General features: G+C 41.2%; 7 protein-coding genes across 9 annotated transcripts in view; 3 read left to right on the top strand and 4 right to left on the bottom strand.

Annotated features, from left to right (window-relative positions):
• Window positions 1-7307, bottom strand: part of daam1a (dishevelled associated activator of morphogenesis 1a) — a 20286-nt gene extending 12979 nt beyond the window's left edge. The window contains exons 1-3 of the mRNA XM_076749570.1: window positions 6752-7307; window positions 556-772; window positions 355-444 (exon numbers count right to left, since the gene is read on the bottom strand). Coding sequence (XP_076605685.1) covers window positions 355-444; window positions 556-741 — 276 coding nt within the window. The 5' untranslated portion in view covers window positions 742-772; window positions 6752-7307. The remainder of the gene's footprint in view (window positions 1-354; window positions 445-555; window positions 773-6751) is intronic.
• Window positions 7308-14048: 6741 nt separating this feature from the next.
• gpr135 (G protein-coupled receptor 135) lies at window positions 14049-18373 on the bottom strand. 2 transcript variants are annotated; one of them, XM_076747903.1, is made up of 3 exons: window positions 17890-18373; window positions 16737-17072; window positions 14049-15781 (listed from the first exon to the last, which is right to left on the bottom strand). In XM_076747903.1, the coding sequence occupies exons 2-3, from the start codon at window positions 16850-16852 to the stop codon at window positions 14431-14433; spliced, it is 1467 nt and encodes a 488-aa protein (XP_076604018.1). In that variant the 5' UTR covers window positions 16853-17072; window positions 17890-18373; the 3' UTR covers window positions 14049-14430. The 2 variants fall into 2 exon arrangements, with proteins under 2 accessions (XP_076604018.1, XP_076604017.1); XM_076747902.1 differs by having other exon boundaries at window positions 16737-18372.
• A 2062-nt stretch (window positions 18374-20435) lies between these two features.
• Window positions 20436-25935, top strand: jkamp (jnk1/mapk8 associated membrane protein). Its single transcript, XM_076748669.1, has 7 exons — window positions 20436-20526; window positions 21097-21176; window positions 22752-22906; window positions 23160-23366; window positions 23467-23648; window positions 23790-23866; window positions 24012-25935. The coding sequence occupies exons 1-7, from the start codon at window positions 20523-20525 to the stop codon at window positions 24228-24230; spliced, it is 924 nt and encodes a 307-aa protein (XP_076604784.1). The 5' UTR covers window positions 20436-20522; the 3' UTR covers window positions 24231-25935.
• Window positions 25936-29898: 3963 nt separating this feature from the next.
• fam241a (family with sequence similarity 241 member A) lies at window positions 29899-33033 on the bottom strand. 2 transcript variants are annotated; one of them, XM_076748671.1, is made up of 2 exons: window positions 32785-33033; window positions 29899-31100 (listed from the first exon to the last, which is right to left on the bottom strand). In XM_076748671.1, the coding sequence occupies exons 1-2, from the start codon at window positions 32932-32934 to the stop codon at window positions 30804-30806; spliced, it is 447 nt and encodes a 148-aa protein (XP_076604786.1). In that variant the 5' UTR covers window positions 32935-33033; the 3' UTR covers window positions 29899-30803. The 2 variants fall into 2 exon arrangements, with proteins under 2 accessions (XP_076604786.1, XP_076604787.1); XM_076748672.1 differs by having other exon boundaries at window positions 30697-31100; window positions 32823-33033.
• A 2999-nt stretch (window positions 33034-36032) lies between these two features.
• lrit3b (leucine-rich repeat, immunoglobulin-like and transmembrane domains 3b) lies at window positions 36033-40548 on the top strand. The gene is made up of 6 exons (XM_076749296.1): window positions 36033-36192; window positions 37518-37892; window positions 38001-38086; window positions 39184-39477; window positions 39571-39630; window positions 39999-40548. Exons 1-6 carry the CDS (start codon window positions 36083-36085, stop codon window positions 40463-40465), a joined length of 1392 nt encoding a protein of 463 aa, XP_076605411.1. The 5' UTR covers window positions 36033-36082; the 3' UTR covers window positions 40466-40548.
• Window positions 40549-46270: 5722 nt separating this feature from the next.
• Window positions 46271-60890, top strand: enpep (glutamyl aminopeptidase). The gene is made up of 20 exons (XM_076749110.1): window positions 46271-46902; window positions 49580-49721; window positions 50934-51065; window positions 51216-51336; window positions 52174-52328; window positions 53269-53382; window positions 53510-53644; window positions 53757-53822; window positions 53970-54035; window positions 54611-54771; window positions 55331-55413; window positions 55735-55868; window positions 57188-57243; window positions 57334-57484; window positions 58083-58156; window positions 58387-58491; window positions 58776-58949; window positions 59115-59255; window positions 59783-59864; window positions 60079-60890. The coding sequence occupies exons 1-20, from the start codon at window positions 46271-46273 to the stop codon at window positions 60232-60234; spliced, it is 2880 nt and encodes a 959-aa protein (XP_076605225.1). The 3' UTR covers window positions 60235-60890.
• An 825-nt stretch (window positions 60891-61715) lies between these two features.
• Window positions 61716-69210, bottom strand: rrh (retinal pigment epithelium-derived rhodopsin homolog). The gene is made up of 7 exons (XM_076749150.1): window positions 68927-69210; window positions 66888-67078; window positions 65717-65816; window positions 64675-64828; window positions 63923-64091; window positions 62707-62885; window positions 61716-62494 (listed from the first exon to the last, which is right to left on the bottom strand). The coding sequence occupies exons 1-7, from the start codon at window positions 69036-69038 to the stop codon at window positions 62389-62391; spliced, it is 1011 nt and encodes a 336-aa protein (XP_076605265.1). The 5' UTR covers window positions 69039-69210; the 3' UTR covers window positions 61716-62388.
• Between the last annotated feature and the right edge of the window lie 1157 nt (window positions 69211-70367).

Here is a 70367-nt window from a genome sequence, read left to right as displayed (position 1 = left end):
TTGACAGAGGTGAGAAAGTAAGCAGAGTTTGAACTGTCAAAGTCTCTTTTTTCATTCATTCATCTGCTTCTGTCACTCAGCAACCAAGTGCAGCACCAGCAGTGTCCACTAGGAGAGGCTGTCTGAGATATGAGCCATGAGCTTCTATCATATTTATAGGATTCATCACTTCGCTCATGTCTCTCTCAGAGCCGACATTTCAGTGTGGCCATATAGAATGAGTACAAACATTTTAGGCGTGCTTGGACAACATTTTGAAAAATCTAGTTCATTTTAGGCACACTGAACTCCCATGAGCTCAGGGTACATAAACTGCTATATGCTGGCTGTTATAATAGACTGAAAAATCTTTACCATTTTCTTACTACAGTAGATCTGCCACTTTTTCTCTGCTGGCAAAGCAAACATGGCAGCTCTGTGCTCCTCTGTGAGGTCCAGTTCATCCTGGGAAAGACCAAAGAAAGGACAGAGAGGGAGAATGAAGGAGAGAAGAAGAGAGATGCTGAATGATCAGGAGTGTTCAGAGTTTGATCGCTGGTCTGGTTTTGCACTCACCACCAGCTCAGTGAACATGGAGTCCAGCTCTTGAGGGGGGGGCATGGGCAGGGTGGGCTCCAGTGCGGCGACAGTGTTGATGTCATCATGGCGGTAAACGATCTCTGGTTGGTCGTTTTCTTTGCAGCAGCAAGAGAACAGGGAGGACAGGCTACGCCCCTCGGGCTGCTTCACCCGGGACGCCATGGTTACAGCGGGGCCTCACCAGAAGTATGGACTGAGGAGGAAGATGAAGAGTATCAATCAAATATATTGCGAATACTTCCTGATACTGATCCTGCATTCAGCAGCAGTGCGGTCACAGATATGAAAAACTGAGATCGATGTGTTGATAAGCTGCTCAAAAATGTCAAATATTTAACCAAATTGATTAGATGAATCAATGAAGGGACATTGTCTCCAGGAGACAGTCCAGAGTGGAAATACAGCAAATACACATACACACAAACACAGCCTCCTGAGCCACAACACGCAGAACCAAACAAGGCAAAACTACATCTGCATCCACTAGTGCCACACGCTGTATATGTGATCCAGTTCATGAAGCAACAGTCTGCAATCCACTGAGAAACAGCTGCGAGGGACTTTTCTGTCATACGTTACTTTTCTCCTCTTCCTCCATGCTTTAGAAAGATATTCAGAAAAAACGGGATCAAAAGGGGATTGAATTAAAGCTCCATTCTCAAAACCTTTCGAATCTAAATCAGGAACATGCACACACACACACACACAGTCACACACCCTCACCTGTTTAAAACTGTCAATCGTTTCAATATCAATACACAAAATGAGCATAAACATTTATTGGCTTGCACACCCACAACATGTCTCTGTCATTGTTTACGCTGCACAAACACTCGCCTCCTGTCCATCAACACCAACACGATCAAAACATGCACACGTGCAAATGAAGGCAATGAGGCGCACGGGCGTTCAGTGTCCTGTGATCAAGAAGCCGGGAGCAGTTCTCGCTCACCCTGGTGAGTCATGAGGTGTGGCTCAGCGCGCTTCCAGCACAGTCATGAGTCTGATCATTTATTTAAGGATCTGATTTATGACAGAAACAGCGCTCTGGTATGTCGCACCACACAAACAGTTTCAGTGGAGCAGTGAATAGCAGGTGCACACTCCCTCTCTGACACAGCCATGAAGCATCTGCTGATGGTACAGCGTCAGAGTCACGATGAATACATCTTTCTGTACATCTCTTTTCTCCAGGAGTGGAATAGTAATGCACGTCACAGTGCTTTATGATATGTTCCATAGCACATTGTGGTTATGTCTGGTTCTCAATGGAGATGTTCTACATTTAACATAATGTTACACTATCTTTTTATTCTTTAGTCGTTCAGAGATTGGAGCCAATATCTCTCTCAAAAGCTCTTCCAATCAAGCGCTTTGATTGGAAGAGCAGAGTTTTGAATAATATTTTCTAAATCTATCAGCAGACTTTAAATCCTGCTTTGACAGACTCAGAGTTATGATCAGCGACTGCATCTTTGGGCTTTCAAAATGTTGTTGTTCATTTGAAAAGCCTCTCTCATCAGCCTCTTGTTGCCAGCAAACTGACATTCTGTCACTGTAAAGGGGGTGAGTCAATGAGCTGTGTGATATAAAGAATTCCTAAAGGTGTGATTGAGGACAGACTTTCACAGTGTTCTCTGTTTATACATCGTGTTGGTTTTGTGATCTTTGACAGCTTGTAGCACCTGTAAACTCACATTCTGTGTTTTTAGATGTTACAAGCGATGAGGCAGAAACAATAAAGGGTGGTTAGGGATTTTCACACTCATGGACATTAAAATTTGTTGACTGTGCTATTTTCCCACAGTGCTGCAAGAATTTAACATAAATCACAGATGCTGGTGGGAGAGCCACATAAAACCCCAGAATAAATGATCAAATGTTTGTAAAACTGGCAAATGCAACTGACAGTGACATTCTAGTCCCAAGTCAGTTTATGTATTGACACTGATTTACAATGTGGTTGAAACAGACGATGCTGATTAATAACTGGCTCCCCTCTCAGTGCGTGAAGTTCAGTGTCAGCAGTAGAGAGCAGACTGGGCTGACAGGCGGTTCAGGAGCGACAGGACGGTTGTGTGAAGCATGTTGACTTGACAGACAGGCAGGCAGAGGCACACCCTCTGCAGGAAGAGTGTACTGATCAAGCCGACTGATGCTAAACCAGATTCAGTGTGAAGTCTTTACTGCTTTTAAATGAAAATGAAAGCCTGGGAAAGGCTTGTCTCCGAGAAATGACAGGTATATACAATTAATCTGCAACAACAAATATGTTGGATATATAATGCCGATTGAATTATGTCTGTATTAACATAATGAGGAAATGTTAATGAACGTCCATGGCAAGTGTGCATCATTCAGGTTTTTTATGGTTATATTTAGGCACTGACAGCACTTGGCTAATGTTAGGGAAAGAAGAAAAGTCAGCAGCGATCACAGTCTCTCTCTAACGTTAACCAAGGTGCTTTTGTTGCCTAAAACTGAGCACAGTCTGGATGTGAACCCCTGATTCTCGAGTCCCAGTCCTGCACTGTCTACACCCCCATCCTCCCTCGCTGTGACTGTGCAGTGCTTCACTCACTCAAACAAACACTGACTGATTACGTCTGTCAGCACAACGCAATTCAGAATGCAAATTAGTTGAATCGAAATGGAATTTCTACGAGACAAGGTTGCTGCCGGGTACAATTACCCATGAGGTGCAGTTGGGGCTGGAGCGTACTGTATACCTACACAGCAAAGTGGTCGTGATGACAGTGTTCATATCATGTAAGAGCTACACTTATCAGCACAGTTTAACAACTATTAGATCATCTCTGTGAAAAAGATGTGAGATTTGATTTAAGAGCTGAAAAAACCGTTTTCCCCCCTCATGTAGCTTTTTTTTTTTTACAGTCATCTCTGTCCACTTTTGTCAGGATCACAATGATTGTATATCACTGCCTTTATGGATCATATCATCACAGTCTTCTAGGTGTCTTGTGTATCACTTTATACAATTTACCCCAAAGTTTGGGAGTGTATCTATGTTCCCAGGGTCCAATGTTCTCCAGTTCAGTGCAAGCTAACCTTTGGGTCAAAATCCTAACCCTAATAACACACAACATAGGACTCTTTGTCACATCTCATGACGTGTTATATAAATGTGGGGAACACAGGACTCATGGGAACATAGGACTTTAAGGAGGAAGCAGAACAAGCCACCTAAAATATGACTTTAGGGTGGTGTGACAGTTCAGGCGATGTGCGCTTGCTTTTCATCAAAGTGAAAGTTTCTTATACAAACTAAACAAGTTTGGGTTCACCAGTGTCACTTACGATGCTCGTCGTTGCTGCCATGTGGTGGTCAGTAGTATTAATAACTCAGCGGTGATGATTGGTTCAGCGGTAGGAAGTTTATTCTTCAAATAATCTGAACACAATGTCCACCTGAGCTTTCTCTGCAGCTTTAAACTGCATCTCACAGTCTTCATCAGCAGATGGAGTTTTCTGGTTGTCACTGAATTGGTTCAATTGTCATTATGTGACTTTCAGTACTGACCTTCAGTCTCATAATAAGTGGCAGTCCGCTGATGAGGCTCAGAGAAAAGCTTGTTAAGATCATTTCGTCAGACTTTATACAGTACGCTGTCGTGCAGTTTTACCGAGTGCACTATGTCATAATTTATAAGGTCATCATAAAGTATGTCTTATTTATAAAATAACTTGCAACTATAGCTATAATTAGATCAATAAAAGCATGTATTTTCCTTTGAAATGTACTGAAGTTGAGATATAAATTAGCACTGAATGGAAATGCTGAAGTTAAGTACATTAAAACTGTACAGTTTCAGTACAGTACATGAGTGATTGCACCTCACCATCACTGGATATTACTGCAGCAGATTTTTTTCAGTCTTTGCTGTTGATAGAGAAAAGGTCCCCACAGACATTGATTGAAAAATGCTGTATTTTTTCCATCCCACAGTGTTGGACAGATGGACTCACTGAGTGGCTGACATGATCATACTTCAGCCCCACAAACAACACACACACACACGAACAAAAGCACAGGGACTCTTCCAACTATGCATGCTGACGTTTAGCACTGCTCACTGTCAGCATCCTCGCCTCAGTCACATAAATGCTTTTACATGCACATCAATGGCTGCTGCAGGGTTCTAATAATGATCAGCGCTGTGTGTGTGTGTGTGTGTCCATGTTGCATATAGATTAATGACAGAGTTATGCTCAGATGAAGCAGGCAGCTCAGAGTTTGCAGGGTTTAGTCAATAGTTTATAGATCCCAGGAGAGAAAGTGTGTTTTCAGTCAAAGGTCAGTGTCAGTGACAGAACGGCAGCGCTGGAGCTGCAAGGACAGTTCAGTCAGTCAATGTTTGCTAGAGATTGTTCTTTCCCACCATGAATGCGTGCTGTTGATGAGGCTCTCTCAGTATCTGTCACTGCTAGTTTCATGCAATTTATGTGGTAGTGAAAACCTGAGGACCAACCCAGACCAGGTCTGTGATTGGTCCTAATGCATCAGGGTGAGGCTGGTGTTATTAGAAGAAAGTTGGGATGCTGTGTATAACATCAAAAAAAACAAAAAAAAACAAAAAAAACAAAAATGTGATCATTTGCAAACACAACCATGTGTTCACGGTGGTGAACTTCTCTCCATCCTCACTTGTGAATGACTGAGCCTTTCCAGGATGCTCCTTTCAAACCCAGTCATGGTACCATCACCTGTTAACAATGAACCTGTTCACCTGTGGAATGTTCCAGACAGGTGTTTTTGGAACATTCCACAACTTTCCCAGTCTTTAGTTGCTCCTGTCCCAACTTGTTTGAAATGTGCTGCTGCGTCAAATTCAGAATAAGCAGACATTTACAAAAATCAATGAAGCTTTTCCCCAGTTTGTATTTCCATTTAATTTCATTTTGTAAATGATAGACTAAATGTTACTTTCAATGTTCATTCAAAATTGATCACAACTGTGTAACTGTAACTGTTTTCAGTTTTCTTAACACTGTAATCTTTAGCCACCACTTCCTGACATACGTCGCTTTTTAAAATGTGAAGCTCAGTGATTGGATGTTGTTTTGTTTTGTTGTGCCTTTGACTTGTTATCACAGAGCACAGGTGTCCGTCTTTTGCACTGATGACTCCACTGGGAGAATTGGGTGCCAATCAAAGCTGTTTTTAAGTGCTCCAACAGTCAATCAGCTCATGTTGTCTATGAAGAAAATCAATTGGACTTTTATTTCCGGAACCTGGGGAACTAAAAATAGCTCCGCCCCCTCAGCAATTCAATGAAACGGCTGCAAATGGCTCATTTGAACGTGTCATCATCCTCTCATGACTGGTGCTTGTTACACCACAGTTTTGCATTGCTGCTGAATTTCAGTACAGGTGTTTATATACATGCTGCCACACAATATCCAAACTAAATGACACGTTTGCAAAAGTCAAACATCAGGCTGCTGTAATGTCAGTGGCTGTTTGTCACACACAAGGTGTGAGCCAGTAGGTTTTAAAGTTTTACAGTAAAATGCACTTAAAACTTTCTGTTTTATTCACAGTCAGCATCTAGATGGCAGCGTTCTGTGAAATCACATGCACATGCTCCCAAACAGGTGAAATGTTTCATTTTAATGACCTCGTGACCTTTCCACTGTAGCACCAACATACTTTTATCCCCACATCCTGAGTCCCTGCTCTGCCATCGGCTCACGGCACTTAAGGCCGCATCAACAGATAATCTGATACAAACTGCTGCAGAGATACGCTTGTTGCAGAGAGGAAACCTGAGCAGCTTTGCTGTCTGTTCACAATACAGCTACAATAATCAATAAAGAACACAAAATACACATTGTTGTAGTTTTATACCATATAGTAACTGTTTTCTCACAACTTCAATTTACTGCATCCAGTGGATAAACTATTTCCAAAAACACTGACAGTATCATTTATTATAATTTGTTTCTTGTTTTCTTCCAATCTACCCACCTTTAAGTACCAATAGCCAATAGTTAGACTGCTTTTGATGTTTTGTTTTGTACAGGGTTGGGTTGTGCTGACGGCGTTTTGGACTCTATTTCTAAAATTCTGCCGACAGGCCTGATGAAGCCTGCGGCTCTATGATGTCACCATCCTCTACATTAAGTGTGTGGCTCATCATGAGTGTCCTACCTCTGTGATCCACTTCTATGTGACGCAGAGAGATGCCATGTCCAGCTTCAGCAGTGTGTGGAGCAGCAGGCAGTGTCAGATGAACATCTGGAGCAGAGATCATTCACTCTGTTGTCGCCACAGCGCAAAGTCCAACACTGGAACAGCTCACTGTTAAGGCTGCTCTGAATGTCTTGTGATAGACAGTTTAATGTGTTTTATATCATCCAGAGCAAAAAATGGAGAGAATATAAAATAAGGGAATAAAAATGAGGCCGAAATGAAGCTTTAACTCCAAAGACTACGGCAACTAAACTAAACAGAAATTAAAATCTGACCCTTAAGTCAGCCTGTGGAGCTTTCAGCAGAGCTGGAGTTGAATTCAAAGTGTTCAAACAGAGTCTGCAGTCATAATCCACAAGAGGCTGCTTCACTTAGAAACTGCTTAAAATACAAAATCCACAAGAGAACGAAATTTCCTTCAAGTCTGCCAGAAACTTGCAGGTGTCCAATAAAGTGCAAAATCCTCTTTCATGTGCTTCATCTGTCATCTCTGTGCATGTGAGGCAGAGAGAAACTGACCGATCAGCCTGAGTGAGAGCGTACAGTATGCAGGGAGCTCAAAACACACACTACTGCATTCCTGGTGGAGGCGGTCATGCCTAGGCCTCACCCACTGCATTGTGTGTGTTCGAGTGTGTGTGTGAGAAAGAGAGACAGACAGACACAGAGAGAGAGAGAGAGAGGTGTGACAGGCTCTGTGGTAATATCTGTTCACTGTCTGATGATGAAGACATTTTTCAGATGTTGATCAGCAGATTACTAACAATATCATGTTACATCACCAACAGGTGCAAGTAACTGGAACAGTCCTAACAGAGAACTTTCAAAGCTGAAATTTATCATTAGATTTTGTTTTTTGAAATTAACATTTGGCATGAGGTTCCATGAAATATCATGTTTATATATCAAATAGCAGTGACTGAAGACAAAGTATGGATGTCCCATGAGATCAGGCTAAATAAATGATCCTATTTCTCCATTCACTATTTTGACCATAAATTACATGTATATTCAGACATATAATATAACTGACTGTGTGTTTTTCAATTAGAGGTGTTGCGTAGGCCTGTTTTACCTCTCACTTCACAGATATTGATGTAAAATGTCTTCTCACTGCAGGACTGTCAGTCAACTTTGCAATCATAGCAGGTTCCAAACATGCATTTAACACTTCAATGGCGGGGTGATTGTTTACTTTTGGACTACAGATTGAAGCTAAAAACTAGTCATCAGTGGACTTTAAACTTGTAATTGTTATCATAAACCCACTTCCTAATCCGAGGTTTTTGAGAAATGAGGTCTGGTAAAAACGTTTCTCTGAAGCTTTGTTATAACTATAAAATCAAAATTCCTCACTGCAGCACTCACACAAACAGATTCATGAACACACACACACACACATGCAGCACAGAGATGCACATGTGTGTATTCTGAGGGCAAAGGTAGTAGCAGATGTTGACACAGTGTTGATGCAGAGTAAACACTGCTTGATACACAGAATTAGAGGTAAACCATTTGAAGAATGCTGCAAAAGGATATTTTAAATGCAATCAGCAATGAGTTCGTTTCCAATGTCACAACCCAGCTCATGGACAAATTAAGGGGAAACCACTCATGTCACAAACGTTTTCAGGATCCATTCATTACACACACCCGTGCTGCTCTTTCCACAGATGGTATCGGACGGTTAAAAGCCTCCAGGCCAAACTGAAACACTGAAAACTGCAGTGTTTTGGGAGTTTGACTCATTCTAGAGAGAAAAGTCTGGATGTTTTGTCTCTTTTGAATCTGTCTCTTGCAAATTTCTCAGTTTTATGGAAGTGCTGTAGTTAATTGCTTATATGTATTGCTTGCGTTCTACTTAATGTTTTTCAAATGGATGCAACTTTTTACTTTTAGTCTACTACACACACACACACACACACACACACACACACACACATTATAAGAAATCCTGTATATACATATCCTACTCTTACATTGTCATCAGACGTCATTAGAGTGCAATGAATACCTTGATGATTCCCTCCTACTCCTTTCTCATTCTCTCTGTCTCTGTGTGTGTGTGTGTGTGTGTGTGTGTGTGTGCGTGTGTGTTATGAAGCCAGGTGACATTCCAACACACACGATACTGTTGTAGAGCAGTGAAGGGTGCTGTTCTTTTGTCTTCAACCCCAGACTGATGGGTAATATTAGCTTTGCTAGAATAAACCCATTACCTCTGAACCTGTCAGGCTAACAGTTTGTTTCACACCACCTGCACTTGTGCAGAGACCATACTGTTCACAGCTAATGGGCCGGAGCTCGAGCAGAATCTTTCGCAGACCAAATTGGAATTCAGACAACATATGCATCAACTGCAGCTGTTGTATATGAGCATCGTTCAAACATTTGGTATATGAATGAGTATAACTATCAAACAGTTCTGCTATTATTCAAGCTGAACAAGACTGAAAGACTGATACATTGCTAGCTCCCCCTAAAGGACACGATTTCCATTACCGCCCACAGCACAGCAGTGATCAGACCAATGCACAGTAATGAGTTTATATTAACCTGACACAACAACAATGTAACCCTAATGCACAAATAGTAAAGATCAAATTCTCATTATACATCCAGTGCTTGAATTGAGATAAAAAAGTAAAAAAGGTGCCAGTTCTGAACCAGCATTTGCACAGCATGTGGCTTTCATCCTTGTATCCTGTGTGATAAATTATACTCAGGATTTACTTGACAGTAAACTTACTTTACAGTTGGACCTTTAATGATACATTGCATGCTTTAGGATTGTCCATTTTACAAACAGTAGGCTTAAACAAAGAGACACTCTAGATCTGTCATTATGAGGTTTGTAGAGTTGGTTTATATGTCATGAAGAGTAATTACAGTGAGATAACTGGTTATGGCAAGGTCATGATGTTTAAAAATTAAGTGAAAGCAACAACAACCAGTGTCGGCTGGTTGAATGTTGGTTAACCATCATTGGCTTAACCAACATTCCTCAGAGTAAGAGGCTTCTGTGTGTATTTTTTGGCATTCAGAGTTTCAACAAGGGCATTTACATCGCTGTTTTCTTTTTGTTTTGTTTTGTTTTTTGCTTTTCTTAAGGTTTAATTCAAAGACTTGTGCATAGAGGTGTTCACCTGGAGGTGACAATATGCAATATTAGTACTCATGAGCAAATGCACAGCGAGTACCAAACCAATGTAAGAACTGGATTTGTTATCTCAGTGCGGGTCCAGAAGGCTTAAATAAATGGCTGCTGATTAGCTGGTGGAATGACTGACTTTTCAACTATGAGACCAGTAAAAACAACTCTAGATGATCTGATTGGATCGGAATTACTAACACTCACACTGTGTTACATTTTGGTCATTTAAAGGACCTAAAATGCCACACTCGGACAGGGAGGACCAGACCAGAAAAGGTTAATGGCTTTAATTAGTCTTCCAAGAATGTGCAAACAGATGAATCTAGACGAATCACAGAGCTGGAGATCTCAGAAGAGGAGCTGCCAGAAGATGTCAAATCCAATTTCCACAGAAGACACAGACAAGGCATGAATGGAGACAGGTGGAGATGAGACTACAGATCCCCCACTCTGACATTTGGAAACAGAGCAGTGTCTTAATCAAAGACTAGAACCTGATATGATCAATAACAGTTGTGATTGATTGACTGTGTGAATAGCAGCAGTTCTGTGATGGTGGATTGTGCTGTATCTTGTGCATTTACTTTGGTACTGTGCTTAAGTACAATTTCAAGGTAATTTCATTTCACTTGAGAATTTCCTTTTTAAGTTACTTTTCATTCCAATATAATATGAACATGTGAACCCAGGCCACTTTTTTATTTTTACTTTTGATTAGAAAGGCACATTTTGTACTTTGCAACACTTTCATTGCAGTTTTTTTAATTATTATTTGTAATGGGATATCTTTACATTGCAGTAAAGAGTAATGATGTGAATACCTCAAAGAATGCGGTTCAGTTTGAAGGGACTAACTGATCATCTCTGCTACATCCAACATGTTCAGTGGCTGAAATGCTCTATAATAACAACAGACACTCTGGGAATTTAACTCCCAGAAGTGCTCTGATGACTGAAAGGGACACACAAAAAAGGAATGAACCGAGGAGACCAATTCAGTTGTAACACCCACGTCACTGCAAATGTCACAGTCATGTATAAGTCCTGCTGTGTTTAATACTTTAATTATGTGATTAATGATTAAACAGGGTGCTGTCCTTTCCTGTTGCCCCTCAGATCTCCTGTCCTGGTTGTGTTTGTCTTTAAATAGCCCTGCAGGGGAACAATCTTCAAAGACAGATAACCTTTAGGGTTCAGTAGAGGAAAAACAGCATTCATGACAGCAGACAGCAGCTGCCCAGCTGAACAAAGTGCTGGCCCACTTGAGGTAAAATTGTATTGTTCATTTCCTAGTTATCATTTAAAACTGCAGTTTAGTCAGATTAGCTTCATCATATCACCTTGAAATGGTTGTTACTGTGAATTTCAAGCCCAGTGGATGGAGATCACAGACATGGAAACCAGCAATCCAAGTTCTTCATATATACAGAACGCTGATTCCCACACATGAACTGAAAACAGGTGGCAAGGACGTGAAACTATTTATTTTCATTGGTGTTTTATTTCCATATATTTTCCTAACTTCCTAAAAATAACTTTAAAATATGGCACTAATTAACATAAAGTCATGGCGACAGCAGTCGCGGTGCTGCACATGGTGTTGGCTCACTGACATGTCTCACCTTGCACACCTACAGTAAACTGAACAGAGCAAGCATCAGTGTAATTCACACCTGTGCTTCTCCTGCTGCCACAAATCAACAGGTCCCATGTGAAGAATGTTCTTTTCCTGTGTTTCCTGTCGGCTACCTGCAGGTCAACAAGCTGTGCTGATGATCACTCTGGTATTAGAGAAACTAAACCAAGTACAGGGTTGCAGAAGACTTCAACAGTGAGGACTCACTTTCATTCATTATCTTCTCCTGATGGGTGGTTGCGGTTGGCATAGGCTACTTGATGATAGCTTGCGCTACATCCCAAACCAGAGGGGACTGGTGACCAGCTGCATATTTGAACTCGGCACGATGACACAGCACAGCGATCAGCAAACGGCTGTATCTGTGCAGCCTACAGGGACTGACAGATAGGAAGAAGATGAATTCCAGATTAATTGAGATGACGAGCCGCCCAAGGCTCAAACTCAGAGATTCTAGTATCCAAGCGCGTTTAACGACCTCTTCCTTACTTAACCAACTACTTTCAAGTACTTTCCAGGATTGTGGCAACACTGCAAGTAGAGGATTTCAGTTGGCCAATGTGAAGAAACAGATCTTTGAGACTCAATCATCACTGAACAAATCAGCAGCTCTTAGAGTTAGAGCTCAATGTCAGCTTGTCACCTCAGCCTAAAACTGTGTACAGTTATTTCCTGGTTAAAACATTCTGAAAGACTGCACAAATGCACAAAATCAATGATGGGAATATGAGCCATTACGCTTAATTAACAAAGCATATGTAGACCTGCTGAACTGAACAAAACAGTCCGAACCAGGAAGTAAGTGAACTTACTTTTAATCCAAAACCAAACTGAAGACCATGATGAGCAGCACTGTGACATCGCGTTGCATTTAGTGACACAGTCAAATATTGCAGCAGAGGAATGTTCATGGGCCCAGGATGTCGTCAAACATGTGATGGATCCATTTTTTTCCTCATCAATGCTCAAAACAAGACTTCATATTGGTAGTATCGATACTTCGGAGATCAATCCGCCAAAATCTCTGACAATGAAAATGTAGTCCTCATACCTTAATGACAAAATAGTTTGTCAGTGCCTTGAAAACAACTCATGCAGGAGATCGTTTACATTGAGTCTGTGTCCAACAGAGAGTGAAAGTTTACCTCAGCCGTCCTTGGATCAATTGAACTGGGTGCTGACCGAACAGTGCAGGCCAGTGCAAGGCTCAATGAGCGACTGGGAGGTACATCTACCACGTAGGACGCCGAAGCAGAGGACAGTGAGGGGGGCATGAGACGAGGGCAACTGCATGTATTGCAGGCATGTTCACTGTCAGGCATAAAAAAGGTGTGGAGGATACATGAGCAGAGAAAAAGCAGCAGGTTGGGAGGTCTGGAGGTATGTAAGCTACAGAAAGCTTATTTCTAATTACATTACATCACCATTTTCTTGCAGCAGACAATGCTGAATAATTACATCAAAATTGGTATTTGTCTGGTCACGATTGGTTCGAATGTGAAAAATCACCATACTTTGCTCTTCCCTGCGGTATGAATTCAAGACAAAAGTTGCATTTTAATTGCTGATCTGGTGTTGTGTCATTGCCCCAAATATCAACCAGTATAAGAGAACACAGTAATAAATATCAAAAACAAACCTGAACTGTTTTGTCCCACTTTCTTCTGCTTTTGATAAGAGCTAGCTCATGTATTTATGTTGTATTCATGTTATTATCATGTGCTGCAAAAAGTTTGCAACTTGGCCATTCTGTTGAGGGGTGGGTTGCATTCAGGTTACGCTACTGTTCTTTGTAAATATGACCATCTATTACAGCTTATCAAACACATTTACCTACTGTTTTGACACGTTTTTCATATATCAGTCCATTCACTGAAATGGGAACAACGTAGGACCACTGAACCGTTGCCGCCTCAGATTTAATGATACACGACATGTCCAGGTCTGGCACAAGGACTATGATGGACGTCACAGCAAAAGGTGGCAAGTCTGCACACCATGTTATTATAGCTACACTGTGTACGCAGTGAGTACGAAACCCCATCTCAATCTCCCTGAGTACCTGACTAAAAAAAGCTATGTGCACCGCTGATTGTAAGCCTGCTCTGCCAGACTAGAAACTGCTTCACAAAAGCACACGGTTTGCAGATGAGATGATGCGTCACTTGAATAAATTGCTTTAACTCAACAAGCCTGCTGGCTGAAACAGTGGTTTGAAGAGCTACTCTAACTGGGTGGTGTTACCATGTTCCCTGCTGGCTACTGTGTGTGGTTAGCTTGCCAGCTACAGCTACAGCCTCACCTTTTTTTTTTTTTACAAAGATGTGTGGATGGATCCATTTAGTTTTTCCTTCATCACTGAGGAAGAACAGTCTAGTCATTAGGTGTAACTTATAAGCATTTGAGAAACTGCCTTCTGGTTTTATTTCCTTTCGTAAAGAACTTGGTAACATTGTTCAGAAAAGTGCTATATAAATAAAGTTTATTATTATATGATCATAACAGAAATGTTTTGCATCGCCTTCCATGTTTAATCACTGAGGGGATTCAGGTGGTTCCATGGATCCTTGAGGACTTCATGGTGCCCTCCAAAGTCAGTAGGGAACTTTTACTGTCTATTGTACAACAGCTGTGTAGCTCAAATGAATCTTGTGATTCTTGGATGAAATCTGATCGAGTGGCGGTTTGAATCATAAACATTTCTGAAAGCCTGTGATGCGAAGACACATAAATACTCCAGTATTTCCAAAAATGTCACAAACTGGTGATAGCAGTCTCTAGGTCCACAACAACAAATACAGATAAGATGAAACCAATCATTAGATGGTCAGGAATATCTCCAGAATGTCACAGGCTGGTGTCAGCTGTCTTCATCTTTGGAGCGCTGACAGAGTCGGCGAGTCTTGCGGTGTCAGGCTGGGCGTCCCTGCAGAAGACCACAGCAGGGTTTTTGCAGGCCCACATTGCCACCTCTCCTCCCCCTCCTCCTTTTCCAGGACTTGAACTTGACAGCCGGCTGTTATTGTTCACCCCTACACGGCTCACGTAGCGGTCCCTGATCCTCTCCGCTTGGTTAAGCCGAATCTCACGGTTCTGGGTTTGGCTGGAGAGGTACGCGGCAATATTTCTGGTCCGATAGCCCTCCTCTCTGCTCCGCCCCAGTAACATGGATATATTTGGGTTCCTCAGGGCGTAGATCAGAGGGTTGATGGCTCCATTTGCCCAGGCTAGCCAGATGGCCACTGTGTCCATTGCGGGGTTGAACGTGTAGTCCCCCATTGCTGTAACCAAACCCATTAAACAATATGGCCCCCAACAGAAAATGATGAAAACAATCATAATCAGAACTGTGGTGGCTGTTCGCATTTCACTGTAAAATCGCAGCAAGTATGCGTATGTTGTCACCGGCCTGACTCGGATTTCAGAGAGCCGAACTGTCTTACAGATGTTATAGTGACAAAAGCACATGAGGGAGAAGGGCAGTAAATAACACACAACAATTAGGCAGATGCTATAAGCTGTCCCCATGCGTGAGCTCCCAGAGTGGAACACATACATACAGTGATAGAAACCCTGCTTATGGATTTCTGTAGGCGTTCGGACTAACAGATACCAAGGCAAAGAGAAAATGACTGCAGTTAACCACACAGCTATCAACAGCTGAGTTGCTTTCTGACGCCCTATTTTAGCCTGTGGCTGTCTGACTATGGCGTAGTATCTGTCAAAGGAGATCAAAGTCATAGTCAGGGTGGAGATGATACCAAAGCAGGTGTTGAAAAAGCCGTTGGCCACACAAAAACGGTCCCCGAACATCCAGACGCCGTCCTTACTGAAGAGCATGACGAAGGAGAACGGCAGACACAGAACAGCTGTGAGGAAGTCAGACAAGGACAGCGACATGATGAAAGCATTGGTCACCGTTCGAAGCTGCCTGTGTTTGATGATGACGATGACGACTGCCAAGTTACCGAGGCTGGAGAGCAGGAAGATGGAGAGGAGAACCAGGGCCTGAGCCGCCACCGTGATGCCCTGCAGGACAGAGTTGCTCTCAGCGGCGCTCAGCACCGACGGGGTCGACACCTGATGGATGTGACCGAGCTCGCTCCCTCTTTGGTCTCTGAACGCTGAGAGATTTCCTGCGGTTCCCACTGTGACCTCTGTGGTGGTGGTCACAAGGCTGGTCACTATGGAAACAACCCTAAGGAGACAAAAAAAAAAAAAAAAATCAGTGGTAAATGATTTATTCATCCAGCTGACATAATAATCTGTGAAGCGGTGACTGTCTAATGCATCAATCAAAGAAATGGTTGAAGAAAATAATAACAATTGCTGAGTTGTTGTTCCTGCGAGTCAGCTTAAACAATCCACAGAGTAATAATCCATCCCATCTGTATTTGGAGGCATGTTTAGGGCCATTTTTTGTCACTACTTTTCATAGTTTGGTAGTAGTTCATGTAGTTTGGTAGTTAGCTATTTATGTAGGAAGATGAAGATACTGCCTACAAACCTCAGATTGGCCAATCGGTTCTCCAGCCAGAGCTGGTCAATGACACTAGACCTATCTGAATAACTAATCATAGATGTGGGCAGGGATTCAGACATTAAAAAACAGGTTAAGTCAGATTCTAATGTCGTAGGTGAGATCAATATGAAGGTGATTCAGAGGAATTCTAGAAGAATTTAGGGACTGCCATCTTGAGAATTAAGCCTCTGCTCCCCGTTCCTCCTGTCCTCCATGCTTTAAGTTACATACACTTCACTCCATCACAGGACCAAAACACAACAGCACTTCAAAACCCTGAATTTCATTTTATATTGTTTGAGTTCAAGAGGCTATGATAGCCACAGAACAAAAAGGTCTAAATTTGTTTCTGCAAGCCAATTAGTGGAAGCACACCTTGGTCCCCAGTCTGAAAGGACTGGGTAGGTTCTTTCAAAATAAAATACTGGAAGTGGAGGTTCATATGTCACCCCCTTGTATGAACAAGGAATTTAATATCATATATGTGAATTCTGAAATGAATTAGGTATTACTTTAGATTTTCACACAGACAGCTTGGTGCCTTATGTCATTTGGTTTTCAAGTTCTGCACAGTGCTTTCATTTCAGAGCAGAAAGGAACGATGGAAAGGCAGGTGGACAGAGGGACTCACCTTGGCACAACAGGCGAGGGAGTGCCCAGCTGGTCGGTGAAGCTCGGACCCGAGGCATCACCCGTGTAGTTGCTGCCACCGCCGCCCCGCAGGGCTGTGCTAACAGGTGAATCCATCGACGAAGCACAGAAACAGAAGGACAAAACTCATCCCTCGCCTCACACACATCCATTCAGATTAGTCAGTGTGTGTTGGTTTTCCGGGTTTAAAATTCATTGTCTCCAAATCCATCAACAGCAGAAAGAAGACAAGGGGAAGTCAAATCCGCGTTCATGGGCTGACACTGACGTTTCAGTCTGGTTGGACTGCACTGTGGTTGTGCATCATCTGGTGTTTCTGTTTGTTCATGACAGCGAGAAAAACAAAAAGTTTTTAAGATGAAAAGATGTTGTGTAACGCCTGACCTTATTTTATTAAATGAATGATGGATAATGTTTTACTGCTGAAAACAGTAAGTTACCCTGTGAGTGATTACACATAAAGCTGCTGGCTCTGCTGTACGCCATGAAACTGACTGACTGATGGACAGCAGCCCCTCATAAAAAGTGCATGTGGACAGATGAACTGACCGGATTTCACTGTTTGTTCGTTGAGATGTTCTTCATAGATGGAACCATCTGTGGTGTGATTAAGCCAGTTTCATCTGAGTTCTCCTACACTGTCATTTACATACACGCCTGCAATTCTGATTGAATACTGGGCCCAAATATGAGCTTTGCTTCCTCGTTTTTCCTCATTAAACTACATCAAAATGTATTCTTAGTAATATTTTACCACATTATAATACAGATATTATTATTATGTTATAATAAAGATATACTGTAGTGTAGAAAAAAATACACATCTGCAGTATTTATTTTGTATTTGTTATAACGTTAATAAGATGAATTACAGATGTTTAGGTGCAGCCTAATGTTTCCACAAAGAAAGACCCAAAAGCTTAAAAAAAAAACATGATCTAACTGCATATTTGTTGGCCATCACATCACTGTTTCTTCCTTATTTGCTATTTGTTTCCATTCAGTGGTGTAAACATTGATTTAAAGCATGTGTGCTACATTAGCATAGCTGCCCGTTATTCGGCACTGAATCATGGTTCTTCATCTCCTGTCCTCCTCATGACACCTCAAACTTTGATCATTTTCTTAAGCACCTGTCTCCAGCAGCCTCCACACCGCCGGGCAGAGGCTCCCTGTCGGTCCCTGTGCTCGTCCCGGAGGTTCAGCTCCGCTCGGCGGGGAAAAAGCCTTTTCCTCGCGGTGCTTTGGAGCGCTCGCGGCGGGCGGCTCACGGCCCCGCGTCGCTCATGTCCGCGCTGGGATTGTGGCCTCGTTCGTGAGGAGAAGACAACAAAGTCAGTCCGTGTGTTGATGCTCCTCAGCTGTGCTCAGCGAGACAGAACAAAACATCGCTGGAGAGCCGTTGACTCCCACCCTGTTGACGTCTGTCAGCGGACATAAAACCAGCCTTCTTCTTCTTCTTTTCCGTATCTCCATTAATAACAGCTCTGAGGCTCGATGGCTGCCTCAAAGCTTCCAGGTGTGGACGTGATTCCGCACTCGCATGTCTCTCCCCTCTTTCCAGTCTGTCTCAGGGTCTCTGTACCTGCCAACACTCCCCCCTCCCCCCCCACCTCTGTGAAACCACGCCCTCCACATGGACATGCTCACAGCTTGGTGTGACGTTTCACACAGTTGCCATGGCAACTGCTGATGGATTTTTGCATCCATGTTCCTGGAAAATGATATTATAAGGCGTTTGCAAGACACACAGTTGAGATTGACTCTAGAAATAAGATCTGACTCTGGGACAGGACGGTCACAGCTGAGCTGCTTTGTCTGGACATGAACCTGCTGGTCTCCACAGCCACGCAGAGCTGATGAGAAGCAGGTCAAGAAGAGGTTTCCCATGCCAGAGGACTTGATCAGCATGCAGTGTGCCGCCAGCAGCTTTGGTCAGAGAGGAAGCAGCAGGAACTGTTCATTCTGAATAAAAGAGCAAAGCCGTCATGAGTGATGGGCTCAGCAGTGTTTTGGTGGTTGGTGTGTAGATCTGTGTTTTCATTCAGCTTCAGCACCATGACATGCGTGTTTTGGAAGTCTGTGGCTGCCAGTATTAAAATCAGTTTATTTAAGAAAACTTCAATTTCGTTTCCCACATGTTTGTAAATTATGATGAAATCAAATCGAACTTAATCTAATTTTCATGTTTAATGCAAACTTCCTGCCAAAACTAAAATAAAAATAAAAAGCCTGAAAATGTTCTGTGTGGACTTACTCCTCAGTGTAACATATCCATAATAATAATGACTTTATTATTATTATTATTGTTGTTGTTGTTGTTGTTGTTGTTAATAATAATGATAATAATATTATTATTTTCATTTTTATTTATTTATTTATTTTTCAAATTGGCAGACAGCATAACTCATAAGCTTGTGTTTGATGAAAACGTACATTTTCTCAATGGAAGGATTCTAAGGGGCCTCTTATGAAAATGTCCGTAACCGATGCACTATATAACAGTTAAAGCTTGTTTACCATTAAGCACCATGAAAAGAGCAGCAAGCATCATCTGCTGGGTTCTGATGGATTTAAGCAGGAAATGGATTAGCGTGGTTCCGTATTGATTACTTACACAAAACTAATCAATAAGAAGCCCTTAACCTGACTTTATTATGATCCTGAGCTTCACAGTAGATATTTAGGGTGTGAGCTATACAAATAAGGTTTGTTATTATATGTGACCCTAATGTGTTGTCGTAGCATTGATCTGATCTCTAATCAGTGCAACCACTGCATGATATTGAAAGCAGAGGTTCATTCCATATTATTCCATATAACACTTGAAAGGACAGGCGGGAATAACATCAGTAAAATCAGTTTAATCACTGAATAGCTTTGTACAGTCGCAGTTAATATTTAGATACTTCATACTTTGACAGTATCACTTTTTTTTTTATCATTATTCTAATATGGCATCCTCTTGGTCCTGTGGTTTTTTGTCCTCCTTCTCTTCTATTTTTCTCTCATTCTCTCCCTCTTTTTCCAATGCTGATTCCATTCCTCTGTCTCTCTTCTCTCTGTCCTCACTTCTTTTTAGTTCCTCCAGCAGCTTCTTCCTTTTAGTCTGCTGTTTAGCTCAGGAATGTCATTTAATAGAAACAGCAAATTGTGCTGTTCATTTTTCTGACATGTTAACAGTATGGATTGATATTAATAATAATGTGTCTGCTTTGAAGGTTTCAAACTCATGCAAACTGATGCACCACTCATTTTCACTCATTAGTTGATTTTTCTTAAAACAACACAATTACAACAAGATTTGTAAATAATAATACTGGGGTCCACACACGTGACACAGAAAGTTGCACTGGATGAAGACCCTTATGCGCTTTGACTGGTTGACTTTGTTCTTTTGGCAAAAACGAGATCAAGTTAATTCATCATTTACTTTAATTTGTACTTACGTTGATAACTTTTGGACTCATTGATGTGGGAGATATTTTTTTGGTCTCTACGGTGTTTTTTTTTTTTTTTGGATACTGGAGTTTAATAACACATTGAATCGATTACTTTTTTTAGATTAGCCTAATTCATTTATTCTAGTTTCAGCTCTATACTCCCTGTACTGCTGCTCTGACGTCATGATTGTTTCAATAAAGCCGTTGAATAAACTTCCTGTTTGTGCTACCTTGTTTCCTTCCGCATCCGGTTTCGGTAGCAAATGAAAACACGGCAGCGCTGAAGCGAGAAAACCTTGTTTTTAATCACCAGCTGGCCCACGATGGGTAAGTTACAGTTGCTTTTCATTGTCGCTTTTCATTTGAAGATAAGCAGCTCGTTAAGATAGTCTGACCGCCGCGTCGCTCATAATACTGCGGTTTTACCAGCTAGCTTAGCTTTGGACTAGCTAACAACGTCCCACTGCGCTGATTATAATGAACGAGCCCCAGTGATTCAGTTAAATAAACAGCTGTTTTCAGGAGTTTAAACAGCGACCACTGGAGCTAATATTGTCCTCCAGCTGTGGAAATCTCTACAGTTTTCTGTCTTGTGGCTGTGTCAAGCTAGCGTTAACGCTGTGCTTCTTCCCAGAAAGCTCTGAGTTTGAAATAGCTGCTGTATCTGCATTAGCATTTAAACACAGATCGCATGGAGCAGGTGGAGGAGAAGAGCGTGAAAACACCTCCCACCGCACTGTTGTTTGGTTATTTATTACCAGAGAACAGCCACTTACGTTATCAGTCAGTTAGTCACGTTCCAATCCAAGATGCTTTGAAACTCCCTGACAGCGATAATGACTAAACACACCTGTAAGACAGCCATCATGTCACCAGTCTGTCTGTGTGTCCCTGCAGCTGTGGCCATGAGCTCAACGTGTCCGGGCCTGTACTGTGGCAGGATGATGGTGAACGACTCAGTGGAGGGAGACTGTGGTGTGAGTATGAAACGTCAGTGTGTCTGACTGCTGCAGGGTGTGTGTGTGTGTGTGTGTGTGTGTTTGGACAAAATATTAGAGACACCTTTCAGTGAAATGTACAACACAATCAATGACGACCTCATCAATAAACACAGAGTAGGTTTATCAGCTGACAGCACCAGTAAAGATGTATGAGCTTCATAAATGTAGAATTCATGGCAGAGCTTTTGTGTTCGATTGGATCACATTGTGCATGTGAACCAAAGTCAGTGGCCAGTGAGTGTTTATATGGAGTCTCTATGCTAAAAAAAAAAAAAAAATCAGCCAATCAGCAGGCTTATCCTGCATGTAGGGCTCGGTACAAGACCTCAGTGCTGTTTACTTTGCTAATTTTTGTATGACTGCTAGTTTTAAGACATCATTAAATGTGTATAGTTTTGGTATGAGCCCTGAAGCTCTGATATTGGCCGGTTTGTCTGAAAGGGGAATACGTAACGAGCGTAAATCCTGGACAACCTAAGGCCCTGCTCTCATGGCACTAGTATTCCTCTTGTAATCTGTATTAACTGTGGAGGTTGTCTGTGATATTAAACCCATGCAAATTTGTCACATCTGTAATTTGTAAAGTAAAAAGTCCATTTAGCTACCATGTTTTGCCAGTCAGGTATTAATATTTGTCTGTCAAACAGCATCTCGGGGGGGGGGGGGGGGTGTAAACTGTCCTGAATTACTGTAAAGGAGAAGTAGGCCTCTTCTGCATTTGAGCCGACAGTCTCCAAATAACTATTAATGTTTAAAACCATTTCACCATTTACAGTTACATCACATTTTATTTTTATGACATGATTTGGACATCTGACATTAGTTTGAGTAACTGGTCAATGGAGGAAAAAAAGAATCGTTGAGGCTGTCATTGTGAGGCTGAGCACAGCCGACACTCCCCTCATATGACACAGGCCTGTTACATTAGCATTTCCTGTTTTACTGTGTTTTGACGCTCTGCTGTAAAGAACACAGTGTAAATAAAGATAATCCATTCATTAACTGTCTGTCTGGCATACATGGAGCAGTGCAGGCAGTGGACTTATAATGCTCTGTTTTCTGAAGTAGTGCGTCTGATGAGGATGTCCCCTGTCTGTGCAGTCAGTGCACTTCTTCATGTGTTTTATGTCATCAGTTATTTTGCCAATATTTGCCAAACACTGAAGACGCCTCTCTGCTCTCGACACAGCCTCTCAGCCGGGTGTGAGCACGCACATATTCATGTAGAGCAGGTGGGGGCAGGACTGTAAAAGCAGTATGCAAATAGGGCTTTATTGGCCTCTTCCTGAAAGCATGAGGGGTTTTTCTGAGACATTGATGTGGATACCCCCACTGGCCACCAAGACTACATACTCCACCATTGCCATAAGTGTCTCCTGTGAACGCAGAGCTGAAGAAGAAACCATAGGACATGGACTTCTTGACTTTTAATCCTTGTTCTTACAATGAAATGCGTAGTAATGGTTTAGATTTGGGTGAGAGAAAAAGAGGAAGTATAGTGAGGTTCTGTTTGCTGTCTCTGATCACAGTTGTTTTTGTCTGTCCTGCCAGGTCTGTCCTCGCGGAGAGCGGACCAACCTCCAGAAGGTCTGTGAACGCTGCACAGAGTCCCCTGAGCTCTACGACTGGCTCTACCTGGGCTTCATGGCCATGTTACCGCTAGTGCTGCACTGGTTCTTCATCGAGTGGTACTCTGGAAAGAAGAGGTGGGGCCACACACACACACACACACACACACACACACACACACACACAGTTTCTCTCTCTTTGCTTTCACAAGGCCCCTGCAGCCTCACATGGTGAATGTAGCATTTCACCATTTGCCAAATGTCCTATCTTCATATTTCATATCTGAGACGTGTTGCCATGTGGTCACTTCACTTCAGTGTGAACATCTGTGTTAAAGAAAGTCCGCTGTGTGTGTGTCTCTCGTTTGACCTTGTGTTGTTGTGCGTTCAGCTCCAGTGCTCTGCTGCAGCACATCACAGCCATGCTGGAGTGCAGCGTGTCAGCCGTGGTCACCCTGCTGGTCACAGAGCCGGTGGGGATGCTCAGTATCCGTTCCTGCCGGGTCCAGATGCTGTCCGACTGGTACACCATGCTGTACAACCCCAGTCCAGACTACATCAACACATTGCACTGCACCCAGGAGGCAGTCTATCCGCTGTAAGTACTGCCAGCAGGGGTGTTTGAAACCCTGGGCACAGAGATATGACCCTCCAACCACAACTGCGAATGAGCCCTCTCTTGTTTGTCTCCTCTTCAGCTACACCATTGTGCTGATCTACTATGCGTTCTGCTTGGTGCTGATGATGCTGCTGCGCCCCCTGTTGGTGAAGAAGATAGCGTGTGGTCTGGGCAAGTCCGACCGCTTCAAGAGCATCTACGCTGCGCTGTACTTCTTCCCCATCCTCACTGTGCTGCAGGCTGTGGGAGGAGGGCTGCTCTGTGAGTATTCACAGGCCTCGCATCCAGCTGCTGCCTGTGTTTGAGTTGTTCCACGATTCCTTCTGGCGTGCAGTTGGAGTAACAGTGTTTGATTGTGCGTGTTGAGCCGTGCAGCTGTGAGCCTCTGTTTGTGTGTTTCAGACTATGCCTTTCCTTACATCATACTGGTCCTGTCTCTGGTCACGCTGGCTGTTTACATGTCTGCCTCTGAGATACAGGTAACAACACACACACACTGCACTGTGTGCTTCCCCTGCTGGTATCACTGAACATGAGCGTGTGTTTATGAGAAGCTGATCACCCACTGTTATTAATTCTAACCTCTTTTCTCTCCCGGTGTGCCCTCACCCTCCACGACCACAGTCCTTTAAGAACCTGGTGGCTAAGAAGAAGCGTCTGGTCGTCCTGTTCAGCCACTGGCTGCTCCACGCGTACGGCATCATCTCTATCTCCCGATTGGACAAGCTGGAGCAGGACTTGCCGCTGTTGGCCCTCGTGCCGGGGCCCGCCCTGTTCTACATAGCCACCGCTAAGTTTACGGAGCCCAGCCGCATCCTGTCTGAGGGCGGCAACGGACACTGAGCTCCTGTACTCACCGATCCAACATCCATCAACGTGTGATGAACCTACAATCAAACCTGTCAGCCTCTTGTAGTGAACCATCCGTAGACTGACATCAGCAGTTAATGAGCACATAGTGACGACATCATTAGGTGTCAGCATGGCTGCACATGTTGTTTAACTTTGGGAAACAGCTTCATGATCAAGATGCAAATGCAAAATGCTGCAAATGCTGTGCAAGTACATTTTCAGTTCAAGTTTTTTGTGTACTCTATTCATGGTTAGTAAACAGGATGTCGAGGATGACATCATGGAAACTAGCCCTTCACTCTTTGTTTGCACAGTCACAGTTGAGAACTGCTCACAGCTGTTTACAACATTTCATGTTAGCCTGGATGCGGCTAATGTTTCTATTCAATGGAAGGATGTGAAGCTAGCCATCATTTTTCCATTCATCCTCTCACAGTCCATGAAAATGATGCCAAACGCCGAGCTGGGACACAGAAGTGATGTCGTCTAATGATTCCTTTAGTTTGACCAACAGGTCAAAACCCACAGAGATTCGGTTTCCAGTGATGCCAAACGGAGCAGATCTGGATGAAACCGCATTCTGTCCGCTCAATGATAAACATGAGTTCAAAGCAGCTCACAAGATGCTCTGTTTCTTCATCTAAATCAGGGTAGTAGCTGGAAATGAGTTGAGCTGATGAGTCATAAAAAACTCATTTTAAAAGTTTTATCCTCCGTTTATCTATATTACATGAAACTTTCTTTTTTTATTTTAATACAGTGACATGTTTGAGATGAGAGGACAGCTGGATAGGAAGTAAATGAGACCTTTTTAGGGTGCAGCATGTGTTTTCATCCAGATGGAGTCTTGCAGTATTCTGGAAATGTCTTCAGAGCTGTCGTACGTGGTCCAGCTTTGTGGATTTATCTTTCCCACTAACACCTGATGAGTCACAAACTTGGATTACAGGTGAGAGGACACGTAAATTTTGTCACTGCTGATGAGTTAAAGCTGCTGATGCGCTCTATATGTCCGTTGTTGTAAATATATGTATGTAAATAGTGTATTTATTTCCATTAAAAATTGTGACATGCACACAAGCTCACATTACACATGAACGTTTCACTAGATTTAAAGTTCAGCGTCACTCTCAGCGCTAGTGCTTTTACTGAATCTGTGAGGTGAACTGTCAGCACGAGCTCTGACCTCAAGTATGTGCGAGTCACCTTGAGGAGTCTCGTGAACGTGAACAGGAGAGATGCTGGGCACGTCTGGCCCATCAGTCGAGGGGTCGCAGCCGGCAGAGTTAACCTGATAACTCTGAAACACTCGACGCTTTTGCTCCTAGAAATCCAGTCTGTTTCATGGCTTTTCAGTACTTTCTCTTATAAAATACATTTCATGTGCCAAATGCTGCAAACACACACACAGGTTTGTTAAGGTGGACTCATATTTTCTGAGAAAGTTCCTTATTTAATTTCTCGTGTGAAGTATATTGCAGGACATTTAATGAATTGTAAATCAGTGAGGTGATATTTATTCTGAACCTGCCTTCCTCCCGTTTACCCACGTCCCTCCTTATTTTCTTGCAATATTTAGAAAGAGTCCGACAGAATGTGCTCGTGACTATTTTTTTGTATTCACTGTGAATGTGTTATGAGTCTGTTCCAATTATAACTGCAAGAAATAAAGAAGCTGTTCTTTCCATATAATGCAACATGTGTTTGGATTGTGTATGTGACCTAGAGGAAGTGGAAACAATACAGGCGACGTCACGCTGCTGTGTTCCTGCTGTTGAGCTGGTCCGTGTCTGAAAGTGAGCGCACTACATGGCAGAGCACAAGGCTGCTTTGCACTTTCATTTGCAGGCTTTTGTCTGAAGGAAAAGGAAATTATTATTATTATTGTAAGTGATGGAGGGAACTGAATTTGGTCATGAATTGACGTGGGAAACAGTTTCAGAAGTGCTAACATTTATTCAGGTGATAAAGGTGGTAAATCGTTGATGTTTGGGCTTAGATGACAGCATACTCCAGGTTTTATTGCGTCACTGATAAACACTGTTTTGATAGGGCTTGGTTGGTTTTAGCATTGAAATGCTAGCAGCATGGCTCTGAGGGTGGGCATGTCTTGGTTGGCCCTTCGGTCTTTGGACTGAAACATCTCAACAAATATCTACAAAACACTACTTTCAGGCACAGCTGTACTATGTTTTGTGCTAATTAGCAAATGTTTAACTAAGATAGTGAACATGGTAAACAGCATGTTAGCATTTAGCCCAAAGCAGAGCTGAGCCAAAGTGACATCGGAGCCTCACAGAGCTGCTAGCGTGACCAAAAGTATCTCATGTTCATGTCTGTCGTGGGGACACTGAAGTTAAATGAAAGTAAATAAGTACAATTCTGTCGTACAGTTTCAGGTAGTTTTATTTCCATCGTACGTTACTTGATGCTCCTACTATATTTGACAGCTATAGATGCTTAAGACTGTACATAAGCACATGCTTTGTTTATGGTGCCTTGTTATAGGTTTAACTACCTGACAGAGGTAATCAAGTAGTTATAATTAGCTCCACCTCAAACAGCTGCAATCCTGAAATGCTGCTGACATGTAAGAGCATCTGTCATAAAAATCTAATCATATAGAATATACTGCAAAATACATCTTATTCACAGTTAATCGGGTCATTGCCGACACTCCTTTGGTGAACCCTGTAGTATAAAAACACATTTTCACATCATTACTGGGATGATGGAAGATTATGACAGATTTCTGATCGTTAAAGTTAACTACACTGGAACCATAAAACATGGTATTTAACTATTAGCAGGGAGTTTGTCGTTTGAACACTAACATTTGTGAAATGCACTTCCCTCCTTAGTATTGATTTTATACACTTAAGCTGAAACACTGTGTTGGAAATTTGCTATAAATTACATATACATTAAAAGGATTTTGGCAGCGATTCATTTTATAGAATATCTGAGACGTTGTAGTACCATGCGAGCAAATCATAAATACAATCATATGATCAGCACTGACAGCCAATCACATGAGCGCTGAACATTGTTCGAACCATTAATCACTGTGGGTTATGATGCAAATCGTGCAGAGCAGAGTTTACCAATTCATTTGTATAACAAATAAATGGAAATGCATGGACACATAGAGGGTGGGCAAAACCGGACAATCTCAGACAAGACAGAGCATTTGAGTTTTTGTTACACAGAATACAACAGTGACAGCCAAAGACCATTTTTAGGAACGCTCACTTTTAATCATAGACATTGCAATACATTTTGACCCAATATTTCTCTTGTAGGTATGAATAAAACTCTGCGCAAACACACTATAAACAATAATTTATGTTCAAAATAACTAATTAGTTTGTTAAAAAAAAAAAGAAAAAGAACAAATGCAGCATGGCTAAAGGAAGTGGTCGGTGAACATACTGTTCATCACCATCGGTGATGATGTTTCCACTGGACACCTTTTCTACTCAGTAGTAAACTTGAAAATCAGTGTGATGGCTACAGCTCTGTTACAGTGTGTGGTCAGTTAACATGGACATCTGCACGTTTGAATAATCTGTCAGCAAAATGTACAACAATAACACAAGGGTAACACATGTTCAACTGTAATGTAAAAGCTACCTGAGACTACAGAACAATTAAGGTCAAATCAGTAATAATCGACCTTTAGATACTCATATACTGTTACATTTATTTGGAAGATGATGTGCTGTTAGCAGGTTTATTTCGTTTTTCTTCAACCAACCTTATCAGACATTTCTAATAAGAATCCCCCTGAATTCATGTGCAACCATTTAGCATCAGATTGGTTTGGAGAAAACATAATGCTGCAAATGCTTTTTAAGATATGTCAATAGTGATCATATATGCAGGCACTGCAAAATGTTCCACCCCATCTTAAGTCTGCACTGGAGCAAAGCACTGCCAGTCAGTGTCAACAGCTAACACAAAAAGAAGTTTACAACTTCAGTTTGCAGTGTCAACATTCGGCTTTGGATTTATGCGTCTGTAAGTGTGGACATATTCCTCATTTAAGAACCGACAACACCAGAGCCTGAGGAGGCTTTCAGAGGATACACAAAGGATGATGAGTATGACAACAATCAGATATGATGATTAAAAAGAGGCATTTACTGTTTACCGCCCTCAACTAAAGGAGTAAGGACAGACAGGTTGAGACAACTGCATAACTTGCAGTATTTGTAAATTACACACAAACATAAAAATTGAAGATGTTTCACAATATAAACAAAATCCAAAATCAGTATCTACTGTGATATTTTGGTATTGATATTCTATCAGTACAATGACCAGCTCTATGCATAAATAACCTTTGGGAATGGACTGAGCGTAACACTCCAGTGTAGTTGTGTGTGGGAACATTGTAACAGTCACACTGCAGCTCTGCCACATTAGCAGAGACAAACTGGAAGACGATACACAGGAGACGTTTGCATCCAGCACAAAAGTTTAGTTCTGTCGCTCCACACGAGCTGACACAACAACACCACTGTGTCTGTTGAACACTCACGGTTTCTGAAACTAAATTAGAGTTTTATCCCAAGTTATCAATTTCTTATCTTTGCTTGAATGTGAGAAATTGTTAATTACAGGCTTAAATTTCTGTCAGTTCCCCTGAAATGTAGAGGACTTCCACTGTGATCTACTGGAGATGGACCGATGTACAATTTCACGGCTGATAACAATAACTGATAGGTATCTGTTTTATCTGGTCAAGAGTAAGTTAATCAAGCAAGCAGAGGCACCAAGACAGAAATTCAGAGAGGCAAGGTCGCTTACATATTTAGAACTGGTCCCCATTCGAGAACCAGGTTTTGCAGATGGCATGCTTCTCCACAGCTATTGAAATTATTGGATATAAATACGAGCTGAAATTCCATTACTGGAACAATAACAGTGACTCCACTTTCTCATTCATCAGTCATCAATATCATGTACATTGCTAGTGTAGAAGAAAACCGTTTGACTTTTATCTTTCCTTTATATTGTCTTTGTATTATTATTTGTGCATCCCTCTTGAAGTGTCTGTCCTTGTATGACAGTGAGCTCTGTGTTGAGACAAACTATTTCACATGATTTAACAGAGCTGTGTGATTAAATCTGTGTCACCTTGTGAGGAGAGCCTAGACCAGCCCCGTGATAAGTCGCACATTTACTGTCACAGAAACTTAGCTTGCTCCTCAACCACTCTTCCTTTTGGTCTTTCATCATTACAATTGTACTCTGAGTAACACTGAAGTTTAATCTATTTTATCCAGGAAGCCCAGGCATCAATTCGCCTTTTGCTTGAAACAATTTTGCATTGAATTTATGTCAATCTACTCAGACAAACAACCACCAACAGACTGAGGGACAGCTTCTTCCCCAGAGCTGTCAGAGCTATCATCCCCTGCAGCACCTCACACACACCTCACCACCCCGCAGCAACACCCACACACTCATTTCAGTCTATTTCACTGCATTTTATGTATATTTTTATTGCATCTCGGTATATTTTCATTGCATTTTATGTATATTGTATATATGTTTTAAATGCTGACTTTTTATGCCCTGTGAGTTTATTTTATCTTATTTGTGAGTTCATTTTATTTTATTTGATTTTATCTTATTTTATTATCTTTTTTTTCTACACAGGGGTTGCAATGCAAATTTCGCTGACATGTCCATGCTCAATGACAATGAAAGCAATCTTGAATCTTGAATCAGACTTGTGAGTAGGGTCTCTCAGACACCCTCCCCTCTTGGGGTGAGCCCAGATCTACCATTTCCTGTGACCTGTATTTAATCCAGACCAGAACCTCGCTCTGGCAGGCTGAATTGTGCAGCCTTGCTGTGAACTTCTGTCTCCATAGCACACTGCATCAAACTCACCTGAACCAGCCACAGAACTGAACCTGAAGTTTTGTTTTCCTTCTACACCAGTATCTATCCCAAAGTAAACAATTTACAGTAAGGTGTCACAAGAACAGAACATGAAATGTAGTATGTCAGCTTTACATTCAGCCGCTTTCGTATGATTGATTATTGGAGCCATATTACTGCTGTGCTTGCACATCACATTAATATACTGTAGGATAGCTTCTTTTTAGGGAAACACTCGACACAGAGACGTGCAGTTGTGTTTCGTGAGTGCTGGGACTCCTGGACCTTCACTCTGTAGCCTCTGACTCAAACAGAAACAAGCCGTTTCCCCACAATGTCTTCCTGTTCCCTGATCAATACCATGTAGCTATGATACAGCAGCCAAGGCAGCAGGACAGCACCACTCCTGTTGCTGAAACAGAAGAAGCTCCAGTTCAGACAATCATGAAGACTGGGCCCAGCTTTGGATTTACTCTAAACGAGCTTCAATCATCTCTAGAAAACTGCTAACCACCCCTAGAGAGTAGTACAGTCCCCCCGCCCCCCCCCCCCCCCAAAAAAAAGCACAGACCCACTGCAGACTCCAATCCAAACAAATTAGCATGAGTCCCGCATGTGTAAGCACTAACCAAAGAAAACAGCAGGCTCCACTCTGATCAACAGCTCTCATTACTTCTGGATGTAGATAATGATGATGCACAGAGTTCCCACCAGTCCCAGGGCCTGGATCCCCAGGAACCAGAGCAGCAGCCAGAAGAAGACAATCACAACTGGCTCCACTATCTTGTCTCCAAAGTACATCTGGCTGAAGCCCATCCCCCGCAGACACTTGTTGAGCATCCCAAACAGAGTCCCCATCCGCTCACAGTCGTCCAGCTGAGGCTCTCTGGTGGTGGGGTCGTCCACATGGGGCCACCTGCTGGTGGGATCACTGGGAGGTCGAGGTTGGGTCCGGCTGCCATCGACCTGTGGAGACAAAATCCCAGACAGGTTGCACATACACATGAACACATAGTGACAGTGAAGACCATCCCACACAAGCACTTTATCATAACATCTCTATCAGTAATGAACAGAGCTGCACCTACACTGTTCATGTTCCTCTGTATTTAAACTCGCTCCAGTTTGCTTTGTTTAAACCTATTAAGGCCTTTAGACCTAAATCCTAATTTTAATGTTGTTCAGGTGTTCATTAAACTATACGTCCACCTTGTACGATGTAGCACACAAGGACAAACAAAACAAAACAAGGCTGCAGGCATTTTAATGGGTGTAAGCCTGCTGTTGCCTGCTGTTTGAACAGTGCAAGTCAGACAACAGTAATTACAGCTCTGTAGACATTGCCCAGCATGCACTGTAAGAAGCTGTGTGTCTGTTTCCTTACTATGTGCACTGACTGGAAGTGACATCGTCATACACTGACTATTTCTAACGATTGCTTATGTCCGTATCTAACCCATTATTCATTCTATTAACTGTATTTAGCCTCTGTGAAATGTGGATGGAATTGAGGAGTATGAATGCAGCTCCAAACAGCCTGTGCGGTTCATGACTTTATTTTCATGACACCTAATCCTATCTTCCTCAATCTGGGCAGGTATATTGATGATGTGACATGTAACTGAATCAGTAATATCACAGCAGCCTGTTGTCCCATTGATTGTATAATGATTTGTTTCATTTTCCTTACAGAACTACTGAGCATTCTTTGACATAGCCCAACTAAAAATGATGTTGAATCCTAAATCAAACTTGCAAAATAGTTGAATAATAACAAACCTGGGAACAATAATAACATAATAAATGATCAGATTATCCAATAATACAAACAGTTTTCTTGTAAAATAACAGGCTATTACTCGTTCAGTCTGAACTCCCACTGTGGTAACACTGAAGGCATAATGACCTCCAGATAGTAGTTAAGGCCTTAGGTGAGGTGAGGACTGTCAATAGAGACCAATGCTAGTCCCAACTGAACAAACTCAACTTGATAACATTGTCATGAGGCAGGTTACCTTCCAACTCTGTTAAACACACTGAAAAAGTATTACTCAAGTCAAGACAAGGCCCAGCCCTGTCACACGAGGCTCTCTCTCGTGAAGAGAACATGGCACCAAACTACACTAACAAAGTGTCCTATTTAAAGTTGTGCTGCCCCGCTGACACATCACATATAACCACAGTGGAGGGCATGGCTTGAGAGGTGTAAAAGCCACCAATCACTTCGGTGTGTATAAGCTACTGTAATGAACTGTCTGGGATACATCAGGCAGTTCTTAACTTTTGTTTTAAACATATAGTCGCATATCTATCGGGCTAATATATATCCTGACTTCAATGCATGTTCCCGTTCATGCGTCACTCCCTACCGTCCCACTTGCGATAGAAAAGAAACATTAAAGTATCAGACTTTTGACAGGGGTTTGGCTCATGCACTGGTTTGCTAGGATAACCGCTGACTAAAAACTGTTAAAACTGAGGTGGAAGTAAAGACGATGACAAGCTTTTTCACTAGTTTTTCCTGAGCTTTGCTCCGACGCAGTGGAACCACTCCCGAGTCTTGGTCCCTGAGGGTCGGAAACCAGAGCGTCAGGGTTAGCATGAAACCTAATAAAAGGCTACAGCTAGCTTGCTCGAGCACTTGCTTTACCAGGTGTCGCTGGTGGTGTGATGCGCTCTGCCTCGCACCGTGGACAGGTTGAGGAGTATGCCATCTTCTCTGGTTTTGTGACGGCGGCTCTTCAAATTCACGTCGACGAAAAACATACTGGTCATTTACAGGCGGTGTTGCAGCGGACATTTTACACCTAGTCCACTGACAGTAACTTTCAGGAATCAAAACATGCGAGTGAAGTGTTTCATAGCCCAGTCCCAACGTCCGCCCGCGTGCAACCGTCAAATTCGCGAGATTAGTGCTGGCTGCCAGCCACGGGAAGGCGTATTTGGATGTCAAGACACGCCCACATGCAGTACGTCTACTGTGCTGCGTTCAGAACAAGTGGGAACTTCGGAGACTTACAAATGTACTGTGTATTTTACTTGCTGCATTTACGTCAGCTGTTAACTGTAGGATTTCGTTCTAGCATGCATTTTGGAGTGTCCATTGCCGTTTTAAACATTTATGAAGCAGTTAACGGGGTGTGAATTCACTGTATCCACCTTTTTTAATGTTGGTCATCTTCTCCGATGCCAGGCCAGACCTCCAGCTGCTTGCCTCCTGCTCTGCACTACAGCAGCCTCCTGTTTCCCTGACTCCACCAGCTCACCTGCCAGTTGTAGTCACATTCCATCCTGCTCCTTGGGTTATGTTTTTCTTGGTTTCATCTCATTTGTTCATTGTTTCCTGGTGTGTTTAGTAATACCCACCTCTCCTCTTGTTTTGATCTATGGCTCCCTCACTGTCGCGTAAGCCTTTTGTACATTACCCTTTTGCAATAAAATCCCAACTGCAGCAGCTTCAAATAATAGATTGCATTTGGGTCCTAACCCTTCCTTGGGTGCTAACGCTTGTTTTGATCCTATCCCCTGTCCTATCCCTGCTGTAACAAACATTACATCTACACCTTTTTGTTGTCTTTGAAAATTTAATCAGGCAGAGGAAAACTGGAGCCTGATCTGAGATAAATATGTAAGTTATATTGAAGTGAACAGAGAAATTCATTAATGTAAAAAAAAAAAAACTCAATTCATTCCAGTGGAAAAGTAATGAAGGGGAGAAAGGAATGAGTACTCTCTTCAGTTTGGATGCATCAGTATCCAGATGTCTTTTAAACCCAATTTAGAGGCTAACTGTCTGATGGCAGCTGATCTTCTCAATACTACACAATAATAAGGGTCTGTCTTAAATCCTGGTCCAGGATTAAAGTCACCACCCAATATTTGGCTATTGATCTATGTTTGTCATGACATAACTAAGTTTCTATAGTGCATTTTATATGCTCTATATATCATATAACTATATAAATCAAAGAAAATGCCAAACTGAGACATCAACCCACCATCACAATAGACTTATAATGCCTCCTCATAGCCAGTTTAGGTGGTTAGTGCTCAGGTTTAAAAGGGTCTTTGTCAACACCTACTGGAAAGTAGCTATCACAGCAGCTGGGCCAATCAAGGGAGCAGCTGATCCTCTGCTCATACCAGCAAGTGAAATAGGCACATATTCTGTGTGGACACACCAGTTGATCTTATTCCTGAGGTAAGGAAGCTCCAAATGGGCTCACCATTGTTTTCCTTGTTACCATCATACCTTGTATGACCTTGTATGAAAAGGGTGGAGTCATTATTAGTGACTTTATTTTTTAATGGCAGGTGGAGTCGAGAGCGTGTCTGTTTCTATTCTATATATATATTCACGCACATTTCTCTAACAACTTGTGTTTTGAGTATATTTTCTTTTCGGTTTCTTTCTGTCGTGATGAAAAGTTGGATTGGTTCTTTTTCGTTGATGATTTTGATGAAACTGTTTTCTTCAGTGTTCACCCCATGTTGCTGTAACCCTTCCCACAGTACTGTGCACCCTAACAGTGAGTAGATTGTGAGCTCCTCCTGCACTAGGTCAGTGTGTTCTTTCACCTTGTTAATCTAATACTGACATTGTTAGTTTTTTATATTCATAAAGCTGTTTTTCTTAAAAAAAACATATATCTTAGGATAATGAAGATTTTATTTTTAATTTAATGCTGCTTCCTCGTTTCAACCTGCTGTCTGTGGCTAGTGGGTGTCACATTAATAGCTCCACTAATAAAAAGCAACAAAACAACCTTAAAAGACCCAGATTAACTCACTGGGGGGGCCCATATCAGCATCAGAACCAGTGGCCCTATACTGGAACACAACCCCTCCCCACTTTTGCGTCATCTCAGTTTGTGATAATCTGATTATACAAGCATAAGAAGATGCATCATATTGAGCATATATCGACTATATCAACAAAGGGCCCATCAATAACACATGACCTCATTTCATGAGCTATTGTGTTTCAGCACATTACCAAACAAATGCACAATTGTCTTACTGCAAAGTGATTGCTACACAGAGAACCTTTGGCCACACTTAATTTGTAATATCTGATCCACAGGCCTTTCGTGTATTCAGACACAGGTTGGAGCAACAAACTCTGTTTTATTAACCTATACACTATTTGGACTTCCACTTAACATGTCACAGAGAGATCCGTCACAGGTTATCATTTTTCATAGGCTGAGAAAAGCAGCCTTCTCTAGTCTGAATTTGAACACAGTCTGTGTATACTTCACAGTTAACTGTCAGTGCTGGATGTATCTATGTATGGTTTTAATCAGGGACATAAGTAAGTCATCTGGTACATTATTTGCAGGTTGAAGTATCCGCTGTGAACTCATGGAACATTCTTTACTTTATTACTGCTATTTTCCACTTCCATAGGGGAAAAAAGCAGGTTCAGCCAGGCCTTCTGGTCCTCTGGAGGGCAAAGCTTTGCACATGCAGCCCCTGAATAGGGCTACAGCTATTGTTTGGTCACTCCCTGGTGACTGAACTATGAGACACATCATACTACATTTGCATCCTATCAGAAAAACAACACGTTCCTAAAGGGTTTCTGTGAAGTTTTCAACTAATTAGTTACTAGAAAATACTGTTCAGACCATTTTTCAGATGGTAAATCTGATTAAATACACTGACGCCTTAGACTGTTGTGTGATGTGTAATGTTCCATATGAAATACTCCATAGTATGGGGTCAAATTGTCCTCAGTGCCCCAAAAGGCTTGGGCTGGCCCTGATGTTGTGATTTGTTATTCTGACAGTGAGGCGTGGGATTACATGCCACTTGTAAGCAGCGTAATCCCAGCTAATCTGGGATTCAGTTTCACTCTGCTCTGTGGACACAACCTCAGACTGGAGAGGAGTGGGAGTATGGAGATACAAAGGGCCTGTCTCAGCACAGGGTTTGTCTAATGAAGGATGTATCTGCTGATCCTCGCTCAAATCTTCCTGTCCTCCCTGTTGGCGGTCCACTCCTGTCCAGCTTTGTGCGCCTGCACGAATGGGAACAGTGGAATGGCAGAGCTCAGGTTGAGTGAGGCTGACTGCATTCTCATCTCTCTGTGTTTGTGTGTCCAAGTGATTTGTTTCTGTATGAGTATAACTCATTACAGTTTGTTATATTTGGAGAATGAGCATATTATTGAAGCGCTGTTGGAACCAGTACAGTAGTGCTAATGCAACAAATGTTACATTTGGTAAGGTCATCATTTGACAAGTTTAGTCATAACTAAATATTTTGGCATTGTATCATTTCCAATGACAAAACATTGCAAAAGAAAGTGAAATCGTTTGGTCTACCTCATGCATATTATCTGACAGTGTTCAGATAATAATGCATAACATTCCCAGGGACAGGATTGGAATGATGCTGTTGCAGCCAAATTTAATACATGCTAACAAAAAAACATCATTCCAATCATACATGTGTCAAACAGTGTACTATGTTATTATATAACATCATATACTCTTGATTTTGAGTTATCCAGCAGCAAAAGCAAAAGATTGCATTAAAGACTGTACATATGCTGATGGAATGAAATCTTTAATGTTTTTTGCTTCAGCAAATCATTATGAAATGAATGTTGAATGGCTATAGAATAATAATTGTTGATCTTGAAGAAGGCCTGAGGGCTGAAACATCATCAGAACAAAAGAGAAATGCACATGAGTCAGACTGCCACACTCTCATGTCTGCTTCCAGTCATCAGCCCCTCACCACAGCCTCTGGTGTGCATTATTTTTCTGTTGGCTCTCTATCAGCCTCGCTTTGACTCTGCAGTTTTGTGTGCTAATGGGCACGAAAATGAGGACTGACTGGTGATCCAGTCCTGCTGGCACCATTTCTGTGCCAGCCAGACTGTTCATTGTCTGCTTCCATTTAAATTAACTTTTTTCTTTCTTTTTTTTTTTTTTTTTTTTTTTGCCTTTTAGATGTTTTCCATAATTCACATAAACGCAGATCATTTTTTGGTTTTAAGTGTATTAGTTAAAGATGTTTTGTGGAGTTTTTACCACTAGTGGTGCTGTAGAGCAACTGATTAAGAAATAGTTAAGAAATGCATTCAGGATGCAGGATTCTAGTCATTTATTTATTTATTTTTCCAATGAAAACTCCTCATAGTAACTGGAGTTCATCTGTTAAAACTAATTACTGCAAAGCTATAAATTTCTCTAAATTTCCACTTCCACACAAATCTGATACATCAGGTAAATGGTGTTTGAGTATTTACACTGATGGTATTTGCATCACTTGTGTTGTCTTTTCAGAATATAAAGCAAGAACATGATCAATTAGAGTCAATAAGGACATTCAGAAATTACAATGTGTATGTGTTTATGTTTAACATGGCAGGTTGGTGCAGTGTAGTGACTCTGGAATCTCAGCTGTCCCCATTAATGTCCCAGCTGATACAGTCAAATTGCGCCTTGAAAAGACCTTGATCTCCAGGGTGCCCCGTGCAGCCTTCTTCAACCTGTCAGAGCTGCGCTTCTTGTGGCTGACCTACAACTCCATCACATCCATCCACCCCAGCAGCTTTGTCAACCTGAAGACCCTACGAGAGTTGCGTCTAGATGGAAACCTCCTGACGTCATTCCCCTGGGAGGGGCTCAGGGACATGCCCCGCCTCCAGACTCTGGGTCTCCACAACAACCGTCTGTCCAGCCTCCCAGCCCATGCTTCCCTCTTTCTCCCCAACATCACCTACCTCGACCTGTCCAGCAACAGGTATGTCCAGCAGGTACCACAGAACCAATTTGTTCAATGATGTAGAGACCTACACATCTGTCATTTCCAAGGACACATTTAGTCATGACTTTTCTCCTCTCCTCTCAGACTGACTATATTACCTGCTGAGCTGTTGGACCTTTGGTTTCCTGTCCCAGGACAACAGGAAGGACCAGTTCAAAGAAGAATTTTGGGTACAATACATGTTGGAGCAATAGAATCACATCATATTCTATCTGTCTAAAGTAGCTACACTTGCTTTAGATCAGAAAAGACTTAAAGAAGATAAGTATCTATAAGATAAATAGAGCTTTACTCAAGTAAGGCCAAGTGAACGTCCATGTTGAAGGGCTGCTTATAGACTTAATTGCCTTACCTATCCATATTAGCAATCTGTTTCTTTCAAGATTTGTTGTTTTACCTTGATGTTTGTAGAGCTATACACATGTCGTATTTATTGTCAAATGAAACTTCTGAGGTCAGCTCTTCGACTAGGCAAGATCATTTCAATACCATTCTCAGAAGCATTGGTTAGTAGGCACCATGAATTGGCATCATCATTCCTGCTTACTGTAGCAGGAATGCTGGTAGTCAGTTTGAGTTGGGGGTTTTTTTTGTATTAATTTCAGTGGCCTGGATAATTTATATCTAATAGTTCTTCAGGCCAACAGCACACATACTATATCTCAAAGCAACCGCAGCAACTAATAAGGCAACAACAAGGAAGTAAAAGCATAAAATTGAAAGGAGATAATAAGGGAGGGAGGCAGCATGCACATACGAGGATCTATCGATGCCCATTCAGCCCACACTGGACCCGATCATATGAGACAGCTGTCAGTGTAATTGTCACTGTTAACAGAGACTTCAGTCTGCAGTGTAGTTCATACACTTCAGTGACAAACCTAAGAATTATACTGTCTCCTGGGAGCCGATTTTGCAAATTATTACATAAATAATCTGCCAATCCTCCAGACTTTAGAGAGACTTCTTCAGAGTGCTTGGTACTCTTAGTAAATTTGATTCATTGTTTGGGCTCTGATATATCCAACTTGCCAAAGTCTCTGAAAAGCAAACATATAGATGCCCCACATGGATAGTTAACAGACATCACTGTTACTAGTTTCAGTTACTAGTTCAAAGAACAGCACAACGATACTGAAATAAATCATTGTGTACACTTGAAAACCTGCCATTACAGTCTCACTTAACTCCTCACTTCAGCGGTCTTTCCACTCAATTATCAAACATGAGAATGATGTAAACAAATCCAATTGTCCTGGATACCCAGGTCTCCATGACAACCCCTGGTTGTGTGACTGCCAGATCTCCATGGTGATGTCCCTGTCCATGTCTCTTGGGAGTCCTGTAGTTCTCATGGACCAGCTGCTCATATGCAGCAGGTCTCTGGGTCAGTCAGGGATGCTGCTGACCCAGGCTGAGCTGTCCCGCTGTATGAGGCCTTCAGTCCAGCCTGCAGCCACCAGAGTCATCTCTCCATTGGGCAGCAACGTCATCCTCCGCTGTGATGCCACCGGCTATCCTACACCAACCCTGACCTGGATCAAAACGTCAGCTTACACTGGTAAGAAATTCGGGGTCACTGTCAGGTGATGAAGTCATATTACCAACATCTGAGCATCAGTCAAGTCATGTAGTGTTTTGGTTTTCTGTGCAGATTGTTGCCAAGAAGACATCCTTCAGAACTCTGACCAGCTACCCAGGAATTTGGAGAGTTGTAAGTGGTGCTATCTGCTCTTTCTTTTAAACAAACACAAATCTGATACTCATGTCAGGGCACCAGTTAAATGATTTGGTTTAGCTCAAATGGGTGTATCACTGAGCATTTTGGCCATCAAACAAATTGAGAATCTAAAATGGGATTATATATTAGTTATTTAAATTCACTCTTATCCTCAGTTCCTTTTGTCGCTATCACACCTTTCTCTTAATGTAAGCACATTGAAATTGTTTTGGGATGATTCAGTGTTCTTTGGGTTGAGTTAGGGCTTTAGGTTGGGAGTACCACTAGGTTTTACTTGGTTCTTATCCTAAACGCTAAACTATAATTTGAGTGAATATGTTGTGCACCTTTCTATGTTCCAGTTATGCAGGAGTCTCCACGAGTGGGTGTTCGTTGGTCGATAATCAGCCTGAATGGGTTATCATACAAGGATGCTGGGGAATATCGGTGCCAGGCGAGAAACATGGCAGGAATATCTGAAGCCCCAATCAAACTGAAGGTGGTGGGAGTCACAAAACTATCCCGTCTTCCAAAGAGGAAGTTCCAAAAGACACCCAAATCATCATCAGTAAAATACAGGAAGCCAAACAAGACTGCAACTACTACCAACATCCTTTCACTGAAGGAGAATCAAATACTGCAAAACGTCACACCACTGTCCATGAACAAGTCCCAGACTGACCCTAATCTTACATCCAAACTGTTCCTCATTGACAGAAGGCGCAGAATGAATTTGCCACGTGCAAAAAAAAAGACCCAGACATCCATCAAGTCTGCACGTGAGCGCCAAGAAAACTCTACAACTCTGTTGACAGAAAGACTTGTGTGAAATAGACTGGAGTTGGTCAAGCTCAGTTACTGGATTTATCTCAACAAGCAGATTGGATGGCAGATAAAACAGATAAAACTAGTTTTTGGGTCATTTGTATGTTTGTTGTTGAGGTATCCTGTAATTTTGACTTGTTTGTAAAAAAATAAAACAGTGACATAGAAACTTGGATATAGCGTCTGCGATGTGAACTATAGTTTTCTGAAGTTTGGGTTTATAGCAGAGGTCTCAAATGACCAGCATGTGGTTCAGGTTCAGCCCACAGGATAATTTATTTTAGACTTATCGTTGTAACCTGGTAACCAGACGTTCATACCCTCCACAGAGAACTGAGAAACCTTCCCTGACCTTCTTCTTTCAAGATCTGTGGGTCAAGGAACAGCCTTGCAGGACTCATGGAGGATGACCAAACGAATGTAGTGTTTCTCATACATTGATTTATTTGTAGCAGCCTGCCACAACATCAGCATTGACTGCCACATATTGATTTTATATTTTTTAAATGAAAATAATGTTTTTATTCAAAATGGTAAAATCTTCATTGTAGAGCTGCACATTGACTCTCATTTAGCCCCTCTTTGCTGTTCACTCCTGGCCCCATCCTCTCTTTCTCACAAACACATTGACAATGGACCCTTGGGCCCTGTGAATGGCCCCTCCTGTCTGTGCACCCTCTCAATCAAAGTATGCATGGGAGGAGGGACTGTTGTTGGCTTTTCCCCAGAGAAGGCGGCTGGCTGAATTCCTGAATGGAATCAATAGGAATCAACAAATGGTTACTATCAAAACCAGCTCTTTACCTTTTTGGGCATCCTCAGAAGGTAAGATATGAGCTAATGATCATAGAAATATACAGTAGTACAAGAGATGAGTCAATGTCAATTGATATAATAATCAATCCCATTCAACTCAGACATGTTTAATCCATTCCTGAACATCATAGCAAGAAACACGACTTGTTTACTGGTAATATTTCTGTCATGTTCACTCTAGCTGTTCAGAGTAAGAGAGTACAGGGATGCTGACAGGGCAGGGAGAGCAGGTGACATGGAGGAAAGTGAACAAGGAGCAAAGACTCATGCTTTAAGTGACACTGCAACCAAAAACTTTTCGAGTTAAAAATCAATTCTACAAGTTTGAGTATGATCATGGGGCACTATTTTATTCTGAAAGTCCCATTTACATCACACACAGGGTGAGGGAGGGAGAGAAGGACGAGATCAGGTGTGGCCACAGCAAAGTGTGATTAGTCTGAGCTCATCTGTATATGAGCCCATATTAGGAAAAAGTCACTCCGGGTGTGTTGCTCCGCTCACCCAGAACAGCTGGACCCCCGAGCCCTACAAAACATACTGAAGGCTGCCACCTAGCAAAGAAAGAAACCGTCTCTGAATTCAACGAACACCTGACAAACGCTGCCATTGGAGGTATGAGAAGACCTCATCATCCTGCTGCCTGTTGAGAGAGAGAGCGAGACAGAGGCCAGGCTGTGCCAAAATATACAGTAATTCGCTGCTCATTCATTCATTCATTCATTCATTCATTGCCTAGAACTGTTTGCAGTGATTCATTGCATTTAGTCATGTATTTGTATTTGTAATTTTATTTAATTGATAAGGCATTTAATGACCATTTTATGTTTCATTTAATGACATGTTACAACCTGTTTTTTGGAAAAGTGCTAGGTATTGGCAGACTGATTAAGCGGTCTCTCACTTTAAGCTACATATTTTGGTGCCTATTTATGTTACATGATTTTCTAGAGGGTTGTAAAATAGAGAATAAAATTGGATTTTTATTTCTCACCTAACATTTAGCTAATCAATTCTTTAGCCAGGACCACCAGCTCTTATTTACATCTGACACTAAACGGGAGTCAGGTAGTCACCAAAGACAAAGGGCTGTTCTCAAGGAATAGAGTCTCAATGGCACCATACACATAGGCCCCTTAAGGGAGTGCAGCCTGGCCACTGGTCCTCAGGTACTTTGAATTGAGACCTGTTGCCTCTCACCATTAGTTGCACCAGAAAGTACAAATTTGGCCAAACTGTTTGACCTTGCTCTCTCTCTGAATCTAGATTGTAGAGGAGCAAGTGTCTGTTACATCAAAAACACTTTCTGATATTCATCTGGAGTTTACATCTAAATGTAACATGACCAGTAGGTGGCACCAGGAGACACTATGTAAACTCACTGACACTGTCACTGGGCCTTACATAACATAACATATAAATATGCTGAACATGATATATATCTTTGCTTGTTGAACCCCAAACATCTGGTTTCATGTTTTTAACTTGTGTCTTCAGAGAGATGTCTGGTCTTTCCCATGTCTCACTTCAATTGGGATATACTTTTGAGTTTGCTTTTTGAGTAGTGGATATGACAGAGAACTTTTGTTTATTATTCCCAAAGCAGCATCTCAAGTTTCCACAATTTACACCTCCCAGCCTGTTTTGATCTGAATCATAGGAGAGTTTGTAAAGGCCAACATAACATCAGAAATGCAGGATATGAGGCCCATCAGGGGGAAGTTGGATGTTTTTAACCCAGACCATGATCTTTTCCAAAACCTGACCATGCATGATTATTCTGATTATCTGGATATTGTAACTTACACTTGTGGATTGTTTGTTTGAAATACTGCAAATCAGCAGCTGATTGCAGTTCAGTTTCTCATTGAGACAGTGCAGTGCATGGTGATTGATCTGCACCACTTCAATGGGACACCCAGAAGAACACAGTCATAAAGTTGTCTCTCAGTTTATAAAATGAGCAGCTTTAAACTACAAACACAACGTCAGTGCCATAATAAATCACTGTGGAAAAAGAGTTCATTTTCATTCAAATCTTATCTGGATATCCGCATGCTGACAGATGATGTAGAACTGACATGTTAATTTTTGACTGATGTTTATGTGTCTGAGGATTAAATGTATTGTCAGGTGAGACATTAAATCTGATCATTAGGTTTTATGTCTTGTCTCTCACGTTTACTTTTAGTGGATATCAAGTATGAAGAGCCACAAAGTTTATGAGTGTCTTATCTCTGTGGGCCTTGCAAACACAATAAAGATACAATATGAGGAAGAAGCTCAGGGTCAGACTGGTTACATTAACTTGTCAGTCGAAACTCCTTTGACTGTTTAGCTTCTGTAGACTATAATTCAAAAAAATATTTCAAACCCTGATGTCAGCCCCTAGTTGCTGCAGTGGTCAAGCAGTGGACAGAACCAACAATAACCCTGGTTCTCAAGATGTTGGGATGCTGTGTAAAACATAAATAAAACTTCTTGTCAGAATTTGCTAATCCTTTTAGAGATGAACTCAATTAAAATAGGACAAAACAAGACAATATATTTGATATTTTACCTCATCAGTGTTGATGATTATTGGAAATATATGCTCATTCTGAATTTTGTTGTTCTGTATTACTGTTACTCAATATTCCACCATGCATGACCTTTCTAACACTTTATTAGAGATCAAGAATGAGAAGCCACAAAATTTATGAGTGTCTTATCTCTGTGGAACTCACAAACACAATAAAGATACAATGTGAGGAAAAAGCTCAGGGTCAGGCTGGTTGCATAAACTTGATCCTTTAGCTTCTATAGAAACAAATCAAATATTTGCTGCAGTGGCCACGTGTTGGACAGAACCAAAAGCATATTGACAAATTTGCTATTTTCAAAGACTTAACTGGAGAATTATTGAGGCTAAGAGTGTAAAGTTTGTCTCTAGGGAGGCATTCAAGGAAAGAACATGGAGTCATTAACGTCACAAGGGATTATCCTCTTGGCAGTGTGAATGTTCATGACTATCTGCCTATTAGATAAGTAGATTATGGAGTATAGATGGGTTACAAGTTTAAGGAAAAAAATTCCATGCCATGGCCTTCACAATCACCAGATCTCAACCCAATTGAATACCTGTGGGAGATGTTGGAATCATGTGTTGGGGAATGTCATAAATACAAATAAAGCAACTAAGAATGACTTTTTTTTTCTGATTAAAGAAACTAATAGTAAAATGTTAGACTAACACATCCCTCCAGGTGGTCTCTACACAAACGTAGCAGCATATACGTAGTATGTGGCATGCAATGAAAAGCAGACGTTTCACTTTCCAAGACAAATTGACAAACAATTATTTTTTGTTGAAGCAAAAGTCAGTCAGTGTACCTAAATTAGTTTGTCAGAGTGATGAAGAAGGCCAATCTTGAGCAACATTACAGCTTGAAAAGTAGTAAACTGGATGAGCTGCAAGGACAAATGTGTTTGCATAAAGTTAATGCTCTTTGGGGGAGTTTGGGGCAGGATGCCCAAGAAGCAGCTTTCACAAGACCACATTCCAACAGAGACAATGTTAAGCTAATGGGTAAGAAGTTGAAACCTTTTCAAAAGGGGAATTTGTGAAGGAGAGCCTTGTTGCTGCTGCAGGGCTGTTGGCACCGCACAAAGTATAATAAATAAATAAATAAATAAATAACAACAATAATAATAATTCATAGAGATGTAGGAGGACATTACCAAGAACCTCTCAGAGCTGAACCTCAAACTCCAGCAGCTTCTCAGCTCTCTTAAGACTGATTTAAGGACTTTGACTCTCCTACTACTTCATATAGCTCACTGATCTGATTGGCTGACGTCAGCCCATGATAGACAGTGACAGACAAATGGTTCATTCAATCACCTGTCAAGCTTTTTTGAAAGCCCCTGCCCTCTTCCAAACAGTTTCCAAGGATGGCTTCCCAGATGGTTTATTACACAGAGCCATCTGGGAAGCCATCACGTCCGGTAAAAAATAACTCCTCTCATTCCGCAATTCAATTGTGTGTCCAAAATGTGAAGCGTTCATCCAGCGGGGAGCATCAATGTGCTCAGTAAATGTTATGTCTGTGCATTAGATTTTCATGTTTTTGAGTAAAACAGGGAGTTTTAGCTTTATGATGGGATAGATGAAAGGTCAGAGGGTCAACAAATAATGTGGGATCATCCTCTGGAGATCATGAATATCGACCACCTTCAGGCTCTGCTGCTACTCATACAAGTAAAAATGAATATTTCAACAAACTTAACCCTACAACTGTGGCTCAACAAGATACAGACAATGTTTTTTTCTGTTCCCAAGACATTGTGTTGCAATCACTATTATGCAGGCACAAAGAGAAAACATGATATCAGACGCAGTCATGTCCAAACATTACACCTTTCCCCTGATGTATCTGCTGTCAGCAGGACAGATTCCACTGTATCAAACTCACTATGAAATTTAAACCTCTCTGATAGGGTTTCAAACCAAACACACACACACACACACACACACACACACACACACACACACACACACACACACACACACACACGTGCAGTAGTTCAATCATTCTTAAAGTCAGTTGTCAGCATTGACTTCATGTTCTATTTACATGCTTATACACAGAGAACACCATTTAGTATTTTTTCAAAAAACAACAGACATCCAAGTTGAACTTTAGCTGTTGATTTACAAGCAGATTGTAGATGTTTAACTGAAGGAGGCGTCTCAACAACGCTGAGTACAGAATAAATTTCTCGCTCAATGTGTGAGATTCCCTCTGCTGTCCGACAGATTTCCTCTCCTCACTTCTCCTCCTCTTTCCTCTCTCCACCCCTCAGCACCACAGAGGCAAGCTCTGAATTGGTTCACACAGCTAATCTAAATACTGTAGGAGCCAAAGCACACAGCTCTGACTTCAGGCCAGCTGAAGAGCAGTTAACCTGGAGAAAGTCGGGTTAGACTTAGGAGTTTTCAGGTTTGGAAGTCATGGTTGAGAGCATGGACTTTGAGAAGAAAGAGAAGCGTTACTGCATCCGTGGTAAGCATGTAGCCATCATCTGTGTGGTGGTGGTGGTTTGCTCTGTGGCGGTGGGCCTCGGGGTGGGCCTCTCTAGGTCAGACACCACCACCACCACTCCCTCGCCAGACCCCACAACACAGCCTACCAAACCCCCTCCACCTGGCAGGGGGCCCTGCATGTCTTCCACTGACTCCAGTGGGGACTGGAAGAATTTCCGTCTGCCAAGCTATGTAAACCCAGTCCACTATAACCTGCACCTGGAGCCAAACATGGAAGACGACACCTACACTGGCACAGTGGACATCCACGTGGAAGTCACCAAACCTACCCGCCACCTGTGGCTCCACATTCGGGAGACGTTTGTCAGCGCCATGCCCAGGCTGAGGATGCTGAGCAACCAGACGGGCGAGAGGGAGGTGGCAGTGAAGAGCTGTTTTGAATACAAGCCTCATGAGTATGTAGTGGTGGAGGCCACAGAAGAGCTGCCCGTCACCAGGCCAGGAGAGGTATACGTGCTCAGCCTGGACTTCCAGGGCTGGCTCAATGGCTCTGTGGTGGGATTCTACAGGGTCACCTACACCGAGAACGGGGAGACCAAGTAAGTTCTTTGATTTGATTCCGTCATAAACCATATACACTTAACACACTTGTTTACTCACAAAAAAAACTTTTTGGACTCATCCTATTCAGCATTTATGAGCAAAGTTCTTAACACACTGCAATGTAGAAGTAAGCGGAAACTTTGCATTTAATTGTTTATTAATGTCATTATTAATCGATAACTGGTATATAAACAGATAATGAATAGTAACAAAGAATTGATATGTTGTGTTTCCATGTGTTTTGAACCCATATTAACAGTTTGAAAGTCAGCTGTGAATGATTCGTACATGTGTACATACAGTTAATGAATGTTTGAAGGATTTGTTCCTGTGTGTAATCTAATATCTTTATATAACTATGTAATACAACATTAATAAGTATTCATCAACTGTATATTTCTAATTGCTACCTTGACATGCCTACATGTTGAAAAATATTGCTAAAGGGGTTCCCAGTGCCTTAAAAAGTGATGCCAAGGGATCCTGAGTTAGTGTCTGTATGTGACAAATCGGGAGGAAGAAAGTGTTTGTCTCAACATAATGAGTAGATGCAGAGTAGAAAACAGACTTGCATGTGACTCAGGCGTGCAAAAGGGATGGAAAGACCTACATCTCTGACAGCCTCGAGTCTCTGGACACAGATGTGTCAAATGAGTGGGACCGCAGTGACATGGTCAAGTGCATTGAGGACAGCAGCCTGTCCCCCTGGGGTGGGACAACTCACAAGTTTTGAATCTTTTTTATTAACCTGAGTAGTAAATTTAAAATCACAGGGGAGCAAATAATGAATATTCTTGAAATTACCATATTTTGACATCTATGATCTTGAGTTGAAAATAATAAGCTACTGGTGGGATCCACTGAGGGGCCTGGACAGCAAAAGACCAGCCATTCCTGAAGGTACTGAGAGCTAATAGTTGGGGGCTGACTAATCAGAAAAATAAGAAAACTATACAAAGTTTTAGAAACCAGAATTAAAATTCTAAAACTCATAAGCAACCAGTTATGGGTGATAAGGATTGGTACAATACTACATACAGTAGGCTATGTTCCAAAATACCCAAAGGATATTTACACCAGATGCTACAAGAATAACGCTAACCATACGAGTAACAGTCTTTTCTATGTGCTGCGGTCAGAGGGAAGGTAGAAGCTCAGGTGGAGCTTCGACCCCATGACTCCTAGGATTCATTATCCAATCATACATATCCAGTCATGGAAGGCGGTTGATCATTCTAGCAGGCGTGCCCAAACCAGAGCAGGTTTCTCAGTGATCGTTCCTGTGACAGTCATGGTTATTTGTGCACATACTAAAGACCACGGAGTCAATCTTCAGTTGGAAATGACACTGGTTACTGTGTAACCTTTTTTCAACAGCAATCATTAACTTCCATTTAACATATTGGTGAATCCCTCTATGGTTTTTACACAGTTTATCTCATCAGACCGCACATTTTAGTAACATACCAAACAAAAAGTGGCAACCCACTTTTTCATTCGCATACTTTTAAAGTCCAAGCTAGAAGGTTCATTCTTGGCCTTGAACATAGTAATTAGACAAATCAGTCCCAACTTAAGGTCCACTCAGTGGCTTTTTCTGGAGCTTCGGTCACATGGTCTTCATCAGTGGATGGACTTTGCTCAGTTATGAAGATGCTAATATGTTAACATGCACAACAGCTACTGAAGCGTTAAAGGATCAATTTCCATGAGCAAACTCTATCTACTGACAAAGACTGTGCAATACAATGGAAAGCTCCAGGGAAAAGCTATAAATGGACCTTAAGTGGGGCTAGTTTTGTCAAACTATACAATTCTAGTTTAATCAAAAAACAACACATCGCTACTACTGGTACATTTAATTTTTAATATACATATTTTTTTATTTACATATTTTGGAGTTAATGCTAAATTGCATGTTAGTTGCAGATGAAGTGATACTCCAGAATCTATCTTTTGAGAAACAAACACTCCTCAGCTTTAAGTCGCTGCAAAAGTTTGCAGTTTGCTCCTTCGTGGAGAGCAGCTGGCCTCAGCTTGGATACATGTCAGTTAGAATGGATTCCAGCGGTCACACATGTTTACACTGCAGAAAAAAATGACCATACAAAGAAACTTTTCAAACCACTCCAGAGACATAATCCACTTCATTTCTGTCTGTTCTAAACAGCTGTTTCGTTGACTAAACACTGCCTCATGCATACTGAGCATGTTGATGGATCGCAGAGACGGGGATTTCAAGTCTGCCACCATGAAAACTTAACTGACATAAATTCAAGCCAGATTTCTCTGTGGGATAAATGTTAAAATTACTCAAAGACTATCAGAGTTTTGATAGAGTTTCACTCTAAAGTTTAGGTTTTGACAAGGGTCCCTTACTTTAGTACTAAACACTGTCCTGGTTGAGTCTCCTTGGTCCACAGTGTTTGGTGCATGATTGCATGAGGATGCTTTTCTTTTCATTCAGTTGGCTGGGGGGTAAGGGGAGGTAAATCATGCAAAATACCAGAGGTGGTCTCAATCAGAGACAACAAACTTGCCTCTGAAACTATTTGATTTTTTTGCAAGGTTTAAGTCAAAACAATTGTTGGGGTTAACAACTATAGAAAAAAGACATAAAGCACCTGGTCTCCAACAACCTCTGCAATAATCTGTCCTTCATTTGATCACCAGAAAGATTGCTGCGACTGACCATGAGCCAACAGATGCCCGCAAGTCCTTTCCCTGCTTCGATGAACCCAACAAGAAGGCCACCTACACCGTCTCCATCACTCATGATGCTAAGTATGGAGCTCTGTCCAACATGCCAGAAGAGGTAGGACTCAAGTCAACAACAATAAACAGTTTAAAACACACAGATGCTTGTTCATTTCAAAATGCTACACAGCATAGCTTAATACTTTAAATACTCCCACCTAGGGCAAAGTGACAGTCCAATAAAACCCTTCCCTGAAAAATGATTGTCCATTACTTGGCATTGACAGGTCTGTCAGGCCTTGGATTTCTCCACATGCTGAAACATTGAGCATGGAGAGTCACAAGATAGTTATATTTGCAAATTGATCACTTATTACACATCATAAAATCATTTCTTCTTGTAAAAGATAACATACTGTTTTGTAAATCCAAACAATAAATCATAAGCCTAACCTCTTTGTTGCTTGTTCAAGCATACCTTTCTATAGTAAGCATGCAAGCAGTGATTTGGGAATAACACCACATTTTATTTACATCTTAATTATCTAATATATTAGATTTCTAACACTGTACTACAACAACAGCTAGCAGCTCTACAGATAATCAAATCAGTTAGTGACAGTTGTCAGTTTTGCCAAATGTCTGTCAAAATGTTTGCCATGAAAATGGTCTATCACAAACCTATAACAGCATTGTTTTTACAGCTGAAAGGTGCAATGTGCCCAGACTTTTAGTTTAAGCTTGAGTTATTAAGTACAGCTACTACCTACAGCCAAGGATAACTTCAGCAAAGAGTATAGTGAGCAGGAGTTAGCGGTTACTCTGGTGATATGCTGGAGTGATCTTCAACAGGTGGACATATCTTACACATTATACCTTTAAATTTTTGCCTTTTTCATTTATTTTCTATTCAGTAAATTCAAGTCATTTTGACTAGGCTTCATCATCAGTGTTTTTCATTCTGAAGGAACCCATGCAGCTCATCTCTTAAACTTAACATAAATCCTCAAAATTCACAGCTCCACCAATAACCGCTTATAATTCCTGCTAGTGATTCGGTGTATGTGAGTACTTTGCTGGTAAAACGGTTCATAATCCTGTTTGACTGGATTGCTGGTCGCTGTAGTTGGAAGGAGCATAATTTCTCAAACTTTCCCATGGTCAAGGGAAAAAACAAAGAAACAGGAAGCCAGGCTTAGGGTGAACACTTTGAATACTAAAAGCACAGGAATCAATCTTGTGCCACTGTTTCAGGCCAGGGGATCCACCCACCTTCATAGTCTGAGTGACATCCACATTAACCCATTAGCCATTTTCTCTGCCTCTCCAGAGCCACCAAAACCTGACTGACAATAAAAGGAAGACCTCCTTCAAGAAGTCCGTTCCAATGAGTACCTATTTGGTATGTTTTGCTGTGCACCGGTTTGGCAAAGTGAGCAGAACATCTGCCGGAGGAATTCCTGTGAGTTGACTATTATGTGTTACTATCAATGCCATCACTTTGCAACAAGTACTGATGAAAAGATTTGAAACTAACTTATTCTGTTTAGACTGTCAGACTCACACCAATATGAACGCATTTGTGTGTTTTTGTCCTCCTCTGCCCTTACAGCTGACAATCTACGCCCAGCCCAGTCAATTAGCAACCGCAGAATACGCAGCTGACACAACCAAGATTATCTTTGACTACTTTGAGAAATATTTCGACATGCCATACTCCATCTCAAAACTGGGTAGGTTTAGAAAAACTCTAACCCTAACCCTAACCCTAACACTTCCATAATAAGGGCATCCTCTTATCCCTCCACATAAGCAGCAATCTCAGTGGAACATCAACCAAAGTCTCTGATTTACATACTCCTGTACTGTTATTTACTTTGTTAAGTGTGCTTGATTTACAGTACTGTCATTTAATTTATTTTTCTGTATTTTCCACTTTATTCTTACAGTGAGATACATGTTTTTGGGGTCACAGTGTCCCTGCTGGGCAGTTTTATTCCCTTGGGATAATGCTCCTGAATATATTTTTTAAAATGTTTCTATTATTTGACCATATATTCCCCCAAAGGAAAACTCCACTGAAAACAGATAGCTTATCAGTAGTAGTAGAGGTAAACTAAAGATTCAGAAAAAATAAATCACTGAATCTTGAATGAACTAAAAGTAATAGTTAACAGAGCCATTTCCCAATCCTGTGGAAGAAATCAGCCTGGACATACAATGATGGGGGGAAATCTGTAAATAAGAAGTTCAACACGGTGTCTTTTAAAGTGCTTAAAATAGATTGTTGTGATCAGTAAACTCATGGTATTCTAGCCAATAGATTTTGATCTTTCTTGTGTACGAGAGGAGAATTTGCTCAAATGCTAGTGGCAGAGGTGGTTACCTAAAACTTATTGTTAAATATTATCTAATAAAATTAGGATTTTGTGGTAATGAAGATCCCACTTTGACGGCAATATTGCAAGCGGTTGTCAAGATAAAATCTTAATGTCTTGCAAGAATTAAAAAGGCAGTAATGCAATAAAACAGATGACATGGTTACCTCAGTGGACTCTCTTTTGATCCAGATAAGATAGCGATCCCTGACTTTGGTACTGGTGCCATGGAGAACTGGGGCCTCATCACTTACCGGGAGACCAACCTACTGTATGATGAGAACGAGTCATCCTCCGAAAACAAGCAGCGAGTGGCCAGTGTTATTGCCCATGAGCTGGTTCACCAGGTACTCATACTTACTTACTTATTACTTACTCAGATGCAGGATATTTTTTCACTGTCCTGTGTTGCATATAACTTGAATGCAGTAGTGGAGAATAACTTGCTTAATTAACTCAAATGCTAGACTTAGTAGTAGTAGTGCTTGAGTACAATTCCTTGAGTCCCATGCTAAGTATGGGATGAAGGATGCATCCTTCACATTTCTCTCAGTGTAAACACCACATTTGCCCTTTCAGATGAATCCAGACAAACCTCATGGTGGTGACAAAATCAAAAGCAAAACATTAGGCTGTCCTTTGATGTTCGTTTAGTAGGATTGGAGTAAAAAACAGATAATTCCTCAATATCAGCATTCCCTCAGACATCCCAGTATATACATGGCTTTCACCACACAAAAACAAATTTTTGTAGATGTAGCAGTGTTTGAGGAGACCTCACGTATGTGCATTAATCATTAAATCTTGTCCACAGCCAAGAGTGTTGTAACAAAGCCGTGGCCTTTATCTTTATTTCCCGCACAATGGATTTGTTATAGATAATGAAATGTCATTACAGAGTTCAGAGCTATAAACGTTTAAAATCCTATGTGCTATTGTTCAAGCTTTTTATGACGTACAGTCCGAGAACATTTCTTTCCAAGATGTCAGCTATTTCAGTATGACAGGAGATAAGAGACCTTGTGGCAGGCAATAAAGTTTTCTGAACTGTTCAAAGTTACAGGATTAAGAGATGAGTAGTGATTCATTTTGAATATGATGATGTATGAATAGTCCTCTCGGGGTCAAGCTTTTATGAGGCCTTCTGCTGACATGTACTAAACAATAAACCTAAATCCTTCACATTATACAGTGATATACTGTAGACTGCATATAAAGCTAGAAACAACCTCATGATGGCTAAGATATGAGATATGGTTATATATAGATATGGCTGTGTTTTTCCAGTGGTTTGGGAACATTGTGACTATGGATTGGTGGGACGACCTCTGGCTAAACGAGGGCTTTGCCAGTTTCTTTGAGTACATCGGTGTGGATGAAGCTGAACGCAGTTGGAGCATGGTGAGTTCTCCTTTCAAGGCACAACAAAGATGTACCTCACTATTAGTCCCATTGACATACTAGCAGTCATTTTAGGGACTTTAGTAACTGTAGTGAAACTTGCCTTTTGTCCTCCTGTCGCACACAGCGAGACATAATGATCGTCAATGATGTGCTTCCTGTCATGGTGGATGATGCCCTCCTCTCCTCTCACCCAATCATTGTGGATGTGTCGACCCCAGCAGAGATCACCTCTGTGTTTGACTCCATCTCATACAGCAAGGTACAACGACTGGAAAGCTTCACACAGTAAAGGTTGCAATTTAGTGTTCTGGAAAACATATTGTCAAGCAACAAAATATTATATGTAATGAAAATGATCCAATTTTATCCAGGGAGCATCTATTCTTAGGATGCTGGAGGACTGGATGGGGAAAGAAAAGTTCAGAGACGGCTGTCGAGTAAGTCAGATATCGGTGCAGCTTCATGACAGATACTCATCCAAGGGTGTCTCTCTTTTGATTCATGTTCATTAAAGTTTTAGTGTTCCACCCGCTCATTGACAAAATCCTGTTTTTTTGTTTTTTTGTTTTGTCTCCTTTCACCAGAAATATTTGAAGGACTACTACTTCCAGAACGCCAAAACAGCCAACTTTTGGGCATCTCTTGCCAATGTATGTTTTAACTTTATCAGTTTTATCCTCAACTTTCCTACAAGGGCACATTAATAGTAAGAAATAATGCTTATTTGCTTTCTGAGGTGAGGAGATGGGGGCTGAAACTGAAACTGCTAGCCTTGCTCTGTCCAGAGTTCAGAAATACCCCTCTAAAGCTCACTGATGAATGTGTTGCATCCTGTTGGTTTAGTCTTAACACAAACAAATATAAAAATGACAATTTCAGGAATACGAGTTATGAGCTGGAACTATCCGGAACAATGTACCCATTCACTCAGCTCTTCTGTCTAGTGTCTCTAGCTGTAGCCTGGGTTATCAGGTATGGCCAGTGAAGAGGAAGCTGCGCACAGTCACTGCACATTGCTGTCAACAAGAAACTGTTAAGAAACTGTTAACTGCTAAGCTATAGGCCAACCACACCTGCTATGCATTGAAGACACAGACATGAGATCAATACCCATCTGAACACTTACTCTCAGAAACAAAACAAGTAAACATATTTACCAAAATGTTGACAACTTGCTTTAAGCTTTGACTGAATCTCTGAACACTCGCTATGTTCTCCTGCCCAGGTGAGCGGGTTGCCGGTTGCGGAGGTAATGGATACATGGACCAAACAGATGGGCTATCCTGTGCTGGACCTCTCTGTGTCAGGGACGGATGCCAAGCTGACCCAAAAGCGTTTTCTCCTGGACCCTAAAGCTGATCCCAACAAACCTCTTTCACCTTTTGGGTCAGTGATACAAAGAAGACACAAAGACCAGTCACACATGAGATCCTCAGAGCTGTCTTAAATGGATTAGGATGGCATCATCTTATTGTGGCATCTACAGAAGTCTGTAGAGAGTAGTTAGAGACACTTATGTTTAATTTGCTATCTCTTGGTCATATTAGAATCATGTTAGTAATTCAGGATTGCAGGATTAAAAACTAAAATACTTTTTGAGAACCATCCGATTGAGGTATTGTAATATGATAATTTAGTAGGCAACATCTACTCATGTTGGAGTTTTGATGTATGAAAGTAAACATTTTTTTTGGTCATCTTATCATCTCTATCGTGATGTGAAAGGTGTTACACATAGTTCCAGAGGAGTGAAGAAATTGGCACCCTTGTGACCAGGCCGAGTTTGAAAATGAAATGCACTTTTTGTTCTATTGTCCATTATATCAATCTTAAGACATAGGCTTTTCCTTAGAATGTCTGCAAAATATCCTTTATTTTTAAGAAATGGGCATCGTGGGATTCCCATGTCAGTGCATTAATAACAATGAAAGAGGTTCTGTTACAGGTACAAGTGGACAGTTCCAGTCAAATGGCACTCTGTGACAAACAACAAGACTACGCTGGACATGTTTGAGAGCAAGAGCCCAGGTAGTATGCTCAGCTCAAGTAGTGTGTAATCATTTTCAAAACATTCAAAATAATCAAAATCATGATCAGTGCTCTGCTTTTAGGCCAGCCAATGACACATGAATGTCAAATATTTTCTCAGTGATGATGAGAACATAAATGAACCATAAATAACAGATGAAGAGGAAAGAATACAGTCACACAAATAAAAATGGCCTTTTTTTCTGAATGAGCAAAGTCAAGGGGTTTATATTTTACAGCAGAAACAGACCAACCAAAATGTAATATTCACCCGCTTCACTTCCACACTAATGTGTTCCCAATGACTGTGCTGATTTTCAGAGCTTGTCATCAGTAACTCCATCTCAGCGGGCGAGCTGCTGAAGGTAAACAATGATCACATTGGATTCTACAGAGTCAACCATGACAGCCAGACGTGGGCCCTCATCAGTCAACAGCTTCAAAACAACCACTTGGTAAAGCTGTGCTCTCTGTTCCACACGCACACAATGCTTTGCACATTTAATTTGTAGTTTAGTTGTAATTTAGTTACTTTCACAGCTGTTAATGTTGTTCACCCTCACCCTCTGCTGTACAGTTTAATACTTGAAATGCGTATAAAGACAGTCTCTTGTTTGATATTCTCTCACTCCTCACTTGAACCGGAAGTAGCTCCAGTCTTGAACGCTCAGGTCTCTCAAGGAGCAAGGAGAGATCTTTGAGGATCCTTAGGAGCCTTAGTGGGAGTCTCTTCCTGGCCAACATGCAAGATTATTGGATATGAGTTATTAATTGGATTTTGGATGATAAGACTGATATGATACATCACAACATCACTGCAGTGTCATACCAGAGGGAACACAGATAACAGATTAAACTCAAGGGTATCACTCCCAGGTTTTACATTTAATTTGTTTTCCAATTCAGGTTACAAATCTGCATTAATTAGGTGTATTAGTTAGGTCTGAACAACAAAATGACCACAAACAAAGGTTTTTCTTTTCATGATCTGCTATTCGCCACGTTAACCTTTATTACGGATGCGAATAAAGTCAGAGAGACAAGGAAAGCCTGTCAGTCAGCAAGAAACGTTTTTTATATCACTTGTCATCATTTCCATTCAGTCACATGTGAGGCTACCAATTCCGTTGGTTTGTTTGATATAACATTTAGCTGGAATAGATTAATGATTGTGGAGTACCATTTTGAAACCTTGAGTTTGGCATTATGGCCGTCGCCATCTTGTTTTATGGAGCCTCAAGTAACCACATTTAGACAAGCGGTTTCAACCTCTATGCTGATCAGATCTGACTGAGAACCCGAGGACATGCTGTGGTAGCATCTTGTCAGTCACAAGGCATACTCTGCATTATTGTGCATTTTACTTTTAATGGGACCTTAGTTTACAAAATGAACATCATGTTGAAGAAGAGTTGGAACTTGTGATTGACACAGTAAATTCATAAGAAAGTGTTTACTGGGGTAATAAATCATGAGAAAAGTGTGGTCATTTTCTCATAAACTTACAAACAAGCAGACTTCTGTCTGCAGAAATCGGAGTCGCCCCCTGCTGGCCATTAGAAAGAATGCATATCTAAGGCATTTCTGCATTGGCCTCACTTTTCAGACTCAAAGGCTCTGTTCACTTATTATACCATCTATAAATGGTATAATAAGTCAGAAGAAAGGACTTCTCATTTGGATAAAGACATATTTCCTCGTTTCTCCTCTCATGGTATGTAATCTAATTCACCCAAACAAATCATAACACGCAGTTGTTTCCATTCGTACACAGGTGTTTGATGCAGCTGATCGAACAAGCTATGTTGATGATGCTTTTGCTCTTGCAAGGTAATATTTCACCTGAAAACACACTGTGTGAACATTCATGCCACCAGTGGAATACAGAGATTGCAAATACTGTTTTATTTCACCGTCCAGGGCGGACATCATAGATTATGGTACAGCCTTCAACCTAACAAAGTACCTGACAAACGAAACTGAATACATAGTCTGGGACCGTCTGGCCTCTTCTATTGCCTATGTTCGGAACATGCTCTCCAGCAATGCTGAACTCTACCCAAAGTTTCAGGTAAGGGGCCTGTTCATCCTCAGTTCTGATGAACTGTTTCCTAAACCTCATGTTTTGTTTTTGTTTGAAAAAGCTCCCATTTAAAAGCCCAAAGTTTCATTTCTCCAGTTCCGATGTGTTTGATGGCTTTCATTTATTTCATTTTTTATTGATTTTTGTGTATTTTATTCTATTTAATTCCCTGTACTTTGTATTTAGTTGATTTTATTTATATAATTGTGGTGCTAATTAGTTTTAATGTAGTTTTGCCTATATACAGCACTTTGTAACTTTTAAAGGTGTGATTTGATGAGCACCTTTACACCTGTACAACATTCAGTACAACGTGCAGTGTCAAGCTTGGACAGGCTGTTAGTCCTCTGACTGATGGTCTCATTTTCTTAATCTGTTATACATCAGCGTCTGCCTCTGGAGCTGAACAAACAAACTGCCACAGGTTGAGGCATCATGGGTCAAAAAGTCATTAGCTATAAATACATATGGGAAATGGTCCAGTACAAACCTCAAGTCTTCCTTTAAAGAGATAAAGTGGGTGAGAGAGGTTCTGTATAGTTCTCTGGTGTTGATAAGGAAACATGTCTTTGTTTCTTTCCTCTAGAAAGTGTTTGATGGTTATGTTCTGCCAATCTCAACAGAACTTGGATGGACTGATAATGGGACACAGACAGAGAGGTACAGCAGGAACAGTGTATAAAACATGACTTATTCCATTAGAGTTTCATAATGAAAGCACCTCAGATCTCCCTGGTCTCCTTCACTTGGTACAGCCAGTAAACCAGCAACAAAATGATTGATGTGAAACCAAATTTGTGGCCTTTTATGCTCATCCATGCACTAATTTACCAGCCAATGTAAAATGGGTGGTTGGTGATCCTGTCATGTGACTGTTGAATGTTTGGCAGGTTACTGAGGGAGACTGTGCTCAGCATCGCTTGTCAGATGGGAAATCAGGAGGCTCTGAATAGTGCCTCTGCCATTTTTGACGACTGGATTCATGGAACTCTCAGGTATCACCGTCTCAGTGGATTATTTGTGGTTCATTTTCCTTACAGCCAGACAATAAATACTCTAAAGTAACAAACCTGCAGCCTGCATCACTTTTACTACTGATGTTTCATATCGTCAGAACATTTTGCTTTTAACTCTGTGTTGCAATATGATGACATGGTGCCACCCTGTAAAGAAAGTAACACCACCAAAGAGCGTGCTTTGAGCACAGTTACTGTTTCAGAATTCCGTTTTTCATCTCTTAAAATCTGACATTAGAATTTCTCAACCTCTATTCCTGCAGCAGTGTCCCAGTGAACCTGAGGCTGCTGGTCTATCGATATGGCATGAAGAACTCAGGCACCGAAGAAAAGTGGAACACAATGTTCGAGAGGTACAAAACTACTTCTTTGGCTCAAGAGAAGGACAAGCTGCTGTATGGACTGGCGTCGGTGGAGAACGTGGCACTCCTATCCAAGTAATTAAAATATGTCATTATCAAATTCATCATCTGACAAACAAGATGTTACATCACTTTGGGTGTGATGAGATTGTGTATTTGGTTAGACATGTTTTTGTGTCATGTGGTGCCTGTGAGCCAATAGCAAATAGACTCTTGAATAACCTTTCATCTGTCACATAGGCTCCTGGAGGCGGCTAAAGATGAAAGTGTGGTGAGGAGTCAGGATCTGTTCACTTTGGTGCGATACGTGTCCTACAACCCACTGGGGCAGAGTATGGCCTGGGACTGGGTCACACTCAACTGGGATTACCTCGTCAACAGGTCAGTGCAACAAGGTCTATGAGCAAACAAACAGAGTTGGCAACAACCACATCTGGCAGTAACAGACTCAGGCCTTCATCAAACAAGTCAGCATAGCACAAAATAAATTGAATTTGAAAGTTCCCTTTGGCCACTTGGTCTGCAAAGTATCTGAACTTGAGCTCCATAAAATTAAATCCTGTGTCTCGTGAAAACCCACTGTACTCACAAGTCCAGGAGGCAGGGAAATGCTGAGTGAGGGTTAATTTGAAGACAAAGCTCACAACATGACAGCAGGTGATTCTCATCCAAAATGACCTTTAACTCCTTTGGAAGGGATTGACATTACAGGAGGACGTGGTTCCCCACGCTGCTTACTGGGTCTCTTGGTAATTTAACTCATTGTTCTGGACTACATTTTAGCCATTTTGTAGTTTAAAGACAAAATTTCAATTCACTGAACTTGAAAACTAACTTTTTCACCAACAGTCAAATTTAAAAATGTGTGTTTTGGGAATCATCAGATGATGAACTTTCTTTATCAACAGATACACCATCAATGACAGAAACCTTGGTCGCCTACTGACCCAAATCAGCACCACCTACAATACAGACCTCGAGCTCTGGAAGGTTAGCACTGGCTTTTGTGCTAATTTACTCCTCCTTCAGTTGTCATTATTCAGAAATGGGATGTCTTTTTAGCTCCCAAGGCTTTGGAAGTATTATTTACTGATGGCTAAAAATGGGATAAAACGTTTGATTTTGTGATATTGTCCAAGCAAATACAGATTGACAGCTTGTGTTCCGCCTTCTTCAAACACTTTTCTCCATGCTGGTCTTGTAGATGGAGCATTTCTTCTTGAAAACACCAAATGCTGGTGCTGGGGACATGCCCAGGCAGCAGGCACTGGAAACAGTGAGGAACAACATCGAATGGATCGCGAATAATGAAAACGAGATCAAAGGGTGGCTAGAGAGCAACGCTAACCCTAAACCCTAAACTGCACCACTGGAAACTACTGCAGGGATATGGACACATTGTGCCTGCATAGAACCAGAGCATCTCCACCTCCTGTTTACACATGTGGCCTTACAGGGTGTGGTTGGGTTCAGTTTGTGTTCTTTGTAAGAGGCCAAAGCAGGGGGCTTCCTGATCTGAATCAACATTTGAAAACAGAAAATCAAAACAAATATCCGCGTTCTTACTCACAAGTAATTCATACAGAACCTGATGTCATTTGTGAAAGCCTCATTTTAAAAATTGTCGTGGATCCATTTAGCAGAGTGCTGATTTGGGGTAAGTATTCAAAATATCCAAATTGCTAATGTGGAAATTCTCTACTGTTGTCCAACATTAATAAAGCACACAATAGGACATTTAGACCTGGGTTATGAATGAGTAGAGTTCCTGTCTATTTAATGTAAATTAACTTTGACATACATATTTTGTTATATAAATGCTGCACTGTGGTTTTGCAGCTGCCCTTTTTCTTTCATAGACTCTCCTTGTACTTTAAACCTTTTTATTACAAATTATTCATTGTATTTTTGTAAAATTTTAACTTATAAAGGAAATCTGAATTTTTTTATTTTCAACAAATGCAAGCATTGTATTGATTTGAATTAAAATGACATTAAATCTCAGGTGTTGGGCACAGAAACTGTGGCTTCTATCATTCTACACCCCCTGTAACACAGGGTTCTGTTTACATGCACAAAATAATCTGTTTTTTGCCCATATTCCCAAAAATATCAAGCTGTATACATGGCAAATGAAAATGAATATTCCACTAATGTTCCCATTGACATGCAGCAGTGCATTGTTCAGTTAACGTAATGATGTTGTCCTTACGCCGCTTGTGTCAAAATTGGAGTTTTCCAGCGGGGGTGGACTTGTTCTACTGTGCAAAGACAGCCTTTCTCTTTCATTTATGCAACCACTTGCTTGAAAAGGTCAGCATTGCTGTTACTGTGTCTTTTATAATGTTTAAAAGGGTTTGTGTTTCTCCTTCTGAGCAGAAATATCGGCTTCTCTTTTGTGCATCTCTACCCCAGTCTTGCAAACTGCCGGCTAGGCAACACATAGAGCTGACTGCGAATGAGAAAGAGGCCGTGTGTCACAAACTGCCATGAAAACCCCAAGTGAATGCTCTTAAAAGCAGAATAATACTGGCATATCCCACATCTTTATCTGAAAATGCTACATTCGGCTTAGTTCAGAAAATGATTCATTGTAATAGCTTAAAGTGGTCACCAGTATATAAAGCAGCTAACACTACATCCACCTCAGTCATCTACAATGTCAGACTACTGCTTATATGTTAATGCATCAATAATGCAACAATAACAAATAAACAATATTACACAATATCATTATTAATAATAATCTTAAGACAATAACATTCTGCTGTAAAATGTGCAATCATCATAATATGACCAAACAAAAAACAGATGCTGGGTATTTCAGATTTAGCTACCAGATTTATTACAAAAACACAGTTTGACTCACTGTTGTTATTGAAATGTTAGCAACATTTTTGCCTGTAGGCTTTTGCCAAAGCACTGTAAAACTTAAATACATATTATATAGATAAAAACACTAGGTTTTTAGTTATTCCCAATACCCATCTCTGCAGTTCAAATGAAACACCTTGACATACATCACAGTACACAGTGTCTACTAAACATGTCTAGTAGACTCTAGTAGTAGTATGTCTTGGTAATAATGCATTACAAAGCATTATTGTTGCTATATCTTTAGAGTATGGTCCTAAGTTTTAGTTAAAGTTTCAAGATTGGAGTTATTTTCTTTAATCATTTGATTTTCTTATGTACATCATTGTAAATAATTACACTGCATCTATCTAGTTAGAATAGTAAGAATAACAAAAACCATGTTGGATTTTGTCAAGCAGTTGAAGAATGCAGTTCACACACAGAGTTTCATTGTCCATTTCTTCTTGAATTAACTGGAACACAAAGAGTACACACAGCAAGTGGAATTTACACAGTAAACACCACAGTGCATTAGGTTATTCAACAGAACAATGGCTATAGTAGAAACACAAAACACTGACAGTGAATGTTATTTTATCCTAGCAATCTTCTATACATGGTTTTAATGCCAATGTATACAATGCCATGCAATTTCACCTCACTGGGTCAGAGGTTGTTGGGAGGTTGTCATGGGAACCTGGGTATTGATGGTGATTCGCTGCCTGGTTTGACATCGGATCATCCCTATGATGGCTCTTCTGAACCTGCAGGAAAAGATCATTTATATGTTAATTTCAAGGCAGTATTTGCCGTGTGTAGTGAGTGGATGGTGCATTCAAATACAGTACAGCATTAAAACAGTAAAATAACACGTCCCCCTCTACCCCCACAACTGTCTCTCACATGCGTATTCAAAACAAGTACATGTGCACTCACATTAACTGCCATCCAAGCATAATAAAGAGAAAACGCTCACTTTTTGTTTGCAATAACATAAATGCAGGGGTTGTAAAAGGTGGAAGACTTGGCAAAGAGTGGAGCGATGATAGCCATGGGAGCAGGGATAGTCTTGGGGTCACCAAACGAGGCCCAGAGACACACCATGGAGTACGGAGACCAGGCCACCAGGAACATGACAATCATCACGATGGACATCTGCCAGCCACAAACACAGCAACACGTTTTCATATAATATGGACAAAACATTGTGTACAGTTCAGAAGAAAGAATTAAACCAGGGAGACAGACATTAAAGTGAAAAAGGGTGTGTTAAATCTGCCAAAAAAAACATGCTGTTTTGGTTTTCCTGGTCAAGAAGACTTGACAAGAAGTTTTTTTCTTGCCCAGTGTACATCTGTGTATCATTTGCATATTTATCGTGCAGTCATTTTTTGTGTTTCTTTATAATATGTTTGACTGGGATCATATGGAGTTTAAATAGTAATGGTCAAAGAATTGAATCTAGGGATTCTCGACATAGAGTGCTTAATTCCAGTTTACAGAAAAAACTGCCTGTCCTGTAGATTCTGTTCTGAAACACTGCAGAACCGGGCTGGGCGTGCCGACCTATATTTTAATCTCTCTCTAATATCATCATCAACAGTGTCAAAGTCTGTGTTTAAAACTACTATGTTGCCTGGCTTGATGGCCCAGGCCTACCAAGGCAGGCTGGGCGGTAGTGATGCAGGTTTGGATGATTGATATCCACTGGGATTTTCCTGCACCTGGTGCTTTTCCAGCTGCAGGTGGTCACTTGGAGTGAGATGGGCAGAAGATGGTTTGTTCTGCCTTTAGTTTGAGAAGGAGGGTTAGATACATTGGGTCACAGTTACACCGGTAAAGTGTGGGTTGATATCTGGCCCATGAAGACTGTTTTGATTAAAACTGAACACAGATGAATGTGAAACGTACGTCTCTGGTGGACATTGCTTGTGTCAATATTGGAGTCTGGATGCAATAAGACCTTGTTACATGTCGCATCTCTGCTGTGGTTACAATGTACACCGGAAGTGTTTCACAAATAAGACATTTTCAAGCAATACATGCAGGAAAAACTCTGATTAATTGACTGACAATCAGCTGAGATGTTGGATGTTGGAATGCCTACATCAGCAAGCTGTATGCCACTCAATGACAGCAGAGTAGAAGAAATAAGAGAGTCTGAAAATGGCTCAGCATGGCTCAGTTTTCACCTTGGTGACATCCATCTGGTCTGACCAGTCGACGTTGATACTGTCCAAGCAGTTGCTGGCTTTGTATCTCCTCACAGTGACTGACACATTGTAGTAGCAGTAAAACATGACAGACAGTGGCACCACAAAGTTCACAGCAATCACTGCCATAGTGTAAGAGATGAAGGAGCTGTGGGGGAAAAGCAGAGGTAGTTACAGTGTGGGACATCGTCGACAGTCTCATTCACAGCAAGGATGAGGTGATGTTCACCACTTTGTGAACACATGAATGTATAAAGGATATTACTACATAGGTTCAGGAACACTTGTCAGTAAACACATTTAGTTTTCAAATGATGGTATTCTGTTTTCATTTACGTTTCACACAGCATCCCAACTTTGGAATGATTCAGGATTTTACATGGTGTTCCCAAGCCCATGTAGTAATAACCCTTATATAACTGTAACTTTTCACAACAGCGTCCCACCTCCTTTGGAATCGGGTTTGTAATCATGTTTATTTTATCTATGATTTCATATTGGGGGTATTTGTTTCTTGTGTTTTAGTAATCAGTGTTGGTTGATTAGGATGGGAGCACTGTAATTTCCAGATTTTTATGAATAAATTGAACTGTGAACCTCAAGAGAGTTGAGACACAATAGCTATTACAACCCAGTAATTGCTTTGTCATCGTTCTTGAGTGCTGTTTTTCACAAAATGTTCTAAATACTGTCATGTATGCAATAACATCTCCAGTCTTTTGTTAACTCACGCATCATTTTTTCTCCAGTTGATGGTGCATGTAGCTCCTGTGGGGTCGGGGGCATAACCAGCCCAGCCCACTATAGGCATGGAGGACCAGAACACAGCATTCAGCCAGGCTGCCAGAATGAGAAGGTTGTACGACCGCACCGTCATTTTCTGCCCTGGAGAGAGGAACGACATGAACATTCCTAATGAGGGTTGGGAACGCTGGAAAACTGTTAATCCAGAGTGGAGAGAATGGCTTCATTGTAATTTATTCTTATTTAGTTGAGTACATTTTGTAGTTACTTTGCAATGTCATTACATCAACAAGGTTTATTTCATCGGGAACATGGTAGTGTTGAGTAACTCTCATGGCAAACTCCCCATTTGAATTGATATGTGACTGATGTGTTTAAGTAATTTTTTCTTTGACCAGATGGTGGCGCTAGAGGAAAGGTCAGGGGCCACCAATATCTCTGGAGGTCAGATTATTAGCTACACCTAGCTAAAACTAACATCATCTGATACAACATTCCTGCACTAAACGTTAATGATGGTTCTAATGTTCACTTTTTGCTGAAAGCGTTTTTACCTACCTGATAAATGGGGTGGACAAAAAAATAGATACACCATTCACAATAATGCAGTACAGTTCAACAGCGCCACAAACTGCAGCCCCTAAAATGACTAGACAGTTGTTCTCTAAAACAGCTTCAACATAATTTGAGCATTTTAACTGCCATGAAGAGGATTTTTTGCAGGACTATTGCATTACACTGCATGGATTTTTAGTTAGATTGACTAAACAAACTGGCAAATCACTGTATCTTATCATTACTTTAGTTCTAATTAACAAAATATGGGAAAAGCTTTCCCTATCACTGTATTTACATACATTTAAATCAATCTAGCAAATAAGAACATATGATAAAACCGGCTCCACTAAATTTCTAGTTTCCTAATGTTGTTTTTGTGTCTTTACTATAAACAGTTTACAATCTTATCTTTTACCAATGTTGAATTTAAGTGTCTTTTAAGATAATATCAACTGCAATATAAATATATACCTATATCTGGTCTGCAGATGGTGAGGTAGCGGTCGATGGCCACCACAGTCAGCAGACCGATACTGGCCATACCAAAGAAGATGTTGAGAGCCGCATAGATCTGCATACAAATACAAACAAATGCAATGTAAGTGCTTTTTAAAACACATAGGTCATAATAATGGACTTTTTACTGTAATGATAATAGGCCTGGAGGTTTATTGGTTCATACTAGATGCATATTATTGACACATAAAGTTACTAAACATTTGTTTAGCATATTTCCACACAAAATTTCAGTGTTTCAAAAAATTCCCATTCAAATTTCCCATAGTCCAAAGTGACATTTCCTTTTAGGTGACATTGATCAGTGTTATCTAACATAAGCAGTAGATATTGTATAGTTAAAACATTTGTCTCTGGCTCTCCCAGCTCTGCTTCTCACTGTAGATTACTATCACATGGCTCAGTATTACTGTGCAATAACAAGGACTGAGAAAAAATCCATAATCTGCCCTAAGACTCAAACACGCGGCCTGCTGCAGTGCATTAAGTGAACTTGCGTCAGCCTGCTGACAGGTTCAGTCTCATGGTCAGTCACGTTTGTCAGTGTGACATTTTCAAAGGTTTGACAAAACACGATGGCATGGAGAACTACGAGGCTGGTCTAACTGACTGGGTCTTATTGGTGAGCAATAGAGGGGCTAAATCCAACCATAAATTTTCATTACACTGTGGTTAAGTGTTAAGCCTGATGAGTACAAAGCTCTCACTTTGCACACCTTGTTGTGAAATGTATATGTGAGTGGTTTTTAGTTTTTTGGATTTGACATGGAACAAAATAATAAGGAATAATATATCTTATTTGGTTTAAATGTCAGAAATAGAGTGGAAAATATCATGACAATCCATTTGTAATGCTGCTGAAGCAGTTCACAAACGAGGGGGTCTGTAATGGGTTGTCTTTTCCTGTCAAACCATCACGGTACGGGGTCATGGTCAGGGGCATGCAGACTACACAGCATGTAGACTGATGCACGCAATGCAGAACCAAAGGTCAAACCAGGCTTTTATGAACAGAATCATGACTTATGTGTGCAGTGCAAGTGCATAATGAGACCATATAGGATGGGTCCTAGAAAACAATAACATCGATGTACATGTTGGCTGCTCAGCCAGTGAAATAACCCACCTGACAACCAGTGTAGCCAAATTTCCAGCTGCCATGGATGTCTGAGGCAGCTGACATGGGATAGCCGATACCAGCCACCCCGATGTCAGTTAAAGCCAGGTTGATTATAATGAAGTTGGTGGCAGTGCGGAGCTCCTTAAACTTCACAAACATCAGCAGCACCACAATGTTGCTCATTAAACTAATGACACCTGAGAAAAGAAAAGGAGATGAAGTGAAAGTCAAAGCTGCAGCCCGTAATCCTGGATTTATTCTACACAGACGTCACGCTGGCTGAGGGGTAAACACAGCACATAAGTGCTTTCAGATGCATTTCCTCTGATGGCTCCAAAAGATTGATTGCATTCAGTTTAAATGGAAATCAATAACATCCACAAGAAGTGAGTCTCTATACAGAAATTCACTTGTTCTGATGTGCCTCTTGACGGTAGTTCCCACAATCCTTATAGAGGTTGGTAACCATGACCATGTTGTATATTAAGAAAAGTCCACATATGATGCATATGGGACAGAGTCATCATTACTGTCATTCCACAAGAGAAACACAGAATTAGGGATTCAAAAACAGTTTTAAAGATGGTCACCAGATCCTAGCAGGAATCTAACACTGAACATGTTTTCACATCAGCCAGTCTCACTAAACATCAGACACAAAATACAATACCAAGACCTGGATAAGTTACGTAATGCTATCAGAGCAGCTTTTCAAAGGACAACAATGGACTAATTTTCCTCCACCGTCAAAGGCCTTGAATAGTCTAAGCCCTCCTGTTTATCTGATACGGGTGTTTCCTTTACCAACATGTCCAATGTGGACATATTGTTTTCAAAGCCATTAGAAAGAGCTAACAGAAACATTCTGCTACACTGACGAACACCATCCCTGTTTAACACCAACAAATCCCTCCAGAGTCAATATCCCCACCACTGTGGGGAGTTTTCCTTTGTTGTAACTGACCTCCAAAGGGATTATTATTTTATTTTTGAAATATTTTTTCAATGCTGTGAGCACCAGGAACAACATTCCACACAAAAACTATTGATGGATGGATGCTAAACATGAGTGTCAGTTGAAGTTTGGGTGCACCCATCATTCAACAATCACTGGATACAGAACTTTGTCGCTGTAATCCAAAAAGGACAGGTACAACATGACAAGATTTGAACGTGTAATAAACAAACGTATAAATAGACTGTATACAGTGCAGCATCAGTGCCAGGCCAACACTTTCTCCTGCAAGTTCCATTTATAAACGATTCGTTTGCAACAGCAAACCCCTTTGAGAGAAACATAATGTCTTCTGGATTGTGTTTGCCAGCACAATAAAAAAAGCCCTCTCATAAAAGAAACCAGCAACGTTGCAAAATGTTGATTCTGAATGAATCAGCAAAAGTTCACAGCTGACGTTTTTCATTTGTTTTCCCACAAAACTCCCTCATAGCAACAGTTTTATGGTCATGTTTACGTCATTCAAAGGACTCTGTTAGGGTCAAGGGAAAATGCTGGTCTTTGTTAAATATTAAAAGATGTGGCTACTTTATTCGAAGTATAACCTCAGCCAGCTTCTTTCCAACATTAACCAGTTGTTTTTTCAGCCTAATCCTTGAACGACGGGCGGGACGTAGTGTGTGAGTGCCTTTCTAATGACCACTTCTCTTCCTGTTCCCTTTCTCTTCTGATTTGTGTGCATCACGAGACCTAGATGTCATGGATGGGGAGAAAAATATTCCCAGAGAAAATAACCCTGCCAGCAGTTATGTTGAAAACACAAAGGCCAGAGCCAATAGGAATTAGGTAAAGGCAGTTGACTGGGCAGCATGTTTGGGGAAAGGCTGCGTGCAGCAGAACAAACAGTTGCAGCTCCTGACCGGGAATTTAATAAAATCACTTCATATCATTCCTGTATTCATTGATGCTGTTCTTTATAATGACTGTTAAATTTGATCATTTGACTATATAAGATTCACCAGAAGACCGCGAAGCAGATAAATCACACTGAAACAACACAATACTCACTCACTGGTCGTCTCTGTCTTACCTGCAGTAATAAGGTATGCAGCCACTATGTTGTGCTCCAGTTGGGTAAAGGCACTTTCTCCCCCATAAGGTGCAACATTATCTGAAATATTGACTCTGGAGTCAATCCCCATCTTCTGAGGTGTTAGACAAACAAAACTGACACTTAATTGAAGTAAACGGTCTGTCTGGGAACAGTCCTGGAAGGAAAAACAGAGCGGGGATAAAAAAAAAATAAAAAAAAAAAAATCTGAACAAACGAGATGTAGAGAGTGAAAAGTTCTTCGTCTGACTAAAATCTGTAGGGTGTTGTTGTGGAGGGGTGGGGGTTAAATGTTGAGGGATGGGGTGAAGGGGATTAATACATACCACTGCTCCCCCGTCCCCTGTTTGCAGGAGGCAGCCTGTATGTTACGTGGGCAGCAGGCTGCACCAGAGAGGCTTACCCCTCACGTGGAGTTGGCTGCAGGTTGGGCTCGGGCCAAAAAGCTTTGAAATTACAAAACTGAGGCCTGAACCTCAGGTTGAAGATTGTTCACTTCACAGAGGGTACAACCATAGCTGGATTACCAACTGGCAAAGAGGGAAATTGATCCTGACCCCAAGGCCCCCAGTTCACTGTGTGGCAGTTTGATTCATTAACATCAATCATCAAGAGCCTTAAAGTGACATTTTTACCATACCAAATCTTGAAGCCCTGTCTTATAGAAGAGTTTTATGCTGAACTCTAATTTTAAAGAGTGTTTATGCCCAAAAAAACAACTGGTTGAGGAGTAAATGTTTTCTTTTGCTACTGTGCTATTATCACTTCTTACTTGTCACACATACAGTGAAATAATACTGATCATTTAGTCTACTATTGAGCACATAAGGTGGTAGAGGAAGTCTCAGTGGTCCACCTCAGTGAATGAAGCAAGAGATCTATGTAACACATTATGGTTACCCCTCTGTTGAGGTACCTGGCACGCTGATGTGGTACTTAAAGGTGGAGCTAGAAACACTGCAGGCTGTTGATTGATCAGAGCAACCAGAGTCATCTCATTGTCTGTGCTCTGATGTAGGATTTCCCACACTTTCCTGTTTTTCTCCAGCAGTCTTTTGTCTTCCTGCCTGCAGCCCGTTCTCAAACAAAGCTTATCCCTTTGCAATAAATGACCGCATACTGAGAAGAAAGAATAAGAAACAGTCAGTGCCCTCCATTGTGATCTAGTTGTTATAGATCGTATTTACACGCTCGGGGTGAGAAGCTCAAATGCTGTTGACGGAAGGATAATGTTGCACTGCTGGTTCAAATCTGTACAACTCCAAATCCCCAAAAGTTGGGATACTGTGTAAAATGTACAGAAAACAGAATGTGATCATTTGCCAATCCTTTGAGTTGCCATCACACCCACCCACAGCTTAGCTTCGAAACACATGAGCTGGAGTGTTTTTGTAGATCTGTATTATCTTAGTAGCAGAGG

Source organism: Chaetodon auriga, chromosome 14 (assembly GCF_051107435.1).
Source record: "Chaetodon auriga isolate fChaAug3 chromosome 14, fChaAug3.hap1, whole genome shotgun sequence".
Classification (NCBI taxonomy): Eukaryota; Metazoa; Chordata; class Actinopteri; order Chaetodontiformes; family Chaetodontidae; genus Chaetodon; species Chaetodon auriga.
Note: the sequence above shows the minus strand (reverse complement) of the source record. Positions and strands in the feature narration are given on the sequence as shown.

Excerpts from the sequence above, each read along its gene's own strand:
- lrit3b (XM_076749296.1), top strand. The coding sequence starts at position 36,083 with ATGTATCTGCTGATCCTCGCTCAAATCTTCCTGTCCTCCCTGTTGGCG. Across the intron at positions 36,193-37,517 it reads AGTGGAATGGCAGAGCTCAG|GTTGGTGCAGTGTAGTGACT; the intron begins GTTGAGTGAGGC and ends TTAACATGGCAG. Across the intron at positions 39,631-39,998 it reads ACCCAGGAATTTGGAGAGTT|TTATGCAGGAGTCTCCACGA; the intron begins GTAAGTGGTGCT and ends TCTATGTTCCAG.
- rrh (XM_076749150.1), bottom strand. The coding sequence starts at position 69,038 with ATGGGGATTGACTCCAGAGTCAATATTTCAGATAATGTTGCACCTTAT. Across the intron at positions 64,092-64,674 it reads AACTGGAGAAAAAATGATGC|CTCCTTCATCTCTTACACTA; the intron begins GTGAGTTAACAA and ends TTTCCCCCACAG. Across the intron at positions 62,886-63,922 it reads ACCAGATGGATGTCACCAAG|ATGTCCATCGTGATGATTGT; the intron begins GTGAAAACTGAG and ends TGTGGCTGGCAG.
- enpep (XM_076749110.1), top strand. The coding sequence starts at position 46,271 with ATGGTTGAGAGCATGGACTTTGAGAAGAAAGAGAAGCGTTACTGCATC. Across the intron at positions 49,722-50,933 it reads TGTCCAACATGCCAGAAGAG|AGCCACCAAAACCTGACTGA; the intron begins GTAGGACTCAAG and ends CTGCCTCTCCAG. Across the intron at positions 58,157-58,386 it reads AATGGGACACAGACAGAGAG|GTTACTGAGGGAGACTGTGC; the intron begins GTACAGCAGGAA and ends AATGTTTGGCAG.
- fam241a (XM_076748671.1), bottom strand. The coding sequence starts at position 32,934 with ATGTCCGCTGCAACACCGCCTGTAAATGACCAGTATGTTTTTCGTCGA. Across the intron at positions 31,101-32,784 it reads CACACCACCAGCGACACCTG|GTCGATGGCAGCCGGACCCA; the intron begins GTAAAGCAAGTG and ends TTGTCTCCACAG.
- jkamp (XM_076748669.1), top strand. Across the intron at positions 21,177-22,751 it reads CAGTGGAGGGAGACTGTGGT|GTCTGTCCTCGCGGAGAGCG; the intron begins GTGAGTATGAAA and ends CTGTCCTGCCAG. Across the intron at positions 23,867-24,011 it reads TGTCTGCCTCTGAGATACAG|TCCTTTAAGAACCTGGTGGC; the intron begins GTAACAACACAC and ends CCACGACCACAG.
- gpr135 (XM_076747903.1), bottom strand. The coding sequence starts at position 16,852 with ATGGATTCACCTGTTAGCACAGCCCTGCGGGGCGGCGGTGGCAGCAAC. Across the intron at positions 15,782-16,736 it reads CCCTCGCCTGTTGTGCCAAG|GGTTGTTTCCATAGTGACCA; the intron begins GTGAGTCCCTCT and ends TTGTCTCCTTAG.